This window comes from Elaeis guineensis, chromosome 6, assembly GCF_000442705.2.
Source record: "Elaeis guineensis isolate ETL-2024a chromosome 6, EG11, whole genome shotgun sequence".
NCBI lineage: Eukaryota > Viridiplantae > Streptophyta > Magnoliopsida > Arecales > Arecaceae > Elaeis > Elaeis guineensis.
Window position 1 is genome coordinate 32,947,346 of NC_025998.2, and position 72,089 is coordinate 33,019,434.

The window sequence follows — 72,089 nt, forward strand, 5'->3', positions numbered from 1 at the left end:
TCTAAAACATCTCTATCTATCCGATCTTCACCGCATGCACCAACAGCCACCTGATCGCACAAGATCACGCCCGCGACCTTTCTAAACCATTGGATCGTGCAAAACCTCATGTACACCATGATTTTTGCCTCCTGCTCCGCACCGGTCCACGACGGCCTCATGGACCGCGATTCCTCCCATGGTCCACAATGGATCGCACCAAATCCTAGCTCCCCACGAGCACGCCTGTCTAGACCGCGTGCGTCCGCACGTGCCTGGGCTTAGGCCATGCACCCGTGTACCCTCACTGAGCAGCACGCCCACCTGGCCATGCGCCTGTGCTGGGCTGCACTGCTATGGGTGTTGCATGTGCATGGGCCAACCGGCAGGCCTTGCTGGCCTGCACGCTACTAGCCCCACTATGCTGTGCGCTTCCGGGCTCCTCGCGATGCGCTCTTCGAGTTGAGCTTCTCTATCTTGGATTTTTCTCCTACTGTTGGTCGAATTCAAGATGCCAAATTCCAACACATCAAGATCCAAATCCTTTCTCACATTCATATTAATCCATGAACCACCACTATCCTCCAAAGCTGCCTTGATGTGGCGGACAACTAGATCATGGTTGGTTTCACCTTGAGGGCCTAGTCCACTAGAGCCTAACTACGACTGCCATGATAGGTTAGGCCACCTTGTCAAGCCTAGATGATCCCCCTTGGCTCACCTCTCCTGTATCATGATTTCCACGATCGAGCTGATTCAAAAGGCAAGAGGGTCCATCATCTTCATGTGGTTTCTCCTTGGTTTTTCATCGCTCCCTTCCCATTCTCAGCTTGAGCACCTCTCTCGGTCTTAGATTGGCATGCTGAGATGCCTAGCACGGTCATGGAGGCCTCTTCCATCTATCTTGGGCTGCTACCCCATGGCTGATGATTTACCGCTAGGCCAGAGCCCACCTTGCGATGGGTGGAAATGCTGCTTAGGCCCAGGCCTGACAGAACCACCATGCCAAACCTTGCTTTAGGGCCAACCAGCTCAGCTTGGGGATGGGCCATGAGAGAGCTTGGATTGCTAGCGCGATTGAGGTAGGCCAGATTGGATCCCCCGTCAAACAAAGGCAAATCCCTCAGGGTGACTTCCCCCTCTCGGCAGCTTTATCATCCCCATCCAGCCCCCAGTCGAGTAACATACTAGACTAAATCCCAATCAAAGTTGCGGACTCGGTGATCTTCAAAAGGTCTGAGTCATACCGGCCCTGTTGCTTGTTTGGTGACCATCGAAGGTGACTTTGGTTGGCTTCTGCCACCCATCAGAGACAGGTGGAGAATCTAACAAGCTTGGCTATTTGGGGCTGAGTTCAGTCTGGATGAGGAGTTGGGACTAGATGAGTCGAGATTGACTCAAGCTCTTTCTTCCCTTTTACTCCACATCGATTAGCCCTAGATTGTCGTAGCTTCGATGTAACTAACCACGGACTAAGCTGAGGATGAACCATGGTGGCCCAGGATCCCTCCCCACTAGCATCAATCCCTGGACCACCCAGCACCTCCATAAGTGAAAGAAAAGTGCTACACTTCACCTGGCTCTAGTCACCCATTCCACCTCCACAAAATTCTTTGGCTGTAGGGGACAATAGCTTCCTTCTGATCAAGGATTAATTGAAGAAAAGTAGCAGTCATCATCCAAGTGCCTGACTTGGCCACTGAAAAGGGTTGCCAGAAAATCCTATTCTTCCCCCCTAATTGGGTCACCCCCAGCTCAACAGCTCTATCGGGTCAATCTCTATCCACATTCTGCCATACCCTAGCTTACAAAGCTGGTTTGTGAAATCGTCCATGACGGTTGGCTTCCCAGCCTCTTACACGATGCCCAAAATCATCCTGGTGTTCTAATACTAGGTTGGAAGTCTTGGGAGCCTCATCTACACCATAGTCCTTTTAATAACATTGACTTGGAATAAAATTAGGCATCCAAGGTTCCATGGCTAGCAATTGGTCGGCGATGAACCAAGGGCCACCATTGAGAATGGTGTCATGATCTTACTCCAATCATAAATGAAAAAACTGGTGATCCTTCACCAAATAATAAGCCTCGATATCATTCTGTAACTTTTGCCTCTCCATGAAGTCCTTGAGTCCTTGGCAACTCATTCAATTGAAACTCTCTGGCCCAAGCTCTAGGTAAACACCATAAACTTCTCCCATTTCGTCCTCAATTCTTCCATTTTGTCCTTCAGGTACTCCAATACCTTGGTGAAATACCTCTACAACTTCTCAACCTCCACTTCAAATATCTTGTATGATGTCCAAGAAGGTTGCCCACTACAAAAATCTAGACTATTAGCCGTAGCTAGTTGCCATCGCTAATAGTCCACTTACCGTTGCTAATAATCTCGCCATCGTTAATTCCATCGTAACAGTCAATTTGAAAAACTTTGATCGCTAAATATCTTTATTAGCGACAAAAATCCTAGCCGTCACTAATATGGCTATTAGCGACGGCTTTAGCGATGAAAAAATTCTATCACTAATTATTTTTTAATTTTTAAATTAATTTTTTTAAAAAATTAAAAAATATTAAGGATGGCACTTTTGTGACTAATGCGGTCTCTAATAATTATTAGCCACCAATAATACCATCATTAATACCACCTCTAATTTTTAAAATTTTTAAATTAAATAAAATATTTTTTAAAAAAAATATTAGCGACAGCATTATCGTCACTAATGCCATCACTAATAAGTATTAGCGATGGCATATTCATTGCTAATACCGTAGCTAATAATTAATTTTATTTTTTATAAAAAAATTAATAATATATTTTTTAAAATCTATTTTAATTAATCATAATGAATTATGATTTCTAATATCTGTTATAATTAAAATCTAAAGATAATGCGATAATCAGACATTAAAAATAAATTATATTATGTTAAAAATATAAATTATATAATTTTTTTACAAGCAATATAAAAAAATATAATACATCAAAAAAAAATCAAATCTGATCCTCCTCATCGTTCGTCTGCTCCTCCTCCTACTCCTCTCCAGCAACTAATGAATGAGAGTCAGATGTCCTAGCATCCTGTAACGAAAAAAATAAAATAATATAAGTGAGTTTCGATACGAAGGCGTATCTTTCGATATGGAGGTATATTTTTCGATACACTTCTTTGATTCTTGAATAGATTATTTTTACATATTTCATTCGATGATATGAAGCTATAAATATTTTTGATCCATCGATTAGATGGTTAGATTTAATTTTTAGCCCCCAGATCTCCTTTTCAGACTCAAACCTAAATATATGAAGTTTCTAAATATAAAAACTTAAAATAAATAAAAAAATATAATAATATAATTATCTAATGTGATAGTTGGGATGACGAGCCTAGTCGGTCGTGCAACTATGTATCGTGAATGGCATCTAGGAGGCTATGAGGTTGCAGGCTCAGAAGTCTCTGCATGACCTCCTCCATGTGCGCATCGCTCCAAGTCTAGGACGTCAAGGTCTATGAGGATGCCGAAAGGTATCGACCTGGTGAAGGATCGAAGCTGTGGTCGAATCCTATGACCCGGCTCCTGCTTACCCCCCCATGGTACTAAGCCATCCCCTAAGATCAAGGAAGGACTGAAAAGATGGGTCATCACCGCACCTCTCAGCAACATACGCCGCATAACGCGTCTGCACAGTTCAAAAATATATTAGTTCTAATATAAAAATCAAATTTTGTAACAACTTAATTAGTAAATAAAGTTTGAAGTTCTTACTGTGATCTATCATGATATAAAATCTAAATAGTCACCAATCCTCCTAAACTGGTGTGTGGCCTGTCACAACTGTAGCTGGTCTGATAGATGACCCAGCTATCATATCTACAATAAGTAAATAATAAAATTAAATTAATTAAAGCATGCATATAAGAGTTTTTACAGTTCTAGTGAAGAGTTTTGGTATGGATTTCTTACCAGTCTGTCGATCACCATATGTGTGCCGACTGAGCCGCCCGTATGTCTGATCAAATCCTGTTGGATGGTCCAGCTCTGTCAGGCCCTCTACCGCCTATCTAAATACTCCTTACTGCTCCACTAATCATAGAGGGCCTGCCATATATCCACCAGTATCCAATGATCCGTTAAGGATCTCCAGTCTGATGGTGACTGAAAATCAGAATACTAGATGGTGGACTACCTGAGGCTGTAGAGGCCATCTCGAAGCCTCCTTGTGACCACCACCTCGAAGGTTCGACGGCTAGCCTCCTCATCTTAGGGAGTTTTGAATCGGTAGTACTCTTGCCAGATAGAAGCAAGCATGTATTAATATATAATTAAAATACTAACGTATCAAAAATTTAAAAATTAAACTAGTTTTGACTTATCAGAAACATCTTTCAGATTGCATCACGAGCTCCCAACAGCCAACTCGAGAACTCATTCATCGATCCCGACATCAAGCGACGTATGATCCTATTAACGACACGAGATGTAGAAGGCTCTCTAAATGTGCTACAAAATTGATTTCAAAGAATAAATGTTAACTCTAAAATTACTAAATTTTAAACTTATTAATTGAGCATGTAGTACTTACGAGTGGCTCTGGATATGGATGATCTCTCTATCCTCCGATCGAGTCGGAGGTACCACGAGCCAAGCGGGTCCTTGACCACGGCACTGTATCTAAGAGCCCGCGGTCACTGCTGCATGCGACTGTGGGGTCATTAGTGACCTCCTGTCCTTCGAATCTGAAGGCAAAATATCTAATATAAAGAATATTATATTAGTTAATAAATGATAAAATAATATAAATAAGAATATATAAAATGTTAGAGCTTACCGCCCGATATAGGAGGTGCAGAACCATGCGAGCTGGCTGTGTGATCGCTCTCTCCTCAAGAGCTCTGTCCTCGGTTAATGCGATTCTGACCTCTGAAAGACATGATATATGTTCTCTGAAAATAAAAATAAATAGATTCATCAAATTAATTATACAATTATGGATGGCAATGCAAGATTTAAAATAATACAAGACAAGTAATTAAAATGATCCAAGAATTATATACTTAGCACTACTCGTCGGTCTCTTCAGATGTTTGGTATTCTTCAGAATCTTCTTTCGATTCTTCCTCTTCTTCTTCCTCTTCTTCTCCTTCTTGGAGGGAATTGTCCTTTAAAACAATCTTAGTTAGATCTACCTCCTCATGTTGGCCATCTTCACGTAGGAGAATTTTTGGAGCATCCAATTTCACATCATCGAAGGATTGATGAACTCCTATTGTCTGATCCTCTTGAAAGCATTATGGTAATTGGGGCTCTTCTTCTTCTTTGAGTGCATAATGAATGGCTCAAGACTTAATTTTGTATACAACCCACCAATCTTTTCTTCCTCTTTTTCTTGATGGAAAATGAGTATAATACACTAGAGCAACTTATGCAGCTAGTGCAAATGGCTCGTTGACATAAGCTTTTGATCCATTTTTGATTTTAATAAGCCAGTGCCGTGGATCAACCATCATATCATTGTCGGTATAAAACCATTGGCGCTTAAATAGAATGACAATATTACCTCCAATATAGCTCATCTTAATCACTTGTTTGAAGATTCCATAGTAGTCACTCTCCATCTTATCTTCTCACTAGCTACCTTTTATATACACACCACTGTTTATTGTGCTTTTATAATTTTTATATTACTGGGTGTGAAATTTGAAACCATTTACATTACAACCATTATAGCATATCATGTATTTTTTAGGCCCGTAACCTAATGATCTCAGCTTCGTTGATATAGACTCACCCCCTTGAATGACCTACATATTATAAAAAGAATAAATTAAAAAAAATAAAACATATAAAATGATAATGGATGCTTACCAATTGATGGAACAAATATGTGAAATTCTCTAAGTGCTGTGTTGATATTTCTTCATCACTTATGTTCGGATTTTCTTCTTTCAACATCTCATCATATTGTCTAAACATGCATAAGATAAGTATACTGAAATAAGTGATTAAAGAGTTGAGATTATGATGAATACTTACAGGACATATGGGTCAACCTCCATGTAGTTTAGCAAAACATACGTCTCTGCCTGTCGAAGTTTAATATTAGAGAAAACTCGACGAACCTCGTGCCCAAATTCTCGAGCAGGATAGGCAAATATTGAGATTTTCTACTTTGATCCCTCAGCACCACCATCATCATTTTGACCGACTTGAGTCAGCTTGATCTGCACATTGGAATTAAAGTAGTGTCGGCTGAAACTTAAAATCTCTTCTATTATATAAGCCTCTACAATAGAACCTTCGACTTGGATCTTATTTTTTACTTTCTTCTTGAGACTGTGTATATATCTTTCAAATAAATACATCCACCTGTACTGCACTGGACCCCCCACCCTAGCTTCATACGTCAGATGAATCATGAGATGCTCGATGAAATCAAAGAAGCTAGAAGAAAATATCTTCTCCAACTTACATATAGTCTCTACACTGTTAGCCTCAAAACTAGAGATGTGGTCGGTGGATAGTTCGGTAATACAAATATATCTGAAGAGAAGGCTAAGTTTGGTTAAAGAACTCCATATAGAGTTGGAAAGGAGATCACGCCAAGCAATGAAAGTAATCATTGCATGAATACATGGCAGTCATGGCTCTTTAGCCTATAGAACTTACAACCTTTGATATTGACACATCGAGCTAGATTACTTACATAACCATCTGAAAATATAAAGCTCTTACACCATTCACAAACATCCTTTAGCTGGTCCCTTATTAAGATATAAGATGCTTTCGGCTTCTAAAATTTTCAGGTGACACCTCAACTAGCTCTAATAGAGGATGCTTGCATATGTTCTTCATATCTACTCAAGCCTTAGGATTATCCTTCATCTTGCCCTTGACATCCATAACAGTGTAAAAAATATTATCGAATACATTCTTCTCGATATGCATGACGACAAGGTTATGACGGATCAAATTGATGGATCAGTACAGTAATTTTCAAAAGATGCTTTGCTTCACCCAGTTATGAGTTGTACCGAACCTCTGAGGCTTCTGCTTGTCAAATTCAATACCAAACAAGACTTCATCCAATTGAAATATCCTCTGAAATACTTCCATACCACTAAGGCACTAGGGTGCATGGTCTTTCTCTTCTTATTTCTTCTGAAATTATCCCGCTGCTTTCGAAAAGATTATTCTCAGGGAGGAATTGATGATGACAATCAAACCAGCAGGACTTGCGATCATGCTTAACTGAAATGATTTTGTATTCTCCATGCAACAGGAACATGCTAGCTTCCCATGAGTGCTTCATCTTGACAGCATCCCATAAGCAGAAAAATCGCTAATGGTCCACATCAATGCAGCCTTCATTATAAAATTCTACTTCTTCGATGCATCAAAAGTATGAATACTATTGGATCATAACAATTTCAGCTCATCAACAAGAGGCCTTAGATATACATTAATGCTTCTACCAGGATATCATGGTCTAGGAATGACTAATGTAAGAAAGATGTTATGTTCTTTCATACACATCAGAGGCAGCAGATGTATGGAGTAATAAAGACTGACCAACATGAATAAGGGACCACTGTATGATCGAATGGTGTAAAGCCATCTGTAGATAGATCCAACCGAACATTACATGATTCCTGAGCAAATAAAGGATGGCAAGCATCAAATTACTTCCATGCCTCGCTGTCCGACAGATGACACATCATATCGGGGTACTTGTGTGGTCCTTCTTTGTGCCATCTCATCTGTCTGGCAGTATTTTTGGACAAGTAGAGCCTCTAAAGTCTTGAAGTGAGGGGAAGGTATCAAAGAACCTTATATGGTATGTCCTTCTAATTCCTATCCTCTTGCCTCGGCTTAAATCGGCTTGCACCACATATGCCGCATGAGTTCTTCTGTTGGTCCTCTTTATAGAAAAGCATGCAATCATTATGGCATGCATCTATCTTCTCATATCCCATGCCCAACCCTTTCATCATTTTCTTCAAAGTATAGAAGCTCCCAACAAGCTTCTCATCCTTCGGTAGCATTTTTTTTATTATTGCTACCATCCTATCATAACAATTGACCATCATATTAAACTCTACCTTCAAGTTCAACAACTCTAATACAACTGATAGTACAGTGTATATTTCATATCTTGACCATAATGGTTCATTAACATTTTTCAGCACACGGTAGAAATCACTACTACCAGCTTTTGGATCATCCTCCACATCCCAGTTAAATTCAAAACTGGCAGCATCTATAACCATGTCCACCGTTCTATCTATGTCCATGTCCTGCTCAGTTCTAACCCTTGCAACTTTCTCCTATGTCTCTCCATGTAGGTACCAATGCTTGTAGTTGGACATAAATCCATATTTATACAAATGGACAATAATTGTATTCCCATCAAATATTTCTCTATTGCTACATCTGTTACAGCAATGACCTCTTGATGTAAAATATAGTATTCCTAAAAAAAATTGTAGAATACTCTACATCCTGTATCGACAGAAATTTCTCCGTCGACTACTCAATAGTCCATCCAACTATAGTTCATGGCAGACTATCTAAGAATTTTACATATACATAAATACAAGGCAATTGCTAAATACTATTTTATCATTCAAAATGGCTTATATAGTAAATACATCCTATTATCAACTAATAGGTAAAGATAGGTCCTATCCATTCAAAAAATACATTAATTCTATAGATCTATTACAGAAATCAAATGATGTGCAATAAAGATCGAAAAAAATTTTGACAGTATTTTTTCTTAGTTCTCCCATGTAGGAAGAGTAAAAAGAAAATACTGTTCAAAATTTTTTTCAAACCCTTAGTAAACCGTTTGGTTACTGCAATAACTTATAGAATTACTTGCATTTCTCAAATTATCTATAGTAGACAATCAATTGATCAATATATATAATTTTTTCATCCATATAAAAATAAATAAATATACAGATACATTAGAATATGTACATCAATCAACTGACAGGTCTATCGCTCTATGCAATGCAAATTTTATTAAAATTAATATATAATTAATGCTGCCTTGCACCTTCATCGACCTGAGCGCACAGGACGTGCGAAGGCTAGATGCCTTGGACGCTAGCTGTGACCCAAGGCTCGAGCACACAAGGCACTCCCCAGTCCCGTATTTGCAATGTTGCCCAACACCTTTCCTCGGTTCGAGCACTCTGCATGCCGTGACCCAAGTCCCATATATCTAATTAATTAATTAATTAATTAATTAAATATCTAACTAATTAATTAAATTAATATTTAATTAACTTTTAGTGATGGCACTAGCCATCGCTAATGCCGTCACTAATACTAGACAACATTAGCCAACGCTAATACCATCGTTAATACTCATAATAGCACACTAGTGTGGGGACGGGTCATAGGGCAAGAGCCGCAGGGTCTGGGCCACAAGCTGAGGGTGGAGGGGTAGGGGCCGCAAGGTCCGGATGGGGTCGGGGCGGCCGCGGGCGAGGCAGGGTTGGGTCTGCGGCATAGGATGCGCCAGTGGGGTCGGGGCAGTCGCGGGCGAGGTGGGCCCAGGGTGGCTGGCTTGGGGCCACAGTGTAGGAGGCACCGACGAGGTCGGGGGACCGCGAGTGAGGTAGGGTCGGGGCGGCTGGCTTGGAGTCGCGGCATAGGAGGCACCGATGAGGTCGGGGCGGCCGCGGGAGAGGCGAGACGGGGCCAAGGTAGCAGGCGAGGAGCCGCAACGTAGGAGACACCGGCAGGGTCAGGGTGGCTGTGAGTGAGGTGGGGTCGGGGTGTTTGGTTCGGGGCTACGACATAGGAGGCACCGGTGGGGTCGGGGTGGCCGCGGGCAACATGGTGCTAAGGCGGCATGCTTGGGACCATGGCGTAGGAGGCACCGATGGGGTTAAGACGTCGGGAAGGAGAATGCGTGGAGAGTGGAGAAGTTGGGAAGGATGCACCGGAGGGGGTCACCGTCGGTCAGGAGGAGGCACCGAGAGGGGGTCACCGTCGGTCAGGAAAGAGAAAAACAAGAGGAGATTTGCGGGAAGGAGGAGATCAAGCGTGGAATTTTTTGTACCTCTGATGGATTGGGGTGTATTTTAGCAGGACTATTACCGACGGTAAGACCGTCGTCGGTAAAATATTATTTTACGTGCCAGGGTATTAGCGATGATATTTTTTGTTACTAATATCCATTCTCTGTCACTAATACTATTAATTTTTTATTGAAATATTTAATTTTAATATTAAATTTTTTTAAATTTTTTAAAATAATATTTTTTAAAATTATTAATGATGGTAAATTATTTCATCGCTAATGCCATCGCTAATACTATTAAATTTTAATATTATTTTTTTCTTCCTTGATCATTTTTTGGGTGGTTAAAAATTATTATTGGTTTTTATTAAATTTTTGGGCTTAATTAATTTATGGATCAAATCCTAATTGATTTAAATTAGATTTGACTTAATTTGAGGCTAATTGAGTTTTAATATTCCAAGTAGGACTTAAATTTACCTAGTTGAATTAGGTTTGACAAGATTTTGAATCGAAATCGAATCAGATTCAAATTGGATTCGAATTAAATCATGGATCCAATACTAATTGATTTAAATCAGATTTAACTTAATTAGATTTAACTTAATTTGAGATTAATTGAATTTTATTATCCAAGTAGGACTTAGATTCAAAGTCTAATTGAATTAGGTTTGACAAGATTTCGAATTAGATTTGAATCGGATTCGAATTGGATTCGAATTGAATCATAGATCAAATCTTAATTGATTTAAATTAGATTTAATTTAATTAAATTTGACTTAATTTAAGATTAATTGAGTTTTATAATCTACGTAAGACTTGAATTCAAAGTCTAATTGAATTAGATTTGAAAAGATTTCAAATTAGATTCGAATTGGATTTGAATTGAATCATGGATCAAGTCTTAATTGACTTAAATCAGATTTAATTTAATCAGACTTGATTTAATTTGAGGCTAATTAAATTTTATAATTCAAGTAGGACTTGGATTCAAAGCCTAATTGAATAAGGTTTGACAGAATTTTGAATTAGATTCGAATCGGATTCGAATTAGATTCGAATTGAACTATGAATCAAGTTCTAATTGATTTAAATTAGATTTAATTTAAGTAGATTTGATATAATTTGAGATAATTGGATTTTATAATCTAAATAGGATTGAGATTTAAAGCCTAATTGAATTAGGTTTGACAGAATTTCGAATTAGATTCGAATTAAATTTAAATTAAAAATTATTTTTTTAATTGATTTAAATTAGATTAAATTTAATTAAGATTAATTTAATTTGAGGATAGTTAGATTTTGTAATCTAATTAATATTTAGATTCAAAGTCTAATTGAATTAGATTTGACAAGATTTCGAATTAGATTCGAATTGAGTCCAAATTGAAAACTATTTTTTCCTAATTAATTTAAATTAGATTAAATTTAATTAAGCTTAACTTAATTTAAAGGTAATTAAATTTTATAATTCAAGTAAAACTTTGATTCAAAGTCTAATTGAATTAGGATTGACAGAATTTTGAATTAAATTCGAATCAGATTTGAATTAGATTTGAATTAAATCTAAATTAAAAATTATTTTTTTAAATTGATTTAAGTCAAATTTAATTTAATTAATCTTGACTTATTTAGAGGCTAATTAGATTTTATAATCTAAGTAGGACTTAAATTCAAAGCTTTATTAAATTTGATTTGACAGGATTTTGAATTGGATTCAAATCGAATTCGAATTGGATTTGAATTGAATTCAAATTATTTTTTGAATTATTAGTGATAGAAAAATATCATCATCACTAATTCGATCACTAATAATATTTTTAAAAAAATTATTTTTTGAAATTATTATTCAGGTTTTCTTAAAAAAATATTAGCAATGATAATATTTTTGTCACTAAAAATTTTAATTCACCGTCGCTAATAATTATTTTATATTTAACTATTATAAAAAAATTTGAAAAGTTTAAATATTTTTAGCGATGGCAAATGTGTCGTTAATAATACTATTAGCAATAGCAAGATTTTTGTTCGGTTTTATGGTAGCCAAAAGGTGTTATTAGCGATGAAATTTTTTTCCGTCACTAATACTATCACTAATATTCAATATTCTTGTAGTGTTATTAGTGACAAAAATTTTTTATCACTAATACTGTCATTAATATTCAATATTTTTGTAGTGGTCGAGATGGTCCTGGGCCATCCTCGCCCACAACCAACTTCTCTTATTAGAAACTGATGAGGACTGACCCCCATCACTTCTAGCTTTCCCCTTTGTTTCCATCCTTTAATCGATCAACTCTAAAACCCATTGTCTATTCGATAAGGTCATAAAGAAGCACGAACATTGGTGCAATCATTCACCAATAAGCAGAAGCTACTCTTGCAACGTCATAATACCAAGGCAATTCCTTCAAGATCACTCTCTCTAGACCTTGCATTGCTCTTGCTCTTAAGGACCTCTCTCATAGAGGTTAAAGTATTTTTAACGATTTTGATATGTACCTAATATTCCCATCTTACTATTTCAATCAAGGTAAAATAGGAAAGCAAGGGACCGTTTTAACTTGATATAGAGCTTGTCTAGATACAATATTGAAAGAAAGATTTTTCTGCTTGTATATCATTTTTAGTATTTGAAATTGCATATATAATCTCACAAATCTACTGTTTATACGTAAATCCTTAAAATTTATTCTATTGCATATGTACGCACTTATAAATTTACTATTTTCATTTATATCCTTATGAAATATTATTTTCTATATATATACTCTCATAAATTTACTATTTGTATATATATATATATAAAGGGTAGATCTAGATAAGTTCGATTAGATTTGAATTCCGATTCGATCAAATTAAAACTGGATAATTCTATATATATCCTTATAAAATATTATTTTCTATATATATACTCTCATAAATTTACTATTTGTATATATATATAAAAGACAGACCTAGGTAAGTTTGATCGGATTTGGATTCAAATTCGGTCAGATCAAAACTGGATAATAAAGGTCCTATATTGATAATCTAATCCGTTGGATGTGATATACTATCGAAAAACTACTTGTATATTAAAAATTATATGATTAAAAAATTTCTAACCATGCATCAAGTGATTAAAAAATATATCTATTTCAATTTTATTTAGATTGTCCAATTTTTGACTACTTGATATATGGTTAGGAGTCTCCAAATCATATGATTTTTTGTGTGTAAGTAATTTTGAGATAATTATATTCAATGGCTTGGATCATTGTTCTCTAGTATAAAATTTTGATCTGACTAAATCAGAGTCCAAATCCAATTGAACAGATTCTAATTTGATTATATATATATATATATGTATATATATATATATATATATATATATATATATATATATATGTGCGCGCGCGCGCGCACATTATTTTTTATTGGGTTAAGGGTATATATATATGTAAAAATAAATAATATATAAATTTTTTTTTTTGAAATGAATAATCTATAAAGATATATACAGAAAAATGATAATTCATAAGGATTTACATGAAGATAAATGAGTCATTTTATTTGCGTAATCTATTTTACACCTGCTGAATGTGTTGATGAGAATATACAAGAGGGAGAAAAAAAAAGTTGATTGATCTTGAACACTATCCTATCTCTTTTTTTTTTTTTTCCAAAATAGAGATGATTCTGTCATCAAACGAAACAAACAAACAAACCAAAAAAAAAAAAAAAAAAAGGACAACAGGACAAAAACCTGCCCGGCTCGTCAGCCATCCCCGGAAATCTCTCTCTCTCTCTTGTAATAGGTGCTCTTGTCCACCGATCGATGTACGGAGGACAGCGGAACAAAAAACTGCACAAGCTGTCGTTAGGGATCTACGCATTGTCAAACCCACCGGAAGCACTCAACTAGCTCAATAATTGAGGCCAAGCACACCAGCCATCCCGGGAAATCTCTCTCTCTCTCTCTCTCTCTTGTAGGAGGTGCTCTTGTCCACGGATCGATAGATGGAGGCGCTGCTATTGGTTGGAGGATCCATTGCTTCCGCCGTGCTGGACAACTTGGTTAGCCAGGTGAGCTCCGATGCCATCCAGCAGTTCGGGCGGCACTGGAGACTTCAGGATGATCTCAGAAGGCTGCGGACTACTCTGCTGCGGACACGCTTCGTCCTTGACAGTGCTGAGAAGAGGCGCACCAAAGAGGAGAACCTTGCCCAGATCCTCCAAGAAATCAAAGATGCCGCCTATGATGCCGAAGACTTGCTAGGAGAATTTGAATTCCAAGTTCTGCAGCGAAAGGCTGAAAGACAAAAGAATCAGGGAGGTAACTTCTTATCTTCTGCTTTTGCTCTTGCCAGAAATTTGTTTAATCCTGACGGTGATGCTGTGGCTAGAGTGAGGGGGTTATGGTGAGGTTAGATAGCATTGCTGATGATATGGAAAGAGTCATGAGACTCTTGGAGTTAAATGATGAAGGGGAAAAATATAAGAGCTTGGTGAGACGAGAGACGAGCTCATTCTTGACTGAACCCAAAGTGTTTGGCAGAGAAAAAGAGAAGGAAAAGGTGATAAAACTGCTGTTAAATTCGAGAGATGCAACTGAATCCAGCGATGATATCCGTATTTGTTACAAGAGACTAAAGAAAGATAATATTTCTGTTTTGCCTGTGGTCGGTATCGGAGGGATTGGAAAAACTACTCTTGCTCAGATCATTTACAATGATCGGAAGGTGAATGGTTATTTTGATTTAAAGATTTGGGTTTGTGTGTCTGATAATTTTGACGTGAAAAGGCTGACCAAAGAGATAATTGAGTCTGTTACCAGGGGGAGACAGTGTGATCGCCAAAATTTGAATTGTCTTCAAGAGATCCTTAAGGAGAACATAATGTCAAAGAGATTCCTACTCGTCCTTGATGACATCTGGAATGATGACAGAAACAAATGGGATAGCCTATGCGCGCCATTAAGGTCCGGGCTGCAGGGAAGCAAGATCCTAGTAACAACTAGATCTCAAAAGGTTGCAGAGATGGTGGGCACAATGGAGGCAGTCTTCTTGGAGGGTTTAGCAAATGATGCCTATTGGGAATTTTTCAGTAAACACGCATTTGGTTCTCAGAAACCCAAAGAACATCCTGAGTTGGAAGCTATTGGCAAAAAGATTGCTGGCAAGCTTAAGGGATCGCCGCTTGCAGCAAAGACACTAGGAGGCCTATTAAATTTAGATTTGGATGAGAGGCACTGGAGAACCATCATGATCAGTGAAATATGGAAACTAAAACAACGTGAAGATGATATTATACCAGCCCTACATTTGAGCTATGAGTACCTGCCTGCATGCCTGAAGCAGTGCATCACATATTGTTCTATATTTCCTAAAGATTACAAATACGAAAAAGACAAGTTAGTCCAACACTGGATTGCACAAGGCTTCATTGTACCTCAAGGAAATATGCGGATTGAAGAGGTAGGCAGTGAGTACTTCCTTGATTTACTGGGCAGATCTTTCTTTCAGCATTTCTGGGGACATATATATGTGATGCATGATTTGATACACGATCTGGTACAATCTGTCTCAGTTGACGGACATCTTAGAATAGAAGATGGAAAGTGGCAAGAAATCCCCATCAGAATTCGACACCTGTCAATATGTACTAAGAATCTGGAGTTGAGTAAGCTAATGGACTTTGGCAATTATAAGAATCTGCGGACCCTTGTGTTCGTAAATTTGTATGGTGCAAACTTTCATTCTGTGCTTGACTGCTTGTTCACAGTGTCAACAAAGATCCGTGTGTTGCAGTTAAGCAATTGTGGGATCAAAGAGTTGCCTGAAAGTATTGGCAACTTAAAACATCTCCGATACCTTGATGTCTCTTCCACCAATATTCTAAGGTTGCCTGAATCACTGTGCAACCTTTATAATCTTCTGGTATTAAACATATGGAACTGCCCAATTGAAAATTTCCCAGCACGCATGACCAACTTAGTTAAATTGAGGCAGCTTAAAGCAGATGAGAAGACAATTTGCAAGTTGGCTGATATCGGGAAGTTAACATCTCTCCAAGAGTTGCCGGTATTCTATGTTGGAAAGCAGAGAGGACACAAAATTCAAGAATTAAAGGACATAATTCAGCTTCATGGAAGACTTTGCATTAAATATCCTGAGAACATCGAGAGTGAGGAAGAGGCTAGTCAGGCTAAGCTGAACAACAAACACTACCTTGATGAATTGGAGTTGGTATGGTACAGCTCAGGGAACGATGATGAGGTACTTGAAGGCCTCAAACCACATTCCAATCTCCAAAGGCTGGAAATCAGAAACTATGGTGGTGTCAGATTTCCAAGTTGGCTGGAGCCACAACCGCTCAGAAGGTTGAAAGCTATTTGCCTAGAAAATATCCAAAGCTGCGAGCAACTTCCTTCCCTTGGACAGCTGCCATTCCTCGAGATTCTGCACATCAAAAATATGAATGCGGTGAGACTAGTTGTGTTATAGCCCAAAAAAAAAAAAAAAAAAAAAAACAGAGAAAATCGGGAAGAAGACTCCCGATAGGAGTCTTCTTCTCCGGCGAAATCCAGGAAAAATCGGACTCCTAAGGCCCTTCGGAGTCCTAGGATTTCCTATAAGAAGACCCCCTCTCTTTAGAATCGATCCATCGACTCTTTTCTCCTCTTTTCCTCTCCGATTTTTCCGAAGAAGAGCCGCGATCCCTTGCCTTGTTCTCGCCGTGACTGCTCTCCGACGAGGCCACCGGAGGTCAAGGTAAGTTTCCTTTTTTTTTCCCTCTTCCTTCCTCTTCCTTCCGTGCTCCTGTGCGCGGCTGCCGGCGACGAGAGTCGCCGATTTCCGGTCGGAAAAAAAGACTCTGTTTTTTCTCTCTTTCTCGTGAACTTTTCCGACGCCGGCGATCGAAATTGACTGCCGGCCATACTCCTCCGTGACGGGGGAGTGGCCCCCGTCGGTCCCCGGCCTCCGCCGCGGCGGCCGCGGCCCGAACGGCCGATCAAGGCCGGAGGACCAAGGGTCCCCTGTTCCGGCACGGGAAGAACCAAGAAAAAGAAGAAAAGAAGAAAAAGAAGAAAAGAAAAAGAAGAAAAGAAGAAAAAGAAGAAAAGAAAAAAAAAAAAAAAAAAAAAGAGAAAGAAGGAAAAAGAAGAAAAAGAAAAGAAAAGAAAATTAATAATAATAATAATAATAAATATATATATATATATTTATATATATATATATGTATGAACAAATAAATAAATAAATAAATAAATAAAAGAAAAAAAATTTGAAATTGATGAGAGAGAGAGTTTCTCTCTCTTCTCTTAGTCTGAACCCTGACTTTCTCTCTCTGAAATTGAATTTTCTCTCTCTACTTTCTCTCTCTAGAATTTTCTCTCTCTAGCTTGTTTCTCTCTCTTAATGAATTTCTCTCTCTAAAGTTATCCTTCTAGGATTAGCGTAGTGGGAGGTCTCATCTGATGATTTTGATCGAGTTTAGGAAAGAGTCGATTTTAAGTGAGGTTTTGAATTAGGATTTGTTTAGATTTAATTTTAAATTAAAATTAATGTAAAAATATAATTTTGAATAATAGGCACGGAAGAATCACCTAGAAGTTAGTCGATCTGTTCATTCAGTGCTCCGTGAAAGATAAGTAATGAATCATCTTCTCGAGATATTCCATATTTATTCTGAAAATAAATAATTATTCTCTGAAATTATGCATGATTTATGAAATTATGTTTTGAAAGAAAAGTGCTTTTGAAATGTTATGGTATATCGATTTATGCACATGTTCAGTGAAATATTTATGATATAAAGTATTTTTGATACAGATCGGATTTATGCTCTCAGCCTAACTATGTTTTAATGGGCCCCACCAATGGAGATTATACGTTGGTACTCAGTGGACCCTGCCAGTGGGGGTTGTGCGCTGGTGTTTGTGGACCCTGCCAGTGGGGGTTGTGCGCTGGTATTTGTGGACCCTGCCAGTGGAGGTTGTGCGCTGGTATTTTGTGAACCCCGCCAATGGGGGTTAAACGTTGGTCATAGTCAAGGCTATTGAGTTACGAGTGTTTTGAATCGAATCGAATTTATGATTATATTATATGTGAATATTTGAAAATATTTGGTTTGTATTAAATCAGCATGAAATATACTCTTATATTTATTTGCAGCATTATTCTTGAAAATTATATAATATCTGAAATATCTGGTAGAGATACTTGTTACTTACTGGGCTGTCTAGCTCATTACCTTTCTTTCTATTTTTCAGATTCAGATAATTAATTTCGAACGTGGGAAGAAATATTGGAACAGAGCTTTTAGAGGCGAGATTTAGCATTGTCAACTTCATCTAACTTAGATCTATTATTTTATTGTTAGCAGAAAAAAAAAATTTATTGGATGTAAGACATTTGATTTAATTATTTGAATTAAAGTTGAATAATAATTATTTGAATTTATTCCGCTGCGATGCATTGATATCGTGATGAGATGCCTTGCATGCTTATGGAGAGAGTTCTTCATGAGTATGCGGCGGTTGCCATGATCCTCGATTCACAATCTCGGGTCGGGGGCGTGGCAATTATTATGGTATCAGAGCATAAGTGGATAAATTATGACACATAGAATTTGACATAGTATGAGTGTAGGTGGGTAAACTTTAGAAATATTGGGACGTTAGAGTATGAGCATCATAATAAACCCATCCTAACAAATAGATAAATAAATCTAATAAGGTTTTACTACTACAAGGTTATCATGCCTCCCCGTAGAATGACAAGAACTACTCAAGGAATTGCAAGAGAGATATCACAACCATGGGATGGTAGCACTCCCCATCTGACCAGTGGCACCCCTCAGGAGGAGGGAGTCGTAGATCCTAATGGGAGTGCTTCGAGAGCACGTCAAGAACCAGATATGGCTCAGTTAATGCAGACCCTAATCAGGATGGTACAAGTGCAACAACAAATACAGCAGCAAATATTTGAACAACAGCAGATACAACGAGATACACAACAACATCAGCATCCACCACCACAACATGGAGAGCAACCAGTACAACGGAACAACATTTCAGAATTTAAAAAGCTTGCTCCTCCAGCTTTCAAGGGGACTACCGAACCTTTGGAGGCTGATAACTGGATAATGGAGATGGAGAAGGCTTTCACTGTCTAAGAGTGTCTTGATGAAGAAAAGATTCGATATGCAGCTTATTTACTACAAGGAGAAGCATACAACTGGTGTCAGCGACTACAGCGCAAGCATGAACAAGACGGCGAAATATTTACCTGGGAAAGGTTTCGGATTGCATTCTATGATCAGTATTTTCCTCGGAGTATAAGGATCTAGAAAGAGCAAGAGTTTATTTATTTGAAGCAAAAGGGTATGAGTGTGACTGAATATGAAGCAAAATTTACAGAGTTAGCCAAATTTGCTTCGAGATTAGTGGATGGTGAGCAAGAACGTGTTCACAAGTTTGAAATGGGACTGAGAACTGAAATTCGAAAACAAGTAGTTCCATATGAATTGACAACTTATGCAGATGTGGTAAACAAAGCACTGATAATTGAAAGAGAAGTCAATGAAGAACGCATGGAAAGGGAAAGAAGGCAAAGAAAGAGAGCAAAATCAAATGATACACAAGGGCAGAATAATAAAAATATCAAAAGATCAGCTAAAGGAACAGTAGACAATAAGACTCAACAGATTGATGGTGAGCCGTGCTCCAGATGTGGCAAAAATCATGTAAACAAGGATTGCTATTGGAATATAGGTGCTTGTTTCAAATATGGTCAGATAGATCATAAAATCGCTAGCTGCCCGCTAAATACCGAAAATCAAGCTGGCAAAAGAACTCATGAAGGACAACATAAGGGTGGCGGACAGATTTCTAAAACCCAGGGAAGAGTTTATGCGCTTACTCAACAGAATCCACAGGCTTCCAATACAATGGTGACAGGTATGAAAAATTTCGAGGACGAAATTTCTTTTTAAGGGTGAAGAATGTTATAGCCCAAAACAAAAAAAAAAAAATCAGAGGAAATCGGGAAGAAGACTCCCGATAGGAGTCTTCTTCTCCGGTGAAACCCAGGCAAAATCAGACTCCTAAGGCCCCTCGGAGTCCTAGGATTTCCTATAAGAAGACCCCCTCTCTTTAGAATCGATCCATCGACTCTTTTTCCCTCTTTTCCTCTCCGATTTTCCCGAAGAAGAGCCGCGATCCCTTGCCTTGTTCTCGCCGTGACTGCTCTCCGACGAGGCCATCGGAGGTCAAGGTAAGTTTTCTTTTTTTTTCCCTCTTCCTTCCTCTTCCTTCCGTGCTCCTGTGCGCGGCTGCCGGCGATGAGAGTCGCCGATTTTCGGTCGGGAAAAAAGACTCTGTTTTTTGTCTCTTTCCCGTAAACTTTTCCGGCGCCGGCGATCGAAATTGACTGCCGGCCATACTCCTCCGTGATCGGGGGAGTGGCCCCTGTTGGCCGTCGGCCTCCGCCGCGGCGGCCGCGGCCCGAATGGCCGATCAAGGCCGGAGGACCAAGGGTCCCCTGTTCCGGCACGGGAAGAACCAAGAAAAAGAAGAAAAGAAGAAAAAGAAGAAAAGAAAAAGAAGAAAAGAAGAAAAAGAAGAAAAAAAAAGAGAAAAAAAAAGAAAAGTGAAAGAAGGAAAAAGAAGAAAAAGAAAAGAAAAATAATAATAATAATAATAAATATATATATATTTATATATATATATATATGTATGAACAAATAAATAAATAAATAAATAAATAAATAAAAATTGAAATTGATGAGAGAGAGAGTTTCTCTCTCTTCTCTCAGTCTGAACCCTGACTTTCTCTCTCTGGAATTGGACTTTCTCTCTCTACTTTTTCTCTCTAGAATTTTCTCTCTCTAGCTTGTTTCTCTCTCTCTTAATGGATTTCTCTCTCTAAAGTTATCCTTCTAGGATTAGCGTAGTGGGAGGTCTCATCTGATGATTTTGATCGAGTTTAGGAAAGAGTCGATTTTAAGTGAGGTTTTGAATTGGGATTTGTTTAGATTTAATTTTAAATTAAAATTAATGTAAAAATATAATTTTGAATAATAGGCACGGAAGAATCACCTAGAAGTTAGTCGATCTGTTCATTCAGTGCTCCGTGAAAGGTAAGTAATGAATCATCTTCTCGAGATATTCCATATTTATTCTGAAAATAAATAATTATTCTCTGAAATTATGCATGATTTATGAAATTATGTTTTGAAAGAAAAGTACTTTTGAAATGTTATGGTATATCGATTTATGCACATGTTCAGTGAAATATTTATGATATAAAGTATTTTTGATACAGATCGGATTTATGCTCTCAGCCTAACTATGTTTTAATGGGCCCCGCCAATGGGGATTATACGTTGGTACTCAGTGGACCCTGCCAGTGGGGGTTGTGCGCTGGTGTTTGTGGACCCTGCCAGTGGGGGTTGTGCGCTGGTATTCTGTGGATCCCGCCAATGGAGGTTAAACGTTGGTCATAGTCAAGACTGTTGAGTTACGAGTGTTTTGAATCGAATCGGATTTATGATTATATTATATGTGAATATTTGAAAATATTTGGTTTGTATTAAATCAGCATGAAATATACTCTTATGTTTATTTGCAGCATTATTCTTGAAAATTATATAATATCTGAAATATCTGGTAGAGATACTTATTACTTACTGGGCTGTCTAGCTCATTACTTTTCTTTCTATTTTTCAGATTCAGATAATTAATTTCGAACGTGGGAAGAAATATTGGGACAGAGTTTTTAGAGGCGAGATTTAGCATTGTCAACTTCATCTAACTTAGATCTATTGTTTTATTGTTAGCAGAAAAAAAAATTATTGGATGTAAGACATTTGATTTAATTACTTGAATTAAAGTTGAATAATAATTATTTGAATTTATTCTGCTGCGATGCATTGATTTCGTGATGAGATGCCTTGTATGCTTATGGAGAGAGTTCTTCATGAGTATGCGGCGGTTGCCATGACCCTCGATTCACAATCTCGGGTCGGGGGCATGGCAAGTTGGTCATGAATTCTGTGGCTCTTCAGAGGTCAAAGGATTCCCATTGCTGGAAGAGCTGGAGATTTCAGACATGCTGGAATAGGAAGAATGGTTCGGAACAGATGGTATTGCAATGTTTCCTCGCCTGCTTAAGCTCGATATCAAGGATTGCCCCAAGCTAAAGGGCTTGTCCTGCCTCCCTCCCTCTCTTAGAGAATTGCACCTAAAGAATGTGGGAATAAATATGCTCCCAGAGTCGTGGGATAGAGACCATGGTTTTACTGAAGAGAGCAGGATGATGCAGTGCAGCAGCACCAGGACCTCTTCAATCTCTGACATGCATATCAATGGGTGTCCGAACCTGGTAAATCTGGAACAATGGCTGCTGTTACACCACCTGCCAGCTATCGAGAAATTGAGGATTGTTGACTGTCAAAAGGTTGTGCGGTTGCCAACACTAAGGTTTAAAGACTTACACCACCTGCCAGCTATCGAGAAATTGAGGATTGTTGACTGTCAAAAGGTTGTGCGGTTGCCAACACTAAGGTTTAAAGACTTTCTCTCTCTCGAGTGTTTGGACATCATGGACTGTCCCTCGGCCAAGTCCCCAGTGCAACTGATCCTTCCCTCTTCTCTCCGATATCTGACACTGGATTCATGCGGTCATCCGGATGAGTCACTACCCAGCCGTCTGCACAACCTCACATCTCTCACCCGCTTGGAGCTGGTCCACTACCCATGTCATGCCCCGAACCCAACACCCGGGTCGGATACGTGATGGCCGCACATTTCTTAGAGCAAGCTCTAAAGAATATGTAAGGCCAAAATAAATCATTACAATCTTAACATCCATAACAATTGATTTCAACAATAATTCGTAAAACCTTGCATAATTACAAATTAAATTTCTTCAATCCTCTGATCAGGTACTATGACACTCTATCTATCCATCTGCTTATCCGTAAATCCAAACCATAGTCAATCATAAACGTCCTGTAACTCTGAGAAGAAAAGAAAGATGAAGAGGTGTGAGCTTTACAGCCCAGTAAGAATTTCTATATCATACTGATATAGTAATATAGTCTGAAAATAAGGATAAGCAATAAAATATAAAATCTCATGTTCAATGTCTAGAATAATGCAAACATTCATAAATTTTCTGTCTTGTTAAAATAGATGCATCATCATATATTAACAGGTGAAACACTTTTGTTCAGCAATTGTTTCATGTCTTATCTTTCATTTCTCCTTTCATAATCACATGATTTTTTAACTTTTTCTTTCTGACTCTGGACTATCTGAGTCTATACCTCAATCATCATCCGGATCGAATCCACCTAAAAAGTCTTTCAAGACTGTCCCAGGATGAGCTCCTGCCCGGCTGTCCCACGTTCCAAAGCCCGTGAGAGGCTGTCCCAGGCATAAGCTCCTGGCGGGCTGTCCCAGGCATGAGCTCCTGGCCGACTGATCCACCTGTAAGCCAGTGGGGGCTGTCCCAGACATAAGCTCCTGGCAGGCTATTCCACATGACAAGGCCAGTCCAAACCATATTTCTCTTTCTTTTCATTTTCATGAAATTATAATATTTGACTTCATTAATCAATTCAAATTTTGCAGTGTAATAAATATGTCATACCCATATAATCATGCTATCAATCACTAATACATATATATTGATATAACATACTCATGCTCAAAATCACATAAATAAATAACAGTATCTCAGATATAACAAATTCATCGATCTCAAATCCAACGATGCAAAATCAATGAGATAAAACCAACAGTAAAATAACATATATAATGGTGATCATGTATCGGGATTCTTACCTTTACCGGTGACTGATCCAAGCACAGAAATCAATGTTCTTCTTTGATTTATAAATTTCTTTAACAAAATATTCCACTCGATATCATTTGCAGACAATCATCTCTTCATAATCCTGATCAAATATAAAAATCATATATGAAGAAATTATCGATAATTGATCCTAATACACAAATCGAGGATCTCTCTTAGGATTAATCAAAATTAGGATTTGTCTATGTATCAGGATCCTCCACTGATCCATAAGACTTCTAGAGAGAGAAAATCATGAAGAGAGAAAATTCTAGAGAGAGAAAGTAGAGAGAGAAAGTGGAGAGAGAATCTTCGTATCCTTCCGATGAGGCAATCATGGTCGAGACCATCAGAGGTCCTATCAGGATGACTCAATATGAATCAAGTATTACAAATTACGAATAGGATCGGACTGGGATCAGATCTACTGCACGAATTTCGGAGCAATCTCAATTCATCATATTTTTATTTCAAATATATCCTAGGGTCTGTGATGCAATCAGAGAGAGGGTAGAAAGATTTTAGAGAGATAAAATTCACAAAAAGAGAGAAAGATCTAGAGAGAGAAAATAGAGAGAGAATCTAGAGAGAGAAATTGGAGAGGGAAGGTAGAGAGAGGAGAGAGAGAAAATTTTTCTCTCTTCTTCTTCTTTTTATTTTATTTTATTTTTATTTTTTTCTTTCTCTTTTTCTTTTTTTTTTCTTTTTCTTTTTCCTTTTTCTTTTCTTTTTCTTTTCTTCTTTTTCTTTTCTTCTTCTTCTTCTTCCTTTCTTTTCTTCCCGCGGCCTCCCTTGGCTGAAACAGGGGAAGACCGTGAGGTCCCCCCCCTCGGTGGCTCAGGCTCCAGCGGCATGGCCGGAGATCTGGCAACAGGTGGAGGCGGCGGTGGAGCAAGGGACGGCCGGCGGCAAGGTTCGACCGGCGAGAATCAAGAAGAGATCGGAAAACAGGGGATCATTACTTTTCTTTTATTTTCCGATCATTGGCCGATCACCGGCGGCCAAAACCTTCAGGGAAGAGAGGGAGAGAGATGAGGGTCTGGTCTCGAGGATGAGACGCCGCAACCGGCGGCGCCGGTGGCCGGAAAAGGGAGAAAAAGGTCCCGACCGAACAGAGCAAAAACATGGGTCATCTTGTTCATGGATTTTCCGGCGATCCTGACGGCCGGCGAGGAATCTAAAACCATAGGAAGAAAGAGAAGAGGGAGAGAAAGAAAGATTGAACCCTTACCTGAACTCCGGTGGCCTCTTCGACCTTCGATTTCCGACGAACACAAGAAAAGACTGCCGCGACTTCCACGGAGAAAAGGGGAGGAATCGGGCTCAACGGTCGTCGGTGGAGGCTCGTGAGGGAGAGGAGAGTCTTATTTATAGAGAATCTTAGAGTTCTAAGAGGCCTAGAGTCCTTCTCCGATCTGGATTCATCGGAGAAGAAGACTCCCTTCGGGAGTCTCTTTCCGTCTTCTTTTTTTTTTTTTTTTTTTTTTTTAAATCTGTGTTATTACAGCCCACACATAACATCTCTTCCAAGAGAAGTGCTCAGTCACATGATAGCTCTCAGCAATTTGACTATTCTAGACTGCACAGAATTGAGGTCGCTAGGGGATTTACGAGCTCTCAGATCTCTTGAAAATTTGATGATAGGTAGATGTCCTCGGCTCACGACATCGGCTAATGAGGAAGAGCAGGGCGAGGGTTTGGCACATCTTCGATCCCTGTGCATCGACGACACTGCCCTGGTCAAAGTGCTCTTCTCCACAATCGCCCTGCCCTCTCTTGAAGAACTCCGTATCTGGGACTCAGCGCAACTCATATCGTTCGCTGGAGAGGAGCAATTGTGGTTGCAAAGCCTCAAATCTCTTACAATCCTAATCCTTCAAAATTGCACCAATCTTCAGTCCCTGCCAACAGAGTTGCATAGCCTTTCCACCCTCCAATATTTGGAGATATCAAATTGCCCTGAGATCTGCTCGCTGCCAGAGAAGGGCCTGCCTTCATCCCTAACAGAAATATATTTCGACAATTATCATCCACTGTTGACACAGCAATTGAGAAGACACAAGGAAATGATGATGAGTCGCATAATGTGATTTCATAGCCTACTTAGGTACAACCCATCACTCTGCCCTCTTTTTACCGACTTTCTGTTTCCTATTTTTCTTGAAAAACTGCATTAGTTAGCGCACTGAAGAAAGTTTTTATTTACTGGAAAATATTTTTGTTGAAAAAGTATTTACTGGAAAACTTTTCAGGGTCTCCGTCCATTGTGGATACAAGTGCCTGCCTTCTTGGCAATACAGCATTCAGCTATCTCGCACCAGTTCTCCGCGTTACACCGATTCTCTCGTAATACGTGGGTGGAATATATTTTTGTGCGAACAGATGATCGTTACTCTTTTATATTTATGATGGATTGTTTGTATTTATGATGAAGTACAATGCTTGTGTAAATATATGTAGACTGATGATTTACAACGCAAGTGTGTGAGAATGTATCATCACAGCAAGTACTCATTTTTATTGATGAAAAGTGAACCTTTTTTTTCAGATTGAGAAATTTGTGTTGTATCTATCATATGGTTTATGTTAATAAACATAATGCCCGTGGTAGGTTTAGCCCTCCTTTCTCCCCACAACAACAACAGTTCAAGTAGCCCCCGATTTAGCCTCTTGGTGGTCATACCTGAATACTGTTTAATATTGCTTTCATCACGATTGGTGAGTGGCCAAGCTATTGAGGAGGACTGCTGCTATTGCATAAGCCAAAATTGCATACTGGCCTCGCTCGCCCAACATCATAGACAAACAAAAGGTGCAAGAAGAAGGAGAATAAAAAGAAAGGCAAAGGAGCACCACCAAAATTCAGTGCCCAACGTATGTTGTTTACTTGTTTAGTCAAATATAACATTTGCATCAGCAACACAGGCTCCAAATTTGTAATCAACCTCATAGGCAATGATGCTGCAAAAGGGGCAGACAAGTTTCGGGTAAAGTCACTGTTAATAATTTAGGTGGTGGCCATGTCAAGAATTGTCCCAAAAAAAAATCATGCTCAGCATCTTCCAGCAAATATAGGCACCACAAGAGATTAGGAGGGTTGCTTTCATCATTGCATCGCTCGCAAGAATTATAGAAACCACAGATGAAAATGTTCATAGGATGGATTGAATATCTAAATTGAGAGACTTGCTCTGCATGTTGCATGCAAGTATTGGTGTGAGGTTGCACGGTACTCTATCAAAAGTACATAAAAAAAGGCAAAATATTGAGAAAGTAGAAGCAAGTTTTGTATAAACACGCAAGTCCCAGCCGTGTATCATGCAAAAGCTTGGATGAGGCTGCCAGGTGCCACCCGCCCTTAATTTTCCTATAGATAACTCTTTTCTAGTAAAATAATGGTAAATTATAGAAAAATTCGCATGATTTTGTTCTTGCAACATTCACACCATTCAAAGCATTATTTCCATTTGCATCCACCGTACATATTTTTGGACACTTTTACCCCTCCACTTAATTACTCCTAGATTATTATATGTTGGCTTTTGCTACAGTACTCCAAAGGGTCTTTACGTCATTTTCTCTCAACATATTTCTGGCCGTTCAATTTATTGTGAATGATTTTGATTTATGCACTGGCAACCGGTTATAGCCGGTCAAGTGCGAGGCTGGTGCGGTAATATACTGAACTTCAAGACCATTTTGAAACAAGGTTTGTTTCTATTTCCGTAATTACCCTGCACTTTAGAGGCATTCTGGAACGCCTTTACTTCCCCCTCAGCCTCATTCATTCCCCTCCCTCCCCATTCGCCTCCGGAGTTTCTTCTCCCCTTCTGCTGCCATGGTCGAGCTCAAGAGGCTCTCAAAGAGCCTGGACTGATCCAGATCAAGCTATCGGCACTCACTCCCACGTCTACGATCTAGCTTCGAGCTCTTCTCCTTCGAGATGTACCGAGGCACCTACCTTGGCCTCTTCCATCTTCATCGGTGCCAACCTCAGTAGCAACCCCCTCTGGAACTGCAACGGTATTGCCGGCATCGCAGCCATGCACGCCCTCGGTGTCTGGTTTATCGGCCTTTCCCTCCACCAAGAAGGGCCACCCCCCTTGACAGTGGCCTCGTCTCCAAAACCGCCGCCAGTGGTGTCGCCGCCGATGGCCTCTTGGACCGCCACCTCTATCCCGGCGACCACATTGACGATGTCCTAAAAGATCGAAGTTTAGTTTTCTTGTTTCTTTCCCTAGACAGTGGCCATTCCTTCCAAAGAACACATTATTTCTTCACAACTTGCTACCATTTGATGAAATTCCTCTTTGAAACTTTTAATTTTAAATTTATTTATGATGATTTCTTATTTGGCTGTTGATTGTTTTTGATTTTTTTATTGGTTTTGGCAGCTTGCTGGACTACAGCATCATTTTCCAACTAAATTGCAGCATGAGAATTGAGCAACTGGAGTATAGCAAGAAGTATTAGTTGATGAAATTGAAGTGATTTTGTAATCCATGATACAACAAACAAGAAAAATAATTTTGTAATCCATGCTGATATTTGGATTGAATTAATCACTGTTATGTTTACGATTTGACCAACCATAGGAAATCATTTCATGGAAGTTCTGTCAAATGTACTATGATTCAAATTAGTTGAGAAATGGAGTTCCTGTCATTACATATTCATTTCTTAGACACATTGCCTTGAGGATTTGTCATTCTTCTGCATTATGAATCGATTTGCACTCGTGAGCATCAGGATGTGGTCTATGTAACTATGCATCTGATGGTGGTGTCTGGTAGAGGGTGACCTTGGTGGAAGCCATTGATTGCACCTTACTGAGCTAGAAGTCAATAGGTAACGTGAGATACATTAATCCATTTAGTATTTTGTAATGGACTAGGCGAACATTTTCATTAGACAAGTCTCTTTTGCTAGCTGTTTCAGTCTAGGTGAGCATGCCAACCAGAACATGGTTGAAAAATTACGACTGTTAATTCCAAGGTTGAAACTGTGTTGTTAAGTCAGTTGGCTTTTTTTCTTTTTTTTTTGATATGAATTTTCAGTCTGATTAACTTGTTTTAGTAAAATCTGTGAACCAAATAGCCCCTTATTTAGGTTCCAATCATCAGAATCAACTTCATTGTTAGCCAGCTTTGGCACAACCTCTTGGACCTGATAGTCTAAAGTCTGATCTACAATGCAATGTCTCGTACATGCCATACATGCGTTGTGTCAGATATTGTACAGGAAACGAGGGCAGTGCCTCGACAGGAAATGACGTAATACATCTACCAGAGGTCAAGTTACTTCCAACAATGAAAGGTAAAAAGTAAATAGCCTAAACATACACCAGCATCAAGCAAACCATTTAGGGTGATCCAAAATCTCATCGAAGGAATGTCTCTCGTATAATTTTTATTGCCCAAAACTTCTGGACCCAACTAAAAAATTCAAGTTTCACTCTCCATCCATAGACAAGTCATGGCTTGAGAGCAAGTGCCAGACCAAGCTTGGGGGTCCTATCCAAGGCCTTGGTATCAATTCTTAGCAGAGATGACAAGAAACAACTTGGTTTTCATCTAATGTTGTAGACGTGTTGCCAGCTTCCCAAAGTTGTGGATACTGTTGGGTTGCAGAAATGTAGTGGGCTAAAGAAGGAAGAAATGCTTGAAAATAAGCTAAGTATGCAATGCTACAGCACTTGCTAGAGAAGTTTGTATGCTAGAAATATTTTTAATATAGAATTCTATTCTTTTGTTCATACATCGATGAGTACAAGGCAACCCCATATTTATAGTTGATTTGTGACCCTTCAAATGCCTCATTAAAAATATCTCAAAAGAAGAGGAGATACATTGGAATACCAAAAGTAGCTTTGGAACATGAAAAGACACATTGTTTGATGTGCTTGACTATTCTGAAAAATTCTTGATTTCTCCGATGCAAATTAATTTCCCACACCCCCTCTTAATTTGCAATGTTGAGCAACTTCTTGAATTTCTCAAATTTTTCAGCACTTATGACTTTGGTGAGACAATCTGCAGGTTGCTCAATTGTATTGATAAACTTCAATTGTATTTCTTTTTTGTTCACCAAATCTCAGATGAAATGATGTCTCAATTCAATATGCTTCGATCTTGCATGAAACACTGGATTCCTGATCATTGCAATAGCTGACATGTTATCACAAAAGATGGTTGTAGCTTCCTTTTGTTCTTCTTGCATATCGCTAAGTAGTCTTCGAAGCCAAACAGCTTCACATGCAGCATTATTGGCAGCAATATATTCCGCTTCTGCAGAAGACAATGCAATTGTTTTTTACTTTTTGAAACTCCAAGATATGACCTTCATCCCAAGGCAAAACAAGTATCCCGTAGTACTCTTTCGATCATCTAAGGATCCGGCCCAATCACTGTCAGTAAAACCAACCAAGGAATTATTTTTTTCTTTGACATACCTAATTCCTTATTTCTTAGTGCTTTGCAAATACTTCAAAATTCTCTTTGCTGCAGCTAGATGTAACTTGCTTGGATTACTCATAAATCTTGAAACATAGCTCACCGAGTACATAATGTCCGGCCTTGTATTGGTGAGATAAATTAAGGATCCAACTAGGCTTCGAAATTCTGTAGCATCGACCTTCTTTGTTCCATCATCTTGTTGCAATTTCTCATTTAAAGCCATAGGTGTTGAAACTGCTTTGCATTTATCCATTTGGAATTTCTTCAAAATGTCTTCAAAGTATTTTTCTTGGGATAAAAAAATTTTTCTTTTGGATTGCTTTACTTGAATTCCAAGAAAATACTTCATGAGACCTAAATCAGTTATCTCAAATTCTTTCATCATATTATGCTTGATTTTCTCCACCATCTTCAAATTAGTACCCATGTAAATAAGATCATCAACATATAAATAAATGATAAGAAAATTTTGAGTACCTTGCTTCTTCACATAGAGTGAGGGCTCACTTTGACTCTTTGAAAACCATTCTTTTGGAAGTAGCCATCAATTTTGCTATTCCATGTTTTTGGTGCTTATTTCAACCCATATAATGCTTTTCTCAAGCGATACACTTTGCTTTTCAAGCCTTTGACTTCATATCCTTTAGGTTGCTCCACATATATTTCTTCTTCAAGCTCTCCATTAAGAAATGCAGATTTTACATCAAGTTGATACACATTCAATTCCATTTGGGCTGCAAGTGCAAGGATCGTGCGAACTGTCTCCATTCTTGCTACGGGTGCAAACGTCTCATTGAAGTCGACTCCCGGCAGTTGAGAATAACCCTTGGCCACTAAACTTGCTTTGTGCTTTTGGATGGACCAATCTTCTTTGAACTTCATTTTGTAAACCCATTTTAAGCCAATGACTTCTTTATTTTTTGGTAACTCTACAAGCTTCCATGTCATATTCTTCTTAATAGTTGTAATTTCATCATCCATGACTTTTCTCCAAACATCAATTTTTGCTGCTTCTTCATAAGCCTGAGGTTCACACCCAAAGAAGGCAACATCACATGAATCATAAATATCTCTTAAAGAACGCACCTTTCTTGATGGAGAATTTGAGTCCATAGTTGCATCCACTTGAGAGATTATGTTTGTTCTTGGTGGATTTGGGCTTGAACTAGGTGGTTGATTTTGAGAAGATGATTGTCCCTCCACCGTCATAGGCTCCAAGAACTTAGATGTTGGTTAAGAGGAGTTCTCATTCCAATTTCAAGCTGCAACTTCATCAAAGATGATATCTCTTGACACAACTAACTTGTTAGTTGCTGGATTAAATAATCTATAGCCTTTTGATTCATCACTATACCCAATAAAGATCAATTTTTCTCCTTTCTTATTAAATTTATCTCTGTTTGGAGTTGAAATGTGAGAATATGCTATGCAACCAAATACCTTAAAATGATCAACAACTGGTTTCTTCTTATACCATGCTTCAAAAGGAGTTTTGTTGCAAACTGCCTTTGTTGGAGATCTATTGAAGATGTAGATTGATGTATGAACTGCTTCTGTCCAAAATTTATTAGGGAGTTCTTTGCCTTTTAACATACTTCTTGCCATCTCCACAATGGTCCGGTTCTTCCTTTCGGCTACTCCATTCTGTTGCGGAGTTCTTCGAACAGTAAGTTGTCTTTGGATGCCTTTGTCCTTACAATACTCCATGAATGGTGTATAGAGAAATTCGCCTCCACGGTCTGTCCTCAATGTTTTGATTTCAAGACCACTTTGCTTTTCTACAAGAGCTTTAAATTGAAAAAAAACAGAAAAAGCTTCTGATTTTTTATATAAGAAGTAAAGCCACATCATTCTTGTATAATCATCAACAAATAAAATAAAGTATCTTCGATTGTTAAGTGAAGGAGTTCTTGTAGGACCACAAATATCAGCATGCACTAATTCAAGAGGTGATTTAGCTCTCTAAGAAGTTTTGGGAAATGGAAGTCTATGCATCTTACCATATATGCATCCTTCACATACTTGATTGCTTCTTTCAATGGAAGGGAGTCCAATCACCATATTCTTTTGTCTAAGCAAGTGCAATCCACTATTGTTTAGATGGCCATATCTCAAATGCCATAGGTAAGATTTATCTATAATTTCTTCTTTGAAAGCAAGCTTCAGATCGAAGGACATAATAAGAGAAAAAATTTTATTTCTGCTCATGTCAATAGCCACCACCAGAGTGTTTGCTTTCTTATCAAGAATTCTGCACTTTTCATTATCAAAAGTGACAGAATATCTTTTTTGCAAAAGTTGTCCAACACTCAAGAGATTTTGAGATAAGGTAGGAACATAAAGCACATCACTAATGAATTTTGTATTACCTCCTTTTGTATGGACAGCAATAGTGCCTCTTCCTTCAGCTTTTTGAATGTTTCCATCGTTAAGTTGTATATTGGATGTGAAATTTGGATCAAGCTCCACAAACATCTTCTTATCTCCGATCATGTGGCTACTACAACCACTATCAACATACCAAATATTTTGAGATGCTTGTTGAATGCTCATGCAGAAAAATAATTGATTATTCTCTTCTTTAGTGAACTTTACTTTTTTCTCAGACTTGTCTTTGTACCAACAATCTTGATAGGAGTGGTTGGCAATTTTGCATCTCTTGCACTTGAAACGGCACTCCTTGGTTTCATGATTGGTTCTCTTGCAAATACGGCATTGATGTTGGTAGCTCCTTGACTGTTGTTGTTCATCTCCGACTTTATCTTCATTTTTATTGCCTTGCCACTTGCCTTTCTTTTGGAACGCTCCCCCTCTCTTTCCTTGCTGGAATTTGTATGGCTTCTTCTTCGAGATATTTGCTTTGACTTGAAAAGCTTGATCAAGAGGTTGATCTGATTTGCTTAATCTTTCATCATACACTTGGAGAGAACACATTAACTCATGAAAAGTATATGTAGTCAAATTTTTAGATTCTTCTATTGCAGCAACGGCATGATCAAATTTTTTAGGAAGACTACGAAGAACTTTTAGAATAATTTTTCTTTCTTCAATGGAATCTCCAAGACTTCTAATTTGATTAACCATTTAAGAAACTCTTGTGAGAAAATTTAACATACTTTCACCTTCTTTTATAGATATATTATCAAAATCTCTCCAAAGTGATTGTAGCTTTAAAGAGATTACCTTCTCATCTCCTTGAAAATCCTTCTTGAGAATGTCCCAAGCTTCCTTAGCTTTTTTTGCACCAAAGATTCGAGGGAAGATGGTGTTGCTTACTCCTTGTTGGATGTAGCGTAGTGCACTTACATCTCTTTTGATATTCTTTTTGTATTGCTTTTGGTCCGCCTCCCGCCAGTTGGTTTGATCTTCGGTGGCTCCGGATACGTGCCATCAACAACGTCCCAAAGCTCTTGAGAGATGAATAAAGTTTGCATTTGATAGCTCCAATAGTTATAATGCTCTCCTTCAAATATTGGAACTTGAATTGAGTTGTAGGTAAAAATGGTTGGAGTGGAGGTGGCTGCCATGAGAGATCAAGGAAAGGTATGGCTCTGATACCAAATTTGTTGGGTTGCAGAAATGTAGTGGGCTAAAGAAAGAAGAAATGCTTGGAAATAAGCTAAGTATGTAATGCTACAGCACTTGCTAGAGAAGTTTGTATGCTGAAAATATTTTTAATATAGAATTCTATTCTTTTATTCATACATCGATGAGTACAAGACAACCCCATATTCCTTCAAATGCCTCATTAAAAATATCTCAAAAGAAAAGGAGATACATTGGAATATCAAAAGTAGCTTTGAAACATGAAAAGACACATTGTTTGATGTGCTTGACTATTCTGAAAAATTCTTGATTTTTTTGATGCAAATTAATTTCCAACAGATACTTCATGGTAATTTGGGGATCAACAACATATTGCCCTCCAACAGTAATATGTTTTCATTGGTAGAGAACCCTACAACGCTCTTCTGCATCTCATACGAAATGGTGCGCATATGAAGCACGGAGTGTGTCTCCGATCTCCCCCCTAATCAAAAAGTGATAGGAATTTATCAGAAAAGAAAAAAAAAAAAAAAAGATTTGCATTCTATCTATGAAACATTTCACCCAACACCTTCTACTCCCTCACAGCTAGGCACAGGGGGCCAACACATGGATCCTGGGGTGATGAACGATGCCCTCGCCTCCTCATCATCGCGAGTGAAGAAGTTGTGGAGTTGTGCAGATCCTTGTCGTCTCAAGGCCTCGATGTCAGTGGTGAGGTGAAAAGGAGATGAAGACAACTAACAAAGAAGATGCCAATTGGAAGATGACGGTGACACAGCTCCAGACGTCGGTGGGAACCAATGGAGCACAGCATGCCGGTCTTTAGGAAATGATATGAGAAGAAGGGCATGCCAGACGGCGGAGATGTGTCGTGAGGAGAAGACGGGGGTGGAGCATGGTGTCGGTCGACGGAGCACAGTGTACCGGTCATGAGGAGATCAGAGGAGAACACGAGGAGGTGAAGAAGATATCGAAAACAACGACGGAGCACGGTGTCTGTCGTGGAGTACAACACGCTGAGAGGAGTATCATGATAGAGGAAGAGATATGGGGCAGGCGACCGTGGGAAGAAAAAGTTGAGCTAGCTTGGTTCTACCAAGAGAGAGAATAATAAAATATTATTTTTAGAAAAATAATAAAATATGAGAAGGATTGTGTAATCTGCTGCTAACCTGTTAAAATAAAATACCTTAAATATTCTTATCGGTCGGACGACTCAGATTTCTCCATAATTTTTAATAAAATAATATAAAAAAGCACCATAGTAAAACCTACGTAGGATCTCTCGTGTGGGCCTCTAAGTCCAGTGGTCGTGAATTTGATGTTCTTCGCAGGTGATCCATCAATCCCCCTCTCCCCTACGATCAAGCATTTGTGCTTCCCACCCGATGATGCCCCTACCAAATTTAGCTAGAGTGATCGGCATTCTCGACATTCGTGGATGCTCAAAAATCTTGAAAGATGATTTGCTTTTCACCTAAGAAGAAAAAAAATTCAGATTTGTTATACCTCAACTATCAAAATTACTGGAACATTCTATCTCACCTCATCCTTCGTGACATCCTTCACGCCAGGCCTTAGATGACCACCTCCTTCCCATGAGGAGACAAAATACTCTCATTATGCCATGCCTTGAAACCAACACCTAGGTTGAATTTGCAACATAGTTACGTACTCTCAAGGATAAAGTTCTAAAAAATAAGCAAGATTTTAAAATTTATTACAATCATAATATCCATAAATAACGATCTCAATTCATAACAATTAGCAAAATTTATACAGTCATAAATTAAATCATCCTTTAATTATCCGATCAAATATTAATGTGCTCTATCTAGTCATCCTTCACCCACGAACCAAACCACAACCAATTATGAGCATCCTACAACTCTGAGAAGAGAAAGAAAAATGAGGGGTGAGTTTTATAACCCATTAAAAATTTTTACACAATCATACCAATATAAAAATATAATTTGAAATAACAAATAAATAATATAAAAAAAAAACATAAATCATGAAATCTCATGTCAAGCATCTATTATAACTCAATACCAATAAATGCAAAACTATGCACCATATACCATTAAATATCTATCATTTTCAAAAGTGATATATCCACACATATATTATTAAATAAAACCCTTTTTACTGGTGGTTTTATATCTTATCATCTATGTCTCATTAATATGATCTGGATCGATCAACAGTTATCTTTAGGATTTTGGATTAATCATAGTAATGCTCCAGCCCATGACTGGTAAAATTAAGTACCACATTTCTACCCATGGAAAGGCTACTTCAGTGGCATGCTCCTGCCTATGATGGGCTATTCTCAGTATTATATTCTTACCCATAATAGGCTATTCACAATGCCATATTCCTATCTATGGTGGACTACTATGAATTTAATATGACTTGTTCAAACAACTCTTTCTTAATTATCAATTTATTAAACCTCAATTATATCAGAAAAATATTATATTTTATTATCTGCTTTTCAAGATTTTCAGTAGCCAATATCACAATCCAAACCATCCGAAAAGCCATCCACAAAAGTATCTAATATGAAAAATATAAGTAGTCATATTGGCAATCACATATCAATTAAAAACAGTCATGAGAAACCAAAGCCATGTAGTATATACATAAACATATATATAGGTGTTTATGTCCAAAAACTCTTATCTACACCGACGACAAACTTGGTCACAATGTCTGCTAGTCCATGTGTTTTCTAGAGAAGGCAACCCAAAAGGAGGGGATGTGAATTAGATTTTTTAAAAATTAATTAAAAAACTTGTGCCCAAAAATAGATTTTAAAGTGTTAGTGGGATGCTTAACAAAAGATAAATATGTAGTAGAAAATTAAAAATAAACACAAGAGCACAATCATAAATATACAAGATTTATAGTGGCTAGATGCTCAACTCAGCACCTACATTTACTTCCCAAGTCTACCTATTTATAAATTTCAACTATAATCCTTCAAAATTATAGTGTAGTTATTTTCACAGGCTCACAATCCAATTCAGTTGATTTTCTCTAGCTTACTAATCAAAATTTTATAAACGATTATTTTATCTCAGGCTCACAATCAACCTAATTGATTTTTATAAAGATACCAATCGAAAACTTATAAAATTCAACTTTAGACTTGGATCAACCCCAAGTTTCTTCCTCCAAAATATTTTTCATAAATAATAAAGCAAGATATATAAGAATTTAAAGTTTATAACAATAAAACTCTTTAAATTCTTGAAGAAGTCAAAGTAGTTGAGTGCTTTGACTTCTTTCTTGAATGCTTGAAAGAATTAATGAAGGATTCAATGCTTTAGCTCAAAAATAGTCGGCTTAAATCAATGCACTCTTCCTCTCTTGTAAGTTGAATAAATGTAGAAAGAACTAAAATAAAAGCTTTCTTAATTTTTTTCCACTCTTCCTTTTCTATTCTACTCAAAAGCTTGAACAATATTGCAAATAAGATTCTAAAACCTTAATCACTTTGTTCTCATTTGAAATATCCTCATTTATGGTCTCAAAAAAGTCTATACTTAATGCTCTAGCAGTTGATAGATTGAAAATAATCATTAAAAAGAAATTGGGCATGTTTAAAAAAATTTAAAAAATTAGCCGTTATTTTTCTGAATTCTGTGAGTCGGCTCACTCAAGCTCTTAGTCAGCTAATCTGAAATTTTGAATTAACTAAGTAAAATTTTTTAGATGACTCACTAGCAAATATAAATTTTCTAACTTTCTATCTATTTTATCGGTCTAAGATTGGATCGGCTCAAATCTCTTCTTAATCGGCTAACTTTGTGATTTAGTTGGCTAACTAACTTTCTGAATCGGCTCAAAGAACTTATGAATTTATGCTACTTTTTATGTTCATCTATCTCTGAGACTGAGTTGGCTAGTTTTATTTATGGATTGGCTAAGCTCCAGTCTTGGTTGGCTAGTAGAAAAAAATTGACAGGTGTTTCAAGCATGCTTTTTAAAATTTTTTTAGTGAAATACATAAGATTAAACTATTTAATCTAATAAGCATGCTTTAGATCAGATCTAAAAACACCTATCCTAGGATCTATAACATCATATATTGTATATATATGATCTAAAAATTAAAACTTGTATGTATAATCATATCAAACATGCGATAGATCTAATTTACAATGAGTATGAGTTCAAAACTCATCACTTGAGTGCAAATAGCAAATCTTCACGACTGAACAACATGGATTTGAGATCTTGCTGGTTGCTCGTAACCGCACAGGATGTCCAACCTCTATGGATCGTCCACTCGAAGTCCTACACTGATCGATCTCTCTGGAAGTACTAGCTCGCATGAAAATCTTGTTGATGGCTGATCTACACCTCTCTTCAGATCTCTCAAACTCTTTCAAAAATGAAAAAAGAATATGGAGGAGGATGTGGTGATAGAAGGAGAGAGGAGAACTCACTTCTCTTTTTTTGATTTCCTTCACCCGAAACCCTGGATCTGATCTAGGTCTCTCACCTAAGAGGAGTCGGCTCTCCTCTAAGCTCACATGCCAAAGATGGCCACCCACCCAAAAACCTCACCCCTCGACATAATTTTCTCATTAATCTCTAATGTCCCATGCACAAAATAATCCCTTCTTAAGGGTGGCATGAGGAGTGGATAGGATGAGATTGGTTTGGATCAAATTCAAACCTCTTTAAAATTTATTTTATCCTCATCCTCTTTCAAACTCGAATTCAAAATATATTTGAATTCAACTTTGAAACAAATTTTATCCTTATCCAAGGAGGGTAAGAGAGAGGATGAGAGCCTCTAATTTACATGCAAAAACTTCACACAAAAACCAAGTTTGCATGAAGAACAAGTGGGTGTGGGTTTAGGGTGTCGCATGGGTAATAGTCCAATCCTTTTGGACTCTAGATTGTTCCAATTAGGTTCAAATCAGAACCATTTGGTTAGACCCAAATACCTAATCCAATTAGATAACAAATTATCTCAATTAAATTTTAATCAAATTAGAAATTAATCGAGCCTAAGTTCTAATCAAATCAAAAATTAAACACCCTTAGCGATTAGGTCATCTAATAACCTAATCAGGTCAAACTTAATTGAATCTAATTCAATTAGATTTGATCTAAATCACATTGCTCAATCAAATTAAGCTAACAAGCAAGCTAATTACTAATTAATCTTTCTGTAATTTACTAACCATTAGTAAATTAATTTATCATAATTTTTGCATAAGATTAATCATCAATCGAATTGACAATTATATCTTTGAATGATTTTTAATTGTTGATCAGCTACTTGATCAGATAGTAACTTCTTTTGAGTGTGACCCAATAGGTTCGAACCTAAATCGATAGCACAAAAATAAATTTCTATACTAATCAAAATGATCATCTACCAATGGTACCCGACATCCGGATAGATCGAATGATTGCAAAATAATATTCAAGAACTCTTGACACATGGTTACCGTATAATTCATTCCTCTGACCCTCAGTACTTAGGATGACTCAGAGTTAAACTGTCAATTTATAATTAGTACATCCATAATATGTCTCAACCTCATAAATCCTGTGACTCCTCACAAAGACTATCCTGATCAAGATTTTGCTGAATTGAAATACAATGTAATACTAACTCCTAAAACTAAGCGAGGTCAATCCCATCTTGACTCACATACCGACTTAACAAGTATTTGACTGTACCCAAAAATCTATCATCACTAAATTAAAAATTCAAATAGTCTGATACCAAAGCACAGTGAGTTGTTTGCAAGTCACTGTGGTGATCTCAGATCAGAGAGACACTTATATCCATACCCTTCGTGAGCTACTCTTGATAGCAAAGTGCTCCACAGTTGGATCACATTCAATGAGATGTACTTCTATATCTTACCTGCATGCTATATCAGTATCTCCACACTCCTTAGTTAAGAGGACAACCAATCCATATGGCATACAACGACTTACACTTGATATAGCTATCGTCTTAGTAATAGTATATCATTTAGTCGCGAACAAGTTTAAGAATTAAATGATAAATTCTTCTTTATCGATTAAAATAGTCCTAAGGACTTCATCATAACAGAGGAGTTCATAAAAGAAGATGTACAACTTATAATGAATAATATCAAATAATTTTTATTAATCAACAATTCATATATAATTGACATACAATGAGTTCAACCGTCAATATGCTGATGATTGGCTTTGGAATACACCCACTTGGACTAAAGCCAATTGATATAGTATCGTATACCCATCTTTCATTTGTGATCATCAAATTTCTTGACATCGAGGGCTTTAGTGAATAGATCGGTCAGATTTTTTTTTCATCGATCTTCTAAAACTCCACATCATCTCGATCCATGATCTTCTGAACAAGATGATAGCAGTACAGAATATACTTGGTGTGCTAATGGAACTTTAGTTCTTTTGCTTGAGCAATAGCTCCAGTGCTATCACAGTACAACAGGATAGGACTATCAATGAGGGTGTCACTCCAAGCTCATCAATGAACTTTCGCAACCACATAATATCCTTCGCAACATCGGATGCCGCGATATATTTCACTTTGCAAATTGAGTCGCCCATAATGTGCTACTTGAAACTTTTTCAGCAGATTGCTCTCTCGTTTAAGATAAAGATATATCCCGACACATTCTTGCTATCGTCATGATTTGACTGAAAGCTGAAATCGATAAATTTCATGAGTTTCAAGTCAGATTTTTTATAAACGAGTCACTGGTCCTTAGTATTTCTCAAATACTTAAGGTTGATTTTTAGACCTTCTAGTGGTTCTTATCCGGATCAGACTGATGCCTGCTCACTACCTCTAGTGAGTAGGTATCATGCAATCTTGTATATATCATGACGTATATTATAGATCCCACTGTCAAAGTATATAGAATTCTACTCATATGCTCTCTTTCTTGAAGAGTTGTCGGACAATCCTTCTTCAAAAAAAAATTCATAGCTTATCGGAAGATAGCCTTTCTTAAAATTTTTCATACTGAACTGTTTCAGCATGGTATTGATGTATATGGATTGAGATAATCCAAACAATATCTTCGATCTATCTTTATAGATCTTCATCCTTAGGATGTAGGATGCTTCTCCCAAACCTTCATAAAAATTATGACAATAGCCAAACTTTTAATTCTTATAATGCAAGGATATCATTTTCGATTAAGAGAATGTCATCCACATATAAAATAAGAAATACAACTATAGAACTTGTTGGGTATAAAATATCCTCAGCCGAAGTTCTCAACAGGATTGACCCTCACGGGCTATGTTGCCAACTCCGACTGCAAGGTAAACTCCGCCCGGGCTCCTACGGGAGTCGGGCTCCGTCACCAACGCCAACGGCAAGACAAACTCCGCCCGGACTCCTACGGGAGCCGGGCCTCGTCTCTGGTTCCGACAGCAAGCGGACTCCGCCCGGTCTCCTACAGGAGCCGGGCTCCGTCACCAACTCCGACCGCTGGTAAGCTCCATCCGGACTCCTACGGGAGCCGGACTTCACCCCGACTTTGATTGCAGGTGAACTTCGCCCGGACTCCTACGGGAGCCGGGCCTCGTCCCCGTCTCCGGCTGCAGACAAACTCCGCCCGGACTCCTACGGGAGCCGGGCCTCGTCTCCGGCTCCGACAGCAAGCGGACTCCGCCCGGACTCCTACGGGAGTCGGGCTCCGTCACCAACTCCAGCCGCTGGTAAGCTCCGTCCGGACTCCTACGGGAGCCGGACTTTGCCCCGACTTTGATTGCAGGTGAACTTCGCCCGGACTCCTACGGGAGCCGGGCCTCGTCGCCAACTCCGACTGCAAGGTAAACTCCGCCCGGGCTCCTACGGGAGCCGGGCTCCGTCACCAACGCCAACGGCAAGACAAACTCTGCCCGGACTACTACGGGAGCCGGGCCTCGTCTCCGGCTCCGACAGCAAGCGGACTCCGCCCGGACTCCTACGGGAGCCGGGCTCCGTCACTAACTCCGGCCGCTGGTAAGCTCCGTCCGGACTCCTACGGGAGCCGGACTTCGCCCCGACTTTGATTGTAGGTGAACTTCGCCCGGACTCCTACGGGAGCCGGGCCTCGTCCCCGTCTCCGGCTGCAGACAAACTCCGCCCGAACTCCTACGGGAGCCGGGCCTCGTCTCCGGCTCCGACAGCAAGTGGACTCCGCCCGGACACCTACGGGAGCTGGGCTCCGTCACCAACTCCGACCGCTGGTAAGCTCCATCCGGACTCCTACGGGAGCCGAACTTCGCCCCGACTTTGATTGCAGGTGAACTTCGCTCGGACTCCTACGGGAGCCGGGCCTTGTCCCCGACTCCGGCTGCAGACAAACTCCGCCCGGACTCCTACGGGAGCCGGGCCACGTCTCCGGCTTCGACAGCAAGCGGACTCCGCCCGGACTCCTACGGGAGCCGGGCTCCGTCACCAACTCCGACCGCTGGTAAGCTCCGTCCGGACTCCTACGGGAGCCGGACTTTGCCCCGACTTTGATTGCAGGTGAACTTCGCCCGGACTCCTACGGGAGCCGGGCCTCATCCCCGACTCCGGCTGCAGACAAACTCCGTCCGGACTCCTACGGGAGCCGGGCCTCATCTCCGGCTCCGACAGCAAGCAGACTCCACCCGGACTCCTACGGGAGCCGGGCTCCGTCACCAACTCCGACCGCTGGTAAGCTCCGTCCGGACTCCTACGGGAGCCGGACTTCGCCCCGACTTTGATTGCAGGTGAACTTCGTCCGGACTCCTACGGGAGTCGGGCCTCGTCCCCGACTCTGGCTGCAGACAAACTCCGCCCGGACTCCTAAGGGAGCCGGGCCTCGTCTCCGGCTCCGACAGCAAGCGGACTCCGCCCGGACTCCTACGGGAGCCGGGCTCCGTCACCAACTCCGACCGCTGGTAAGCTCCGTCCGGACTCCTACGGGAGCCGGACTTCGCCCCGACTTTGATTGCAGGTGAACTTCGCCCGGACTCCTACGGGAGCCGGGCCTCATCCCCGACTCTAGCTGCAGACAAACTCCGCCCGGACTCCTACGGGAGCCGGGCCACGTCTCTGGCTCCGACAGCAAGCGGACTCCGCCCGGACTCCTACGGGAGCCGGGCTCCGTCACCAACTCTGACCGCTGGTAAGCTCCGTCCGGACTCCTACGGGAGCCGGACTTCGCCCCGACTTTGATTGCAGGTGAACTTCGCCCGGACTCCTACGGGAGCCGGGCCTCGTCTCCGGTTCCGACAGCAAGCGGACTCCGCCCGGACTCCTACGGGAGCTGGGCTCCGTCACCAACTCCGACCGCTGGTAAGCTCCGTCCGGACTCCTACGGGAGCCGGACTTCACCCCGACTTTGATTGCAGGTGAACTTCGCCCGGACTCCTACGGAAGCCGGGCCTCATCCCCGTCTCCGGCTGCAGACAAACTCCGCCCGGACTCCTACGGGAGCCGGGCCTCGTCTCCGGCTCCGACAGCAAGCGGACTCCGCCCGGACTCCTACGGGAGCCGGGCTCCCTCACCAACTCCGACCGCTGGTAAGCTCCGTCCGGACTCCTACGGGAGCCGGACTTCGCCCCGACTTTGATTGCAGGGGAACTTCGCCCGGACTCCTATGGGAGCCGGGCCTCGTCCCCGACTCCGGCTGCAGACAAACTCCATCCGGACTCCTACGGGAGCCGGGCCTCATCTCCGGCTCCGACAGCAAGCAGACTCCACCCGGACTCCTACGGGAGCCGGGCTCCGTCACCAACTCCGACCGCTGGTAAGCTCCATCCGGACTCCTACGGGAGCCGGACTTCGCCCCGACTTTGATTGCAGGTGAACATCGTCCGGACTCCTACGGGAGTCGGGCCTCGTCCCCGACTCCGGCTGTAGACAAACTCCGCCCGGACTCCTAAGGGAGCCGGGCCTCGTCTCCGGTTCCGACAGCAAGCGGACTCCGCCCGGACTCCTACGGGAGCCGGGCTCCGTCACCAACTCCGACCGCTGGTAAGCTCCGTCCGGACTCCTACGGGAGCCGGACTTCGTCCCGACTTTGATTGCAGGTGAACTTCGCCCGGACTCCTACGGGAGCCGGGCCTCGTCCCCGACTCCGGCTGCAGACAAACTCTGCCCGGACTCCTACGGGAGTCGGGCCACGTCTCCGGCTCCGACAGCAAGCGGACTCCGCCTGGACTCCTACGGGAGCCGGGCTCCGTCATCAACTCCGACCGCTGGTAAGCTCCGTCCGGACTCCTACGGGAGCCGGACTTCGCCCCGACTTTGATTGCAGGTGAACTTCGCCCGGACTCCTACGGGAGCCGGGCCTCGTCCCCGACTCCGGCTGCAGACAAACTCCGCCCGGACTCCTACGGGAGCCGAGCCTCGTCTCCGGCTCCGACAGCAAGCGGACTCCGCCCGGACTCCTACGGGAGCCGGGCTCCGTCACCAACTCCGATCACTGGTAAGCTCCGTCCGGACTCCTACGGGAGCCGGACTTCGCCCCGACTTTGATTGCAGGTGAACTCCGTCCGGACTCCTACGGGAGTCGGGCCTCATCCCCAACCTCGGCTAAAGGAAGACCTCGTCCGAGCTCTTACTGGGGTCGGACTTCAAGCTCCCCTCAAGTGGATAACTAACCACCAGACATTCCAGCCGAACTTCGACCGACGGGTCTGCACTCCCTGGTGCGACACAGCAACAGCCACGATCCTGTTCCACTTCCTGCGACAGATTCTGTGCAGCTCCATTATTCCCTGACAGACCGCTATGACGGCCACGACCCTGCTCCACTTCCTGCGATGGATTCCGCGTGGCTCCACTATTCCCTGGCAGACCGTTATGATGCCCACGACCCTGCTCCACCTCCTGTAACGGATACTGCGCGATTCTTCCATCCTCTGGCAAGTCGCGACAACGGACGCCGCTCCACTCCTTGCGGCAGACTCCACGTGGCGCGCTACAGTGAGGGCCACGGGTCCACTCCACTACCCCTCGTAATAAATTTTTTCTGACTGTGGGCGGCCCACTACCAGACGGTTATGAACGTCGCTATCAGTCTGTTGCACCCTCCGCCTATAAAAAGGGGGACCCCAGATACGTTACTCTATAAGCTCTCATTTTTACCTAGAAACTCTGCTAAAATTTTCGTTCGAGCACTCCATTCTTGTTGAGGCAGAGAACTGACTTGAGCGTCGGAGGGTCTTGCCGGAGCAATCCCACCTCCGGTTTAGACTTCTTTTGCAGGTCCCAGCGGCGACCGTGACTCCCTCGACTCCAGCTTCTCTGACGCAGGCGGATTTTCGCACCAACAGGATTGGCGCTAGAGGAAGGGGTTGAACCTTCGCGGTACCCTTATTCTTAAAGGAGCGCTCAACGGAACCGCCCCCGGGCATCTTTTCCGACGTCCTCTCCTTCTTCCTCCACTTGGTCTTTGCTCGATGCCTCCCCGCAGTGCGTCCACACGACGATCCACGGCCTCCGCGGCCAGATCTCAGGCTCCGACCTCACCTCCTGTTTCCCAACCTCCTCCTCCCCCTCCCGCGACGGCGGTCGGCGCGGAGCAGTTTGACCTGCTGGCGCGGCAGGTCAGAGGCCTCACTGAAGCTGTGCAGGCCATGCAGCAGCAGCAGCAGCCACAAGCATCGACGCGCCTAGAAAGGGTATCACCGGAGCACCAGAATCCGACGGTGGGGCGGGCCACTTGGACCAGCCATCCCATCTTTCTGGGGAAGATGAATCCGAGGGTGGAGAGCCCTCAATCGGATCACGATTCCATCCCTGGAAGATCCCTGCCTCCATTCTGCCAGAGGACCCTCGAGACCCGGAGTCGAGAGGACTTCTTGGACCGGAGACTCCAAGAGATGAACCGGCGGATCGAAGAACTCCGCCACGCTCCCCCCGCATATGGTGAGGATATTTGCACTGACCCTCCATTTTCTCAAATGATCATGCAGGATCCGATCCCGCCAAACTTCAAGCTCCCTCAGTTCGAAAGCTACGACGGGACTTCGGACCCGGTCGATCATCTGGAAGCCTTCCGGATGATGATGCTGCTTCATGGCACTCCCGACGCCATTCTGTGCCGAGCCTTCCCATCCACCTTGAAGGGAGCGACGAGAAACTGGTACTCGGTGCTGAAGTCGGGTATCATTTTTTCCTTCGATCAGATGAGCCACCAATTCGTGGCCCATTTTGTCAGCAGCCGGCACCCCCGGAAGGGTTCAGAGTCCCTCATCAATATCAAGCAGAGGGAAGGGGAGTCCATTTGGGCCTACATCAACCGTTTCAACGTCGCGGCACTGGAGGTCCAAAATTTGGATCAATCAGTCGCAATGGCCGCTCTGAAGGGTGGCCTTCAGAAGAATGACCTTTTGTTCTCCCTGGAGAAGAAGTACCCCAGAGATTTTGCTGATTTGTTGGCTCGGACTGAAGGGTACGCCCGAACGGAAGAGGCCTTCAAAATGAAGGATGAGGAGACCGCGAGAGAGCGGCAGGTGGAAGATTCGAGTAAGCCCGCAGTCGAAAAAAGGTCGAGGGAAGCTCGGCCGCATTCTCAATCCCCTCCTAGGCACAAGCGTGCCCATACTCCGCCCTGGGTACACAGGCAGAGAAGTCCAAACCGTGGGGTTCGGCGGGGTTCTCCACCAGGAAGATTCCGCAACTACACCCCCCTCAATGCTTCGAAGGCCCAGGTACTGATGGAGGTCAGGGAGCAGCTCCCTAGGCCAGAGAGGATGCGCACACACCCCGAGAAGCGCAACCCCAACAAGTTCTGTCTCTACCACCGCGACCATGGCCACGACACGGAGGAATGCATCCAGCTTCGAGACGAGATCGAGGAGCTCATCCGGCGAGGTCGACTCGACAGATTTATTTGACACCGGCCTGAAGGTAGAGAAGATCGGCCAAGAGCCCTGCCGCAACCTGAACCGCCAAGGAGGGAGGAGCAGCCCAGAGATCGACCTCCAATTGGGACCATCGACTCCATCGCCGGAGGGCCTTAAGGAGGAGCAGACCTTCCGCGACCCTAGAGCTCGAAAAACCTATAAATGTATCGCTTACGACTCCACCCCGAATCTAAATTCCTTTCGACTTTGCATGCTCCTCCCATTTGAAATAGATTTGTCACGACTAAGGATAACCCCTTCAAACAATTAAAACAAAGTTATGTTAGGAACAGGAGGAGAACCTCATCCTAATATAACTAAAATGAAAGTCCGATTATCTTGAGATCGGATGGGGGGAGAGGCCTTACAACGCCCTGATGTGCCCCCACAGCCATGTCAGAAATAGGAGGAGAACCTCGTCCTGACATGAGCAAAGTCAAAGGCCCAATTCTTTTAGACCGATGGGGGGAGAGGCCTTACAACGCCCTGACGTGCCCCCACAGCCATGTCAGGAACAGGAGGAGAACCTCATCCTGACATGAGCAAAGTCAAAGGCCCGATTCTTTTAGACCGGATGGGGGGAAAGGCCTTACAATGCCCTGACGTGCCCCCACAGCCATGTCAGGAACAGGAAGAGAACCTCATCCTGGCATGAGCAAAGTCAAAGGCCCAGTTCTTTTAGACCAGATGGGGGGAGAGGCCTTACAACACCCTGACGTGCCCCCACAGCCATGTCAGGAATAGGAGGAGAACCTCGTCCTGACATGAGCAAAGTCAAAGGCCCGATTCTTTTAGACCGGATGGGGGGAGAGGCCTTACAATGCCTTGATGTGCCCCCACAGCCATGTCAGGAACAGGAGGAGAACCTCATCCTGACATGGGCAAAGTCGAAGGCCCAGTTCTTTCAGATCGGGTGGGGGGAGAGACCCTTGTGATGGTCCTTATGCGCTCCCGCATCCCCGTTGAGAACAGGGGGAGAACCTCATCCTGACGATGATGAAACCCGACCGCCCAACAAGATCGAATGAAGGAGAAAGGCCCCTCAGCGGCACCTCTACACTTCTACGCAACCCCGCAAAAAGCAGGGGGAGGATCCTCACTCTGAAAAGAGGAGGGAAGCCAAAAAGGAAGAGCGACGAACTACTACGGAAATAGATGAAGGACAAACTATACCAAAGACGTAAGGAACCCCATCACAACAGAGACGGGAAGTCCCTACCAAACACCCCTGGCCTCTAAGAAGGCTCTCGACACAGGTCAAGAAGATGGCGGCACCTCCGAGGAAGTGCGGAGTTCAGACCCCCAAGGAAAGCAGACCAGCGTATCGACGACTAGGCACCTCCAAACGATGTCAACGTCGGACAAGTCGAACGACAAGAGAAGTTCGGCGGACGATAATTTAATACAATATGCAGACGAGGTAACCCAAAATCTTTTTTTCATTCCATTTGCGAAATATACACCACGAAGCCCAGAAGGCCAAAGGAAGAAAAGCAAAGCGACAAAAGCGAGACAAAATAATAAAAGGAAAAATATACACATGAAAAGATGGAAGGCCAAGAAGAGCCCTAGGGAAGCTCTGCTCCTTTCGATCTAGAATTACCTACTCCACCCTCTATCCAAGACTGCCTCAGATTCTCAACTTCTTCTTCTAGCTCTCCCTTTTTCAGCAGCACGTCCTGGAGCACCCGATGAAGTCGCTGGCTTTCGGCCTCCGCCTCTCGATGCCTCTTTCTCAGGACCTCAGATTCTGCCTCCGCGTCCGTGATGGCCCGCTGCTCGTATGCCAGTTGGATCTTCAGTTGTTGCAGCTCAACCGTCCTTTCCTCGAAGGTGACAGAAATCCCTTCAACGGTTCCTCTTAGGGACTGGAGCTCATCAGAATTTCGAGCGGAAGTAAGCTGAGTCCTGTCAGCCAGCTGCCTCTGAAGACGGGCAACTTCGTCGGTTGCCACCCTGAGTCTCCCTTTATATTCATCCACCTGCCTGCGCCAACCGACTCGATGCACGTCGTAGCTCATCTCGGCATCCTGAAGCTGCTGCTGAAGGGCGGAGACCTTCTTCGACCACTCCCGGTCGCCATCAGCCCGGGCCAAGAGCCGGGATGAACTTCCTTCCAGCTGGCCGATCTTCTCCTTCACAACAGACAGTTCCACCCTGAGAGCGCTGATCTTGGCAGCTTGAGCCCAAATTCGGTCGCTGGTGCTCTTCTTACCTTCCTCAAGCTCCTTCGCGAAGTCTGCCTTCCTCCGGCTATACTCCATGATCCCCTTCACGTGGAGATTCTGAAAGCGGGTGGCCTCTGTGGTGGCTTCAGAATGGCCCTCTCTCAATCTGCGAAGCTCGCCTTCCATCTTCTTTGACCTCTTTATCAACTGAAGAACCTCCTTCTTCAACCGCTGGATCGTCGACTTCAGCGGGATCCCCAGGGGCAGGGGAAGTGCTTCGGCAGGGCGCTGCCATTGGGAGACAAAAGTATCAAGACACGTCTCATCACAGAAAGAAAAGCAGAAAGAAGAAAAGGAGGAAGAAGCCACCCACGATAAGAAATTCAACTTTATTGATGGGATGATTTTTGAAGACAAGAAGGAAAAGGAAAATTACGGTAAAATAAAACTACAAGGTCGGAGGTCTCAGACCTTAGGGGCAGGAGTTGGAGAGTTCGGCGTTCCGGGAGGGGGGGCTGCTGCAGCCGTGATGGAAGGAGAGAGACCGGCCTCATCTTCGGACTCTTCACCCAGGAAGTTAAGGTCGAGCTCTAAAAATTTTCTGGCCACCCTCTCCTGACAGAGCTCGAACCCCTTAATGAACACCTCCTAGCCGAATTGGATGTTCAGGTCCCTCATCTCTGCAGAGGCCTTGAACTCCTCTACCGCAAGAACCCTGGCCTCCGAGACCAGGACTGGAGTCTGCTCAATCAAATTGGCGACCTCGGCCTCCGCCTTCCTCGCCGTCTCCTCCAAGGCCTGCTTTTCCTCCTCCCGGGCTTGTTTCTCTCTTTCCAGGACCTCTTGGAGGGTGACTACTTCGGCCGTCTTTTCTTTGAGGCGAGCAACCTCGGCCCGGCAGTGCTCCTCCACCTGGACGATGTCCCTCCTCGCACGGTTCGTCGCCTCGATATTGGTGAGGAGCTGGTGCCCAATCTGTAAGGATGGCTAGGGGATCAGAACAAGGGTCGAATAACCGGATAAATGAAGATTTGTCTACCTCGAGGAAGGACCCTAGGGAGTCCCAAACCCACTGCTCAGGATCGACGCGGTCGATCCTCTCGACGACTTCAGGCAGAATGCAGCCGTCGATCAACCGCCTGATCAGGTCCCTATCATTGAAGGGATACCCCGGCTCCTCTTCGGAACCAAGGGACTCGTCAGCGGCGGCTCGGCGGCTACTCACCCTGTGGGCCACCGACTTCCTTCTCTTCCCCCTTTCGACTACGGGTGCCTCCGTGGAGCGGACCCCCGAAATGGGGGCCCCAGTCGGCGGACTCCTCGAGGAGGCTCGGGGTGCCGTTGGCTCAGCGTCCGAGGGAATGTCAATCGCTGGAGCCGCTTGGACGGGCGCGGCCAAGCTCGACTCCTCCGCCCTGGCCCTCTTCACCGATCCGGAGGTCACGACATCCTTTCTTTTATGGGCCCTGAGGCCCCTGGCAAGCATCCGCACTGCTTCGGCGTCCATTCCTTAAAAAAAAAAAAAATTAAATCAATCAATCAAGAGTCAGAAATCGACAATGGGGTGAAAAAGGAAGGAGTAAAAAAAAAAAAAAGGAGAAAAAGAGAGAGAAGGAAGAAGAGAGAAGAAAGAGAAAGAAAAAGAAGAAGGACAGAAGAAAAGAAGAGAAAAGGAAAGATGAAGTACTCGCAGGATCCTGGGGGCTCAGGCCTACATTGAACAAAAATTGCTCCCTCAGAAGGTTGGGAAGGGAAGGAGCGAAATAGGCAAGAAGCTTTCGGGCAGCCTGGAGGTCGTCCTCCCCCAGACTGGGGGCCCGGCGAACAGAATCCCTCAGAGAGCCCCAAGGGGGCGGCCCAGCCTCAAGGTCGGACAGTGGACGAAGAGGTATTTTCCCTTCCAGTTGTGGATCGAAGAGGGGGCACCTTTCAGCAACCCCTTCTTGCCGAACTGAGGGGAGAAATACCACCAGTCTTTCGCCGAAGGATGGCACTTGAAGGTATAAAAATGCCTGAACAGAGAGAGGGACGGCTGGACCTCGACTACGTGGCAAAGAGAGAGAAATCCTATCAAAAATCTAAAAGAATTCGGAGCAACTGAAGCCAAAGAGATATCTAAAAAGCGAAGGAGGGCGACAAAGAAGGACGGAAGCGGAAGCCGGAGCCCGGCACGGAACGCCTCTTGATGCAGGCAAAAGCGACCAGATGGAGGAGTGCTGGCCCGGTCAGAGGGGTCGGGAAGCTCCAAGTCATACTCCAGAGGAACTCCGTATTGAACCCTTATCAGCAGGAGTTCATCCGGAGTCAAGGAACAGGGAATGGCACCCGACGCGAAAATCGGGTGAGGCCCCACCCCAGGTACGGGTTCATCTACAGAACGGGGGATCTGGGGGGTTGAGGCGGAAGAACTCCCAGAACCGCTGGAGGCGGAAGTACCGGAAGACATTTCAAATACCTTCAAATGAAGATCCTAACGATCCCGAAGAAAATGGACAGGACAAAAGGCGAGAGATCACAGGAGGCTGACTCAAAGAAACACAGAAAAAAAAGAGAGAGAAAAATGACAAAGAAGGGACCCCTAAGTGGCGGGAAGAGAGACGGAGGTTCTGGGACTAACCTAGATCGCTCTGAGGGATGCAGAGGGGTGAGGACAGGGATGACTCAAAGGGCGCCTATGGCCCGAGAAGACGCCAAGAGAAACAGGGCACTCGAAGAAAGAGCGAAAACTGCTAGAATTCTGAAGCGGAGTAAGGGCCCCAAAGGCGGAAGGACGGGTTTAAATAGACCCAGGGATCCGACGCCATAATGATCGTGAATCCCCCCAGGCCGGCCCACGCTCGACACGTGTCTCACTCTCCACGGCAGGCGGTTGGAAGCAGCTGACGGTTGGCAGGGCTATTATTGCACCGTACCTGGGCCAGTGTACCAGTGGAAATTTTGAAGAGTCCTCTCGTATCGCCCCGATTCGAAAAGACTCCAGCACGTGCATATTTAATGCCAAAATATCTGAAGGCGGTCGTGCACAGGGTTCGAGGGGATAAATTCGGCTGTGCCAACCTCTCTGTACTTTCTTCATTCAAAATTCAAACTCGGAAGTAGGGGGACTGGTGTTGGGTATAAAATATCCTCAGCCGAAGTTCTCAACAGGATTGACCCTCACGGGCTACGTCGCCAACTCCGACTGCAAAGTACACTCCACCCGGGCTCCTACGGGAGCCGGGCTCCGTCACCAACGCCAACGGTAAGACAAATTCTGCCAGGACTACTACGGGAGCCGGGCCTCGTCTCCGGCTCCGACAGCAAGCGGACTCCGCCTGGACTCCTACGGGAGCCGGGCTCCGTCACCAACTCCGGCCACTGGTAAGCTCCGTCCGGACTCCTACGGGAGCCGGACTTCGTCCCAACTTTGATTGCAGGTGAACTTCGCCCGGACTCCTACGGGAGCCGGGTCTCGTCCCCGTCTCCGGCTGCAGACAAACTCCGCTCGGACTCCTACGGGAGCCGGGCCTCGTCTCCGGCTCCGACAGCAAGCGGACTGCGCCCGGACTCCTACGGGAGCCGGGCTCCGTCACCAACTCCGACCGCTGGTAAGCTCCGTCCGGACGCCTACGGGAGCCGGACTTTGCCCAGACTTTGATTGCAGGTGAACTTTGCCCGGACTCCTACGGGAGCCGGGCCTCGTCGCCAACTCCGACTGCAAGGTAAACTCCGCCCGGGCTCCTACGGGAGCCGGGCTCCGTCACCAACGCCAACGGCAAGACAAACTCCGCCCGGACTCCTACGGGAGCCGGGCCTCGTCTCCGGCTCCAACAGCAAGCGGACTCCGCCCGGACTCCTACGGGAGCCGGGCTCCGTCACCAACTCCGACCGCTGGTAAGCTCCGTCCGGACTCCTACGGGAGCCGGACTTCTCCCCGACTTTGATTGCAGGTGAACTTCGCCCGGACTTCCTATGGGAGTCGGGCCTCGTCCCTGTCTCCGGCTACAGACAAACTCTGCCCGGACTCCTACGGGAGCCGGGCCTCATCTCCGGCTCCGACAGCAAGCGGACTCCGCCCAGACTCCTACGGGAGCCAGGCTCCGTCACCAACTCCGACTGCTAGTAAGCTCCGTCCGGACTCCTATGGGAGCCGGACTTCGCCCCGACTTTGATTGCAGGTGAACTTTGCCCGGACTCCTACGGGAGCCGGGCCTCGTCCCCGACTCCGGCTGCAGACAAACTCTGCCCGGACTCCTACGGGAGCCGGGCCACGTCTCCGGCTCCGACAGCAAGCGGACTCCGCCCGGACTCCTACGGGAGCCGGGCTCCGTCACCAACTCCGACCGCTAGTAAGCTCCGTCCGGACTCCTACAGGAGCCGGACTTCGCCCCGACTTTGATTGCAGGTGAACTTTGCCCGGACTCCTACGGGAGCCGGGCCTCGTCCCCGACTCCAGCTGCAGACAAACTCCGCCCGGACTCCTACGAGAGCCGGGCCTCGTCTCCGGCTCCGACAGCAAGCAGACTCCGCCCGGACTCCTACGGGAGCCGGGCTCCGTCACCAACTCCGACCGCTGGTAAGCTCCGTCCGGACTCCTACGAGAGCCGGACTTCGCCCCGACTTTGATTGCAGGTGAACTTCGCCCGGACTCCTACGGGAACCGGGCCTCGTCCCCGACTCCGGCTGCAGACAAACTCCGTCCGGACTCCTACGGGTGCTGGGCCTCATCTCCGGCTCCGACAGCAAGCGGACTCCGCCCGGACTCCTACGGGAGCCGGGCTCCGTCACCAACTCCGACCGCTGGTATGCTCCGTTCGGACTCCTACGGGAGCCGGACTTCGCCCCGACTTTGATTGCAGGTGAACTTCGTCCGGACTCCTACGGGAGCCGGGCCTCGTCCCCGACTCCGACTGCAGACAAACTCCGCCCGGACTCCTACGGGAGCCGGGCCACGTCTCCGGCTCCGACAGCAAGCGGACTCCACCCGGACTCCTACCGGAGCCGGGCTCCGTCACCAACTCCGACCACTGGTAAGCTCCGTCCGGACTCCTACGGGAGCCGGACTTCGCCCCGACTTTGATTGCAGGTGAACTTCGCCCAGACTCCTACGGGAGCCGGGCCTCGTCCCCGACTCCGGCTGCAGACAAACTCCGTCCGGACTCCTACGGGAGCCGAGCCTCGTCTCCGGCTCCGACAGCAAGCGGACTCCGCCCGGACTCCTACGGGAGCTGGGCTCCGTCACCAACTCCGACCGCTGGTAAGCTCCGTCCGGACTCCTACGGGAGCCGGACTTCGCCCCGACTTTGATTGCAGGTGAACTCCACCCGGACTCCTACGGGAGTCGGGCCTCGTCCCCGACCTCGGCTAAAGAAAGACCTCATCCGGGCTCTTGCTGTGGTCGGACTTCAGGCTCCCCTCAAGTGGATAACTAACCACCAGACATTCCAGCCGAACTTCAGCCGACGGGTCTGCACTCCCTGGCGCAACATAGCAACAGCCACGATCCTGCTCCACTTCCTGCAACGGATTCCGCGCAGCTCCATTATTCCCTGACAGACCGCTATGACGGCCACGACCCTGCTCCACTTCCTTCGACGGATTCCACGTGGCTCCACTATTCCCTGGCAGACCGCTATGATGCCCACGACCCTGCTCCACCTCCTGTAACGGATACTGCGCGATTCTTCCATCCTCTGGCAAGTCACAACAACGGATGCCGCTCCACTGCTTGCGGCAGACTCCACGTGGTGTGCTACAGTGAGGGCCACGGGTCCACTCCACTACCCCTCGCAATAAATTCCTCCTGACTGTGGGCGGCCCACTACTAGACGGTTATGAACGTCGCTATCAATCTGTTGCGCCCTCCATCTATAAAAAGGGGGGCCCCCAGATCGTTACTCTATAAGCTCTCGTTTTTACCTAGAAACTCTGCTAAAATTTTCATTCGAGCACTCCATTCTTGTTGAGGCAGAGAACTGACTTGAGCGTCGGAGGATCTTGCCGGAGCAACCCCACCTCCGGTTTAGACTTCTTTTGCAGGTCCCGACGGCGACCGCGACTCCCTCGACTCCAGCTTCTTCGGTGCAGGTAGATTTTTGCACCAACAGAACTATTTGCCCACTTGTAAATGTCGGGTTCTTCTTCATTCCTAATGAAGCTATATATTTTGATCATCTTATCAAAATATGTTCTAACTTCTAGATGTTTGCTTTAATCCATAAATGGATCTCTGAAGCTTGCACATCTCAGACTCATCTGTGGATATGAGCCCTTTAGGTTATATCATATACATCTCTTCTTCCACCTCTCCAATCAAAAAAGCAGTATTCACATTTATTTGCCAGATTTTATATTTCAGATGTGCCACTATTACAAGTATAATCCGAATGAATTTGAGCATTGCTACAAGAAAAAATATCTCATCATAGTCAATATCATAATATTGACGATATTCCTTGACAATCGAATAGATTTTATAGGTCTTCACCTTTTCATCTGCATCCTTTTTTTTTTGAAAAATTTACTTACACCCTATGAATTTTACCCCTTCAGGTAGATCAACTAATGTCCATACATCATTGACCTTCATGGACTTCATTTTGGATTTCATGACCTCAAGCCACTTATTAAAGTTGGATTTCTGCATTGCATCCATGTAGGTGATCGGATCCTTGTTGTTCTTATCGAGTTCAATAGGATCACCATCCCGGATCAAAAAATCATAGTATCTATCCGACTGACATGTTACTTTATCGGATCTCCTCAATAGTGCATCTACAACGAGCTAAGGATTTGATCTAATCAACTTTAGTTTCGTAGGTTTATTAGATTGTGTCAATTCTTCTATCTATCGGACTTCATCAAATTCAACCTTTGAGGCATTAGTTCCTTCTCCAAGAAACTCCTTTTCTAAAAAGATTGTTTTAAAGCTAACGAATACCTTTTGTTCATCAAAAAGGTAGAAATAATATCCGTTAGTTTCTTTCAAATATCCAATAAAAAGATATTTGTCAGATGTAGGTCCAAGCTTGTCTATTATTAAACGTCTAACATAAGCCGGACACCCTCAAATCCTAAGATGTAAGAGTACTGACTTACATCCTATTTATATCTCATATGGTATTTTATTTATAGATTTACTTAAAATTCTATTAAGTACATAACAAACTGACTCGAGTGTATATTCCCAAAAGAAGATCAACAGACTAGCAAAGTCCATCATGAATCGAACCATATCCAATAGAATTCGATTTCTCTTTTTAGATACACCATTATGTTGTAGTATCCCAGGAGAGATCTATTGTGAGAGAATCTCATTCTCTCCTAGATATGTTAGAAACTCATTGAAAAGGTATTTACCTCCTCGATCAGATCGAAGAGTTTTAATACTCTTTTTGGTTTATTTCTTTACCTCATTACAAAATCATTTGAACATTTCAAATGATTCAGACTTGTGTTTCATCAAGTCGATATACTCATACCTAGATAGATCGTCAGTGAACATAATGAAGTAGTAATATCTACCTCTGATACTTATGTTCGTGGGTCCACATACATCAATATGTATGAGACTTAGAACTTTGCTGGCTCATTCATCTTTTTCAATAAAAGATGACTTGATCATCTTTCCAAGTAGACAAGACTCACAAGTTGACAATAATTCATAATCATTGACTTTGAGAATTTTCTCTTGAGTCAACCTATTCATCTTATTCTTGTTAATATGACCTAGCCACAATGCTAAAGATAAGCATCTGAGACATTATCTATCTTAAGGTATTTATTTGATGTATACATTATATTAGGCCGTTGTACAATATAAATATCATTGTTTAATTGTCCATTCATTACAATAGCATCATTCAAAATGACATCACAAGAATTTTTCTTTATTGAAATTTCATAACTATTCTTGGCCAAAAGGCCTACAGAAATTATATTCAATAAGAAACTAGGATAAAAGTGACAATAATAAGAACAATGATATGAGAATTGAATACAAGCTTGATAATTTCTAAAGCTAAAATTAGAATTGATCTTCTATCTCCAATATTCAGGAATCTCTCACCATCTCCAAATCTCCTACTAATCTAAAGTTCCTGCAATGAATTATAAATATTAATAGGACTACCAGTATCTAATACCCAGGTCATTGTATCACAAATAGAGAAGTTACAAAGTATTATCATATAATTATCTTGCCCAGCAATCACTTGCTTCTTCTTCTTATTCAGCCTGTTTGGGTCAAGAGAGGTAATGTTCTAAGGATAATTCCTCTTTCAGTGATCCTACTTTTTATAGTAGAAGTACTCTGTCTGACTCTGATCAGATTTGAACTTTTTGGTCTGACCCCTAGCATGTTGCACCTTTTTATTTTTACAGTATCTCAGACTGCACCACCAGCATTCAGAGCGAGCTCCTCAGGTGTCGGATCTATAAGCACATACAAGATCCGTTCATACTCCAGGATAATCTTTAATTTTTGATATCAGCTATCGAAATTGGATCCTGTCAATTTATCACTATCCAATAATGATCGGAGCGATAAAGTAGTGGCCAATATTGCATAAAAAAAATCAAAAGTCTAATTAGTATATGAATTATTAAGCCTAAAGATTTGAACTTTAGTTTAAAAATTTTTTCACTATTTTATACAAATTGATAGCCTCTATCTCTAATTCGAGAAATTACTTTAATTTCTTAGTGGATACTAGAATCCACACAAACTACACATAGGCCTGACTTTGGTCGGCCAATCCATGTGCATCTATAGATAGATTTTTAATCAATTATTTTTTTAAATAATTTTTAGTAAATAATTTTACCTCAGATACCTTTTCAGTAGGCTTTGGCCTCTACTAAAAGGTCTGATTAGGTTCAACTATTAATATGATCATACTCAGTACATCTAACTAACGAATAATTAGATCCGACTTTGATCGGCCAATCTGACCACCCATTAGAGAGACACGACTGAGTTATCATATTATGATTAATAATTTCAATAACAGATAATCATCAGGTCTTTGGACCTCCAATGATTATCAGACTAATGGATCCATTATCATCCAACTTAATAGAAAGCTATAATCTAGTTATCACCATAACTATTTCATTTTAAAGACTTAATAATTTAAAAAATTTAGTTAATATTTTAAGAGAAGAGAAGAGATTGACCAGCTAATCATAATTTTCTAACTGACTTTATCAAGTCAGATCAAAGAAGACTAGAGACAAACTGGTTGAATCGACAAGTCGCAAATCCTCCCACTGACTTCATCAAGTCATGAAAAGGACTACAGACAATTTATTCTAGGGGTACCTAATCAGTCATACTGATTTTCTAGCTAGCATGGGTCAACTCAAATCACTTAGCGATCTAATCCAAACATAATTTATTATGTTGGCCAAGTAAGTGAGATTGATTGGAGGGTCTGTTAAGCTTGCTTTAGACACCATCAAAATAGCCAGATAAACTGCTGTCAATTAAAAATTAGCAATTAGAATTATCAAACTTATCTTAGATACCAACTGATTAATTAGTTTTGATTTGATCAGTCTAATAACTCGGTCTCGACCGTTGAGTCACAATGAAAATCCATTTGATCTAATCAAAGACATGGACTTGACCAATTATAATTATTGTATTAGTTTTAAAAAAATTTTGATTTAATCTAATTTAATATTTAGTTAAATTTAATTAATTTTTTATTTAATTTATTTAATTCTAACCTTAGGTCTAATCCAATTAAGAGGACCTGATCAAGCTAATCCACAGACCCATATTTTATGCAAATATCATTAGATCTTTAATTCACAATTCTAGATCTAAATGATTCAACTCTTAATTCTCAATTATGTGTATAATCAATATAGGTTTAGGTTGGATTTGAAATAATTTAAATTTTATAAATATTTTATAATAATTTTATGCAAAAATTTTTTACTCTAAAATTTAGTCGACTCACCCCTGGACTGAGCTGGCTCACTATGGTAGGTCAACTAAGTCACAACTTAGTCGACTTACTGTAAATAAATAGTAACCTATTATATCCACATGCTACAACTGGGTCGGCTTAGTTAGAAACTGAGTCAACTGAATTAGGGGACTAAGTCGATTCAGTTCAAAACTGAGTCGGCTCAGCAAGCGTGCCAGCAACTTTTACAAAGTTTTAATTTGGAAATATTTTATATAAATTAAAATAAAATCAATCATAAAAATTTTTTTAGATCTAATCCAATTTTTTTATGATTTTAGATTTTATTTTTTATGATTAAAATAATTTTAATCATAAAAATTAGATGTTATTACTTTTTATATAACTTGTATCAGATACAACAAATCCTACAATTTTCAGATCTAGGACTTTCAGATCTAACATGTAACTGATCAAATATTAGATCTAAGCATAATTATTATTTAGATCCAATATAAATAGTAATAAATTAAATTTAAATAAAGATCAACATAAATTAGGATAATCTTTTCACTGTAAGAGATAAACCTTACAGCAGGACAACCTTATAGTAGTTTATACGATCAATTAATAATTAAATTCAGATCCAAGATATCATATATCAGATCTGAACATAAAAATTATTTAGATTTAATCTAAATAATAAAAATCAAATCTAATATGCAAATATAATCATGTCATAAGGAACCTACACTCTGATATGACTGAAAGAAATCGGTAGGCATTTCAACCATGCTTTTTAAAAATTTTTTAGTGAAATATATAAGATTAACGATTTAATCTAATAAGCATACTTTAGATTGGATCTAAAAATATCTATCCCAAGATCTATAATATAATATATTGCATATATATGATCTAAAAATTAAAATCTGCATGCATAATCATATCAAACATGCAATAGGTCTAATCTATAATGAGTATGAGTTCAAAACTCATCACCTGAGTATAGGTAGTAGATCTCCATGATTGAATAATGTAGATTTGAGGTCTTACTGGTTGCTCGCAGCCACACAAGGTGTCCAACCTCTATGGATTGTCTATTCAGAGCCCTGCACTGATCGATCTCTCCAGAAGTGCTAGCTCACACGAAGATCCTGTTGATGGCTGATCTACACCTCTCTTCAGATCTCTCAAACTCTTCTGAAACTGAAGAAGAAATATGGAGGAGGATGTGATGATGGAAGGAGGGAGCAGAACTCACTTCTCTCTTTTTGATTTTTCTTCATCCGAAATTCTAGATCTGATCTAGGTCTCTCACCCAAGAGGAGTCGGCTCTCCTCTAAGCTCACACACCAAAGATGGCCACCCACCCAAAAACCACATGCCCCCACACAATTTTCTCAATAATCTCTGATGTCCCATGCAAAATATAATCCCTTCTTAAGGGTGGCATGAGGAGTGGATAGAATGAGTAATGTGGGACAGATCAGATCTACAGGAAGCAAGCAACCATATTTATTCACATTCAATAGATAACCAGCAAACTAAAGACTATGGAGATGATTATACTAATATCAAAAAAGACTTTTGATTTGCATGCATATAGTTTCAATCCCTAAATCTAGAAACAGATCGTAGACAGCTAAGAAACTATCCATGATTAGGGCATCAGATCATAATTAAAAATTTCAGATCTAATTAATAAAGAAGCAAGGATTTTAAGCTTACTACAATAACGATCTACTCAAATATATTTAGAAGCAAAGAGATCTCACAAATATTGAGATGAAGATATCTGGAAGAGGGAGGAATTAGACGTCAGATCTGACCGTGGTTGTTAGCAAATCCTTTTGTTGTCCAAGAACATGGAGATTCGATTTGAGCATGCAAAAAATTACTAGCAATAATGAATTACAAAATCAATAATCATGAAAGGAGTAGATCTTATCAAAGGATGATGAGAATATAAACATAAAAAATAAATCCATGAATGATAGATGATGGTGTAGGGAGGATGCAAGCATTGGGAAGGAGGGTTGATGCATTAGAATCCTGCAGATTTGTTGGATTCTTCATTCTTCAACTGAGCAAGACTTATGAGAAGAGAAGAAAGAGAGGGAAAGAACAAAGAAGATGGAGAGAGGGAGGAAGAAGAGAGCACATAGAAGAAAGAAAATAGAATTTTTTTATTCTTATTCAATCATCGATTATAGGACCCTTTGTTTCCTTTTTAAAGAAAAAAAAATTAACAACCTAAATAGAAATAAGGTGTGATTCTCTAGAATTTACATGAGGAGGCGTTAAACCCCATCCTGTGCATGAAGAAGGCCGCATCAATCCTAGAGGGCGTTCACTTTTCAAAGGCTTTCGAAAAGATCTCAACTTCCATGTGCGCGTGAAGAAATCTGAGCATACGGTCTCTAATGTGGTATGCCTCATGAGGACTCTTCCCAAATGGCTCACTTGAACTTCCCCAAATGGCTGACTCGAACTAGGACTCAATTTTAAATCAAACCCAATCCCATTACATGACTCAAAAATAAAAATTACAGGACTCAAAAATAAAAGGCTCTTATCAACAATCGAGCTATAATAAATCACGATGACTGGTGTCCACACCAATGAGATTGGTTTGAATTAAATTCAAACCTCTTTGAATTCAAAATTTGATTTATCCTCATCCTCTTTCAAACTTGAATTCAAAATAGATTTGAATTCAACTTTGAAATAAATTTTATCCTTATCTAAGAATGGTGACAGAGAGGATGAGAGCCTCTGGTTTGCATGTAAAAACTTCATGCAGAAACCAAGTTTCCGTGAAGAACAAGTGGGTGTGGGTTTAGGGTGTCGCACGGGTAATAGTCCAATCCTTTTGAACTCTAGATTGTTCCAATTAGGTTCAAACTAGAACTATTTGGTTAGACCGAAATACCTAATCCAATTAGATAATAAATTATCTCAATTAAATCTTAATCAAATTAAAAATTAATGGAGCTCAAGTTCTGATCAAATCAGAAATTAAACATCATTAGCGATTAGGTCATCAAATAATCTAATTGGGCCAAACCTAATTGAATTTAATTCAATTAGATTTGATCCAAATCATATTGCTCAATCAAATTAAGCTAACCAAAAATCTAATTACTAATTAATCCTCCTATAATTTACTAACCATTAGTGAATTAATTTATTATAATTTTTGTATAAAATTAATCATCAATCGAATTGATAATTATATCCTTGAACGATTCTCAATCATTGATCAACCACTTGATCAGACAGTAACTTCTTTTGAGTATGACTCCATAGATTCAAATCTAAGCTGGTAGCATAGGAATAAATTTCTGTACTAATTAAAATGACAATCTAGCAATGATACCCGATATCTGAATAGGTCAAATAATTGTAAAGTAATATTTAAGAATCTTTGGCATATGATTACTGTATAATTCATCCCTTTGACCCTCAACACTTAGGATGACTCAGAGTTAAACTGTCAACTCATAATTAGTACATCCATAATACGTTTCAGTCTCATAAATTCTGTGACTCCTCACAAGTACTATCCTGATCAAGGTTTTGCTGAATTAAAATATAATGTAGTACTAACTCCTGAAATCAAGAGCGATAAATTCTATCTTGGCTCACACACCGACTTAACCAGTACTTGACTGTGTCCGAAAATTTTTCATCACTGAATTAAAAATTTAGATAGTCTGATGTCAAAGCACAGTGAGTTGCTTGTAAGTCACCATGGTGATCTCAGATCGGAGAGATACTTATATCCATATCCTTCGTGAGCTACTCTTGGAGCTACTCTTGACAGCAGAGTGCTCCATAGTTGGATCAAGTTCAATAAGATGTACTCCTATATCTCACCTGTATACTATGTTAGTGTCTCCACACTCCTTGGTTAAGAGGACAACCAACCCATATGGCACACAAAGACCTACACTTGATATAGCTATCATTCTAGTAATAGCATATCATTTGGTCATGAACAAGTTTAAGGACTAAATGATAAATCTTTCTTTATCGATTAAAATAGTCCAAATGACTTCATCATAACAGAGGAGTTCATAAAAGAAGATGTACAACTTATGATAAAAAATATCAAATAATTTTTATTAATCAATAATTCATATACAATTTACATATAATGAGCTCAACCATCAACATACTGACGATTAGCTTTGGAACATAGTTCCTAACACTAACATGTCTACTGAATCGACTTAGGAGAATTTCTTAAATCTTTACCTTTCTATCTTCATCCTGAGTCTGAAATTGAGCTAGCTATAAAATTATTTGAGTTCGCTAAAATCTTGTCTTAGTTAGCTAAGATAAGATAAATATTTAGTTAGCTAAGGAAATTTTTCTGAATTTCAAGCTTGGAGATGGCTAATTACAGTAAGTTGAAGGCAAAGGAGTCATAGCAATCTACACAAAAGAAGGTATATATGAAGAGACTTATCAATGATATTTTATACATATCTGGATTAACTCAAAATTTACTAAGTATTGGATAATTACTACAAAATGGATATATAGTAATCTTTGATAATGAAGAATGTAAAATTCTTGATAAAGACAAGAATACTCTTATGGCAAAATTTTAGATGATCCAAAATAAAGTCTTTGCTCTTAACATGTCAATCAAGCAAAATCTTACTTTATAAAATGAAAAGATTGATGAGTCATATTTATAGCACTTAAGATATGCTTATTTAAATTATAAAGGACCCAACTTGTTAAAAGAAAAGAAAATGATTTTTGGACTTCCATCGATTAATAAAAGAGAGTAAATTTGAGAGGGCTACATCTATGGTAAATTACATCAGTTTTCTTTTTCAAAGATAGTACAGAGAGCATAGGCTCCTCTTGAGCTTGTGCATATAAATATATGTGGTCCTACAAAGACTCCCTTTAATCAAAAAAAAATATTTTCTTCCCTTTGTTGATAATTATAACAATATGATATGAATTTATTTTCTCGAGCAAAAGTTGAAAACCTTCTCTATCTTCCTTTAATTCAAAGCTTATGTCGAAAGATAGAGTGGTCACCAAATGAAAACTCTAAGAATATACCAAGGGGGTGAATTCATCTCTACATTATTTACTAACTATTACAAGGAGAAAGGCATCAAGAGACAACTCATAGTACATCATACACCAGAGCAAAATGAAGTAGCAAAATACAAGAACTGAATAATAGTTGAGATAGCTCAAAGCATGTTGAAAGAAAAAGAATTGCCGAGCAAATTTTGGATAGAAACTATCAATACAACTATTTTCATTCTTAATCAGTCTCCTACAAAGCTAATACAAAACAAAACACTTTATGAAGCTTGGTATAGGCAAAAGTCTTAAGTAAAAAATTTAAAAATTTTTGGATGCATTGCTTATGCACTCATTCCTTCCCAAAATTAAAAAAAAATTGACAAAAAAAAGAAAAAAAAACATATCTTCATGGTATTGGAATTTAGGATTTGAAGCATGCATATGTGTTTCAAAAATTTAATTTTTTAAACACTGTAGCGGAGAATAAGATTAAAATAATTTTAAACTAAATTTTATATACATAAAAATATAAAACTACATGGATCTATTTTATATGCTGAAATTGATATATGCTGAAATTTAAATTGTAATCAAAATACATACCTTTTTCGCAATCCCTTTCTTCAAATCTGGATTGAAAAGAGACGAGGCTCTCTATTAGCCGCACAAGTATCTGGTCTCTACGAGTATCCACTCAGGATTAGCCTAAAACAGCCTTCTAAGATCTAAATTTTGATTCTTCAAAATTCAGCCTAAAGAATCTGAACGAAGCCTGAATCGCGATCAATGTTTAATCTTTCTCTTTGATCCTTATCTTCTCTTCCTCTCTAGCCTTTCTCCTTGCCTAGTAGTGCTACAAGAGACCAACAACGAGCAGATGAAGGGCCACCCAATACCTTGGGCATGTGCAAAATTTGGGATGCGCGTCCCAAGTAGTATGGCGTGGGGACGCCTAAGGAAAAGAGAAAAAGGGAGGAAGAGAGGGCATAGGAGGTTCTCTTGGGGTGGAGAGGGGCAGGCTTGGATGGTCTTAGGACCTTAGAGGAGGTCTCCTTTTATAGGCACAAAGATTGAATCCTATTCAATCATATAATACAAGTCCTACTTGCATTCGGATTTCTATTAACTTAAGTTATCCAACTTACATTAGAAAGCCCATTAGGCACCAACTATTGGAGCCCTTGCACCCATAATTAGACATCCTCTTTTGCACCCAAGAGACATCCCATATGAGAACTAAAGGTCCTCTAATCAATGGACACGCCCAAATTGAATAATTTAAAGTGGCACCCCATAATAACTATCAAGGAGATTCATAAGAAATTTGCATTCTTAATTTATGTAATCCATAACCTTAGACACCCAACAATTGAAGTCTCATGAATCTTATTCATATAGATAATCAGCAGATAATTAAGTTAGAATTATCTTATCAAATAAGTAATCCTAACTGAAAGAGAAATTGGGTCCAACCATATGCTAGCAAGGTTACCATGAACCCAATAGATTTTTCTAAATCCAATTGACACTTTATAAACTCAATTACTAATTCCAGGCATGATCCCTTTGTTGTGTGACCTCATAGGTTCAATTCTATCTGGTAGTGAGATATACAATGATCTACATCATTGTATCATTGAAACTCTTTTCAATAGGTCGAAATAATTTTACTCTAACTCAATCAAGGATTGTTGATTCAAAACAACCCTAATGAGCTCTCACAATCCATCAGTGATACCTAACAGTATATAGTGGCAACCCAATAGAGCTGAAATGAATCTCTAAGTGTAGTTAACGTGTGATTCAGTCCTTCTATCATGAGTTCTGACTAGATGGCAGGTCATAGATAAATCGTCAAACCTTAATATTAGTCATATGATAGATTTGATTAGCTCAAGTCCAGAAGTAATATCTATGGAAACTTTTTTCCATCAATCACTCTCTGTGGCCACAGATTCATGGACTTAGCTTCTCAAATTTTATAGGACTACTCCTCTCTATCAAGATTGATAGATCCTATCTTGATATACATCCTACTCCTACAGTGAACCAACTATCATCAATATCCACTACAAGGGCTCATTGAGATCCATATTTATCTGTCAATCAAACTCCAACAGCCTCACTGTGAGCAGTAGTACCATCTCAAGTCAAGAAATCAGACACACAACTACAGCATCGAGACAATCACTGATGATTGAATAGAAATCCAAGTAATCTCTCGTATGGTCATGCTCAGTGCTAGTTATTCTCTAACAACCATCCACACTCATCGTCCTGTGTCTCTACACAGTAGATTAAAGATCCATCTATCCCGAAGAAAGTAATTTATGCGCCAATCTATCCGGATCTATCACTGTCCTCATGATGATCCTATGATCGAGAGCTTTTAGGAATTAAATACATATCTCTAATTCTCAACACCTTGAGAGTATGTATCGAAACTAATTCCATGGATGATTAAAGGATATATTACACTTAAATGAAAAAGAATTTGCCCTTTTATTGAACATATCAATATATTAAGTACAAAATTATGTTCTAGATTAATTACAATGTGTCAGCCATATTGGCTTCTAGGACATACATCTAACAATCTCTCACTTGAACTAAAGCCAATTGGTCATAAATCTAAGTCCCATCTTTTCAAGGTAGACTTTTATTTTCGGTTGGCTCAGCTGCTTAGTCAGTGGATCTGCCACATTATCCGTGAAGTCCACTCTTCGTACCTCAACATGAGGTAGTCGCGTACACTGCTGCTCTATGTATTTGAACTTCTGGTGAGACCTTGGGCTCCTTAGCAAGGGCTATGGTGCCATTATTTTTGTAGTACTGTGTCATGATATGACATCCAGTTGTATAACTAATATTAGAATCAGAATTCATCCTATACATCTATAGCACACTCAGCCTCCATTAATCGATTACTCAGAACCCTTCTAGTAAATCGAATAAGAATACACTCTCGAATCGCAACTCAGAATCTCCTCCAAAGATCAAGAACAAATCCTTAGTCTTTCTTAAATACTTAAAGATATTCTTCACAGCTATCCAGTGCTCCTTGCCTGGATTCGACTGATACCTGCTTATGACATTCACAGTAAGGGCAATATCAGGTCAAGTATATAGCATGGCATACATGAGGCTTCCTATAGTCGAGACATAAAGAATCCTACTCATGCACTGCACCTCCTCAGATGTGGTCAAACACATCATCTTGGAGAGACTAATACCATGCCTAAGAGGTAAGAGACCTCTCTTGGAGTTTTTCATGATGAACCTCTTCAGTACCTTCTCTATGTACAGTTTTTGTGACAGGCCAAGCATCCATTTAGATCTATCCCTATAGACTTTTATTTCGAGAATATAGGATGCTTTCTCTAGATCTTTCATGGAGAATTTCTTAGACAACCATCTTTTGACCATGGTCAGCATGGGAATATCATTCCCAATAAGGAGAATATCATCCACGTATAATACGAGAAAGGTGATTGCGCTCTCACTGACTCTCTTGTATACACAAAGTTTCTCTTCATTTTTTATGAAATCAAATAATTTGATTACCTCATCAAAATGATAGTTCCAACTTTGAGAAGCCTGCTTTAATCTGTATATAGATCTTTGCAGCTTGCAGACTCTATGATCACCATCACTGGACGTGAAACCCATAGGCTGCTCCATATAGATATCTTCCTCAAGATATCCATTCAGGAAGGTAGTTTTTATATCCAATAGGTATAATACCTTTAGGTGGATCTACTAAAGTTCAGACTTGATTCGAGTGCATCGAGTCAATTTCTGACTTCATAGTATCTAACTATTTCTCAAAATCGATGTCAGACATCGTCTCGTCAAAGGTATTGAGATCATCATCATAATCCCTATCTCCCATAAGGAATATTTTCTTTACTTTCTCCGTAAGCATACCCATGTACCTTTCAGGAGGTCAGGAGACCCTGCTAGATCTACGAGGTGGTAGAGAAACATCAACTACTAGCTCATAGACTATGGATTCCTGAGGATCTATAGCTCTAGACTCTTCAGAGACCTTCTCTTCGAGCTCCACTAACCTCCCACTACCATCATCCTAGATAAACTAATTTTCTAGGAATACGGTATTTTGACTCACAATCACATTGTGATCTTGTGGAAAGTAAAAGTAGTATCCCATGGATTCTTTTGGGTATCCTATAAAGCGAGCTATAATAGATCTATCCTCCAACTTTTTTGCCATCTATCTCTTGACATAGGCTGGATATCCCTAAGTCTTAAGATAATCCAGACTCGGCTTCTTACCGAACCATATCTCATATGGTGTGCTAGGAACAGACTTTGAAGGAACCTTATTCAACAAGTGAATGGCAGTTAACAAGACATGTCCCTAAAAAAAAAGGATAGATCAATGAATCTCATCATAGACCGAACCATATCCAACAGAGTTCTATTCCTTCTTTTGGATACCCCATTGAGCTAAGATGTTTCAGAAGGGGTCCACTGAGAGACTATGCCATTGTCCTTAAGATATTTCAAAAATTCTCGACTAAGGTATTCACCTCCTCAATCAGATCGAAGAACCTTAACGGGTTTACCCGTCTGCTTCTCTACTTTATGCCTGAATTTCTTAAACTTTTCAAAAGCCTCAAACTTGTGTTTTATTAGATACATATATCCGTACCTAGACAAATCATCGATAAAAGTAATAAAGTAGGTGTAACCACCCCTGGCCTGTACATCAAATGACCCACATACGTCGGTGTGTACCAGGGCAAGTAACTCTGTGGCCCTTTCCCCATGTCCTACAAAGGATAACTTAGCCATCTTTCCTCGAAGGCAAGATTCACAAGCTGGATATGACTCTGGGCAAAAAGAGCCAAGGATCCCATCCTTCTTCAGTTTGTTTATCCTGTCCTCTCTAATATAGCCTAGTCTATGGTGCCACAAGTACATTTGGTTAATTTCATCTCTGGATCTCTTTTGACCTACGGCACTCACTATTTGCTCGTTTAGATTCACATTCGCATCAACATGTAAGTGATAAAGACTGTCAATTAAAAGATATAATGCACCCAATTTATTTCGTAAATAAATAGAACAAAAAATTTTATTGAAACTAATTTCAAAACCTTCCTGTGCTAGTATAGACAAAAAAATTAAATTTTGACTAGCTACAGGAATATAATAATAGTCTTTCAAATCTAATCTAACGCCAGACGGTAATCAAAGAGGGTAAGTACCAACGACCTCTACAGCAACCTTTGCTCCATTGTCGATCCGAAGGATCATGTCACCTTCTCTCAACCTCCTACTTTCTATCAGACCCTGCATTGAGGTACATATATGAGCACTCGAGCTAGAGTCCAATATCCAACTAGAAGTAGAAGAAACCATAAGGTTAGATTCTATTATGAGCATACCTTCGAAAGATTTATTATCCTTTTTGATTTTTAGGCTCTCCAGGTATTTTGGATAGTTCCTCCTCCAGTAGCCTTTAACATAACAGTGGAAACACTTTCCCTTTGCCTCAGCCGCCTTTGGATCATCCTTCTTTGACTTGCTCTCTTTCTTCTACTTCTTTGTGGATTTAGCCTTCTTTCTTCCAATAAACTTTCTCTTGGAAGAAGAAGTCCGCTCTACAGTAAGAACATAGCCTTTTAAACTCTTCAAGGTGCCTTCTATTGTGACCAATATGTTGACAAGTTCGAAAATAGTACAGTCAAGTTTGTTTATATGAAAATTCATGATGAATTGACTATATGAACTGGTAAGGGATTGAAGGATCAGATCCATTTTAATTTCTTTTGCATATCCAACTCGAGCTTCCCAAGCTCTTCAATATCCTTGATCACTAACATACAGTGCTCATGGATAGACTGCCCTTCGCGCATCTTCAAATTGAAGAGTCTCTTGGATACTTCGAAGCATGCAGTACGGCTCTGCTCACCATACAACTCTTGTAGGTGGGTAATCATGGTCCGGGCAGTGGGCATATGCTCGTGCTGGCTTTGCAACTCGTTTGACATAGACGCCAGCACATAACACTTGATCCAACTATCTTCATCCATCCACTTCTCAAAAGCAACTCTCTGCTCAGCAGTAGGACGGTTTGGCAACACAACGGAATTTTGGTCGAGAACATGGCTTAACTTTTCTGAAGTTAGGACAATCTTGAGATTTCTGAGCAAGCCTTTGAAATTATTACCGATCAAATGATTGATTTCAAGGATGCGAGCTAGAGGGTTTGAGGCTGACATAATAGTTTAACTGCAAGAGTAGAGATTCAAGTTAGACTTTTGTACTTAATTTTTTTAATTTACTTCTAGAGACTTTAAGATGCAAATAATGACTCTCACTAATTTTTTGGATCCCTCCACTCTCTGGGAAGGAAACGAAAATCCTAACGTGACAAAAGATTCCTAGTAGGTGATGCGGTCCCATCGATAACATGCACCTCACCTAACAATTATTGGTAACATGCACACTGATGCGTGGGCAACTCTTTGTTCAGATGCTTCGCTAAGCATATTTCAGCTATTTAGTCTCTAAGTCATGTGGGCTCACCTAACAGTTATTGCCCACACTTCTTAGTTAAGCTCGACCCACCATTCACAAGTAGGTGCAAGACCATCATTGGGTCCCTCACCTAACAGTTATTGGGCCCAATCCCATTCTTACCCTGGAGTAACTTTTTGCTAATAAAGTGGTTGTGTGTTCTCGATGTAACTAAACCACTGTGACCAGTCGAGAACAATCAACGTCAGTAACACATCCGTACATCTACAACGATGGAAGACCTATGAACTTAATATTTATGGGGAGGTTTGGATTTAGGTCTCATCTAATTAGTCATCATATGACTGATCTAACTGGCATGAGCTAAACTAAAATGCTAAGCAACCTAATTCAAGACCCAATCTTCCAAATTGATCAGGTAAGTGGAGAACGGTGGGGGTCCCCCCGTTGCCTTTCTTAGACACCAATGAATTTGTTAGGTTGGCTAATGAAACTAATTAAATAACCATATCTCATTAACTTGCCTTAGACACCAATAGATCGATTGATCAGAATTGGTTAGCTCAAACATATCGGGCTCAAACCAATGAACCAAATTTGATCCTTAGGTTAATCGATTCTATATATGGGACTCAATCGATTGTATCAATAAAATTTGTATGATCATTAACCTAATTGATCTAACTCAATTTAATACTTGACTCGATTTGATCAATTACTTAATCGAATTAGACCCGTATGACTCAAATTAAAAACCTTAGATGTAATCCTATTACGTGACCTAATTTTTAATTTTTTTTATGACCAAAACTCTCATACACAAACATAAATTTTAAATTTTAAAATCATATTTTAGATCTAAATTTTTTACATTAATATAAGTTTTAAGATATAAAAATAATTTTCAGATTTTAACATACAAATATATATCATATATATGCATGTATAATTAGATCTAAACTAAATTTCAGATCTAAGCATGATATCATATATTTCATATACTAGTCATGAATTAGAATAAAAATAAATTTATAATCTAAATATGTAATCGTATATCACATATATAATCAAAATTCAGATCATAAAAAAAATTCAGATTTTATGCATGCATCTATATTTTACATGAACATTAACTAAAACTCTTTCTAGATCAAAATTTAAATTTATGCATGCAACAATATATCAACTATATGTTCTAAAACTAAATCTAAAATTAAATTTCAGATTTGAAGATCCATCTATACATCTTATGTATTAAGAAAAAAAATAATTTTTAAAATCTTTTCAAAAATATGTATATCAAAATTTAGCATATGAAAATTCGTGGCTCTGATACCACTGTTGAAATTTAGGGTTTGAAGCATGCATATGTGTTTCAAAAACTTAATTTTTTAAACACCGCAGTGGAGAATAAAATTAAAATAATTTTAATCTAAATTTTTCATACATAAAAATATAAAATCATATGGATCTATTTCATATGCTGAAATTGATATATGTTGAAATTTAAATTGTGATCAAATCACATACATTTTTCGCAATCCCTTTCTTTAAATCTAGATCTGAAAGAGATGAGGCTCTCTATTAGCCGCACAAGTATCCGATCTCTACGAGTATCTACTCAGGATCAGTCTGAAACAGCCCTCTAAGATCTAAATTTTAATTCTCCAAAATTCAGTCTGCTGAATCTGAACGAAGCCTGGATCGCG

General features: G+C 41.0%; 1 protein-coding gene and 1 long non-coding RNA gene across 2 annotated transcripts; both read left to right on the forward strand.

Moving 5' to 3' along the window:
* Window positions 1-13,864: 13,864 nt before the first annotated feature.
* On the forward strand, window positions 13,865-25,963 carry LOC109505100 (putative disease resistance protein RGA3). The gene is given in 5 exon segments (XM_073259454.1): window positions 13,865-14,411; window positions 14,414-16,489; window positions 22,040-22,759; window positions 25,372-25,935; window positions 25,938-25,963. Coding segments are annotated over 5 exon segments (3,777 nt in total). The 5' UTR covers window positions 13,865-14,020.
* Window positions 25,964-27,596: 1,633 nt separating this feature from the next.
* LOC105034733 (uncharacterized) lies at window positions 27,597-28,535 on the forward strand. Its single transcript, XR_830203.3, has 2 exons — window positions 27,597-28,079; window positions 28,260-28,535. It is a non-coding gene; the product is annotated as an uncharacterized lncRNA (long non-coding RNA).
* Window positions 28,536-72,089: the final 43,554 nt, after the last annotated feature.